General features: G+C 38.2%; 3 protein-coding genes and 1 long non-coding RNA gene across 8 annotated transcripts in view; 2 read left to right on the forward strand and 2 right to left on the reverse strand.

Annotated features, from left to right (window-relative positions):
• Positions 1 to 12,216: 12,216 nt before the first annotated feature.
• On the forward strand, positions 12,217 to 20,036 carry LOC150078948 (uncharacterized). The gene is made up of 2 exons (XM_090383468.1): positions 12,217 to 12,362; positions 18,674 to 20,036. Exon 2 carries the CDS (start codon positions 18,768 to 18,770, stop codon positions 19,935 to 19,937), a length of 1,170 nt encoding a protein of 389 aa, XP_090239594.1. The 5' UTR covers positions 12,217 to 12,362; positions 18,674 to 18,767; the 3' UTR covers positions 19,938 to 20,036.
• A 2,353-nt stretch (positions 20,037 to 22,389) lies between these two features.
• LOC150078949 (uncharacterized) lies at positions 22,390 to 30,986 on the forward strand. Its single transcript, XR_016547559.1, has 4 exons — positions 22,390 to 22,506; positions 25,125 to 25,234; positions 30,554 to 30,657; positions 30,867 to 30,986. It is a non-coding gene; the product is annotated as an uncharacterized LOC150078949 (long non-coding RNA).
• Positions 30,987 to 31,803: 817 nt separating this feature from the next.
• Positions 31,804 to 48,938, reverse strand: LOC150078950 (uncharacterized). Of its 4 annotated transcripts, none has more exons than XM_090383470.1 (3): positions 48,552 to 48,617; positions 42,171 to 42,314; positions 31,804 to 34,598 (listed from the first exon to the last, which is right to left on the reverse strand). In XM_090383470.1, the coding sequence occupies exons 2-3, from the start codon at positions 42,202 to 42,204 to the stop codon at positions 33,547 to 33,549; spliced, it is 1,086 nt and encodes a 361-aa protein (XP_090239596.1). In that variant the 5' UTR covers positions 42,205 to 42,314; positions 48,552 to 48,617; the 3' UTR covers positions 31,804 to 33,546. The 4 variants fall into 4 exon arrangements, with proteins under 4 accessions (XP_090239596.1, XP_090239595.1, XP_090239597.1 ...); XM_090383469.1 differs by lacking the exon at positions 48,552 to 48,617 and adding an exon at positions 45,134 to 45,255; XM_090383471.1 differs by lacking the exons at positions 42,171 to 42,314; positions 48,552 to 48,617 and adding an exon at positions 48,872 to 48,938.
• Positions 48,939 to 61,090: 12,152 nt separating this feature from the next.
• The window catches only part of LOC150078951 (uncharacterized), a 19,163-nt gene continuing 8,164 nt past the window's right edge, over positions 61,091 to 72,089 (reverse strand). Inside the window, exons 1-3 of one of the 2 annotated variants that reach the window (XM_090383475.1) lie at positions 66,894 to 66,990; positions 66,142 to 66,178; positions 61,091 to 62,317 (exon numbers count right to left, since the gene is read on the reverse strand). In XM_090383475.1, the coding sequence (XP_090239601.1) occupies positions 61,211 to 62,239 (1,029 nt within the window). In that variant the 5' untranslated portion in view covers positions 62,240 to 62,317; positions 66,142 to 66,178; positions 66,894 to 66,990 and the 3' untranslated portion in view covers positions 61,091 to 61,210. Of the gene's footprint in view, positions 62,318 to 66,141; positions 66,179 to 66,893; positions 66,991 to 72,089 lie in introns of those variants that run through there. The other variant, XM_090383474.1, reaches the window with a different exon arrangement.

The raw sequence follows: 72,089 nt of genomic DNA on the forward strand, positions 1-72,089 counted from the left end.
GGGACTTGTGTTTGATAAAAAGTTGACCTTTCTCGAACATGTTCGTCAACTTCGTACAAAATCACGAGGGGACTCAATATTCTCCGCTCTCTCTCCTCAACGCGTTGGGGAACAGATCGATGCACCCTGCTACGGCTTTACCGTGCACTTGTACGACCCAAATTAGACTACCGGTCCCAGGTATACTCCTCAGCTTGAGAAAGTGTCCTCCGATGGCTCGACCCTCTCCACCATCAGGCTATCCGTATCGCTACTGGAGCTTTTCGAACATCTCCTGTCCAGAGCATATACGTCGAAGCAAACGAACCATCGTTATCCCTTGGACGTAAGCAGTTGTCTTTAAACTATGCTTTAAAGTTGAAATCCCTGCCAGACCATCCTACGTGGGCATCCGTTTTTGAGCCACGTTGGGAAAACTTGTACAATACCCGTCAGACTGCCAACCGACCTTTTGGTATTCGTGTCCAAGAGCTAATCAGAGAGTTTAACATCATGGCAGACAAGGTGGCACAAACACCAAAAGAAACTCTTCCACCCTGGCATGCTCATCCCCCACCGTGCGACTTTTCCCTTAAGAATTGGGTAAAGTCTGAGACCTCATCATCTGTCTACCAGCAGCTCTACTCTGCACACCAAGCTGAGCACTCAGACTTCCTGCCCGTTTACACAGACGGCTCGAAGTCTGAATCGTGCGTAGGATCTGCTGCTGTCTTTCCGGACACTATAATATCTCAGCAGATTCCTCCCGAATCCAGCATATACACTGCAGAGCTGTATGCTATAGAGCTAGCCTTGGATCACATTCGAACTTGTCAATTACAAAGGTCAATAATACATTCCGATTCTTTGAGTGTATTACAGGCTTTGTTATCTACGAGACATAATTCTCATCCAGTTCTTTGTCGGGTTCAGCAGAAGAGACATTCTCTTCATGAATGCAAGTTTGATATCCGCTTCTGCTGGATTCCTAGCCACATTGGGATGAAGGGAAATGATTTGGCTGACGCTCCAGCCAAATCAGCAACACCCACTCATAATCGTTGCCTGTCAGTCCCCTATACAGACTACAGGCAAATAATATGCAACAAGATATATTCCCAATGGCAAGAACTATGGCACAGACAGAGGACAAATAAATTATATCAAATAAAGCCTGTAATAGAAACATGGCAGTCTAGTCTGCGCAGGAATCGGAGCGAGGAAGTTGTTCTTGCCCGACTCCGCATAGGACACAGTCATTTGACACATTCTTTTCTGCTGAGGGCGGATGACCCTCCTATGTGCCAGTCTTGTGACACCGTTTTATCAATAAAGCATATTTTAATAGATTGCGTTAATTTTACCCATGTTCGCAATATATATTTTACCGCTTTTACTCATCCGACTGAGCCTTATACACTCAGTCAGATTTTATCAGACAACGACCACGTGTCAGCAGTTTATAAGTTTTTACAAGCTATTAATATATACACGCATATATAAATTGGATCATTTATTTTTAAACTTATACTGCTTTATATATATATATATATATATATATATATATATATATATATATATATATATATATATATAACAATTTGACGAGGTAACCTTTTTAAAGGTTACCAGAATTTATATTTATTGTTATTTTAATCATTTCCTGGCGCAGTATAGCCTTAGTTGTTTTTGCGCCAATAAACCCAAAATCAAATCAAGCGTTCCACTCCCGAGCGCATTTATTGCATGCCGGTTAGTGGGCGTCCCTTTGGGCTTCGTGGTGGATGGGGAGCCCGGGCACTGAACAATTTAAAAAACTCCATGAATCCTGATAAACCTTCTTCTTCAGGGGCCCCAACCCGGTCCCTATCTGAAACTATAGAAAACGATACTGATAGCATTTTGCTACAAAGAGGCAGCGAACAGAAATATCATCAGCGCCTGTTCCTAAATTTTTAATTATTCATTCCACCACTGAAAAATCGATTGGCAAAATGTCGCCCTTCTTCATACAGAAAGGGTTAGATGGGTGAGCAGGGTCACCCAAATCAGTTAAGAAGCTCCGTTCTGGAGACCTCTTAATTGAAACCAAAACTGACAGGTACTCTGAGCAGCTACTCAGTGTAACATCAGTCGGAGGAGTACCCATAACAGTGACACTACATAGAACACTCAATTCATCGAGAGGTGTCATTTCGTAATGGGACCTTCTCGACGTAACCGAGGAGGAAATCTGCGAGTTCTTCACGGCAATAACTCCCTGTGGTTTCAATAGAATTGAAACCACAGGGAGTTATTGCCGTGAAGAGAATTAGTGCGCGTAGGGATAGGAAACTTGTTAAAACCAGAAGCATTATCTGACTTTCAATTGAAACAGGACCCAAAATTATGGCACTCATGCACTCAACCAGTTCGGCGAGAAGAAGTGGTACTCGCACGGATAAGAATAGGGCATACCCATCTGACTCACCGGCAATGATCCTCCTCAGTGTTCACACTGCTCTGAACATCTAACAGTCAAACATATTTTGATTGACTGTACACACTCTCAACCTCATCGTACTTCAACACTTCAAAATCTGGCTAATCTTCAAGAACCATTGACACTACATATCATAGGAGAGGAGGCAAATATTAAGGAACTTTTTTGCTTTCTGAAACAAATTAGAGTGTATAATCTTTTATGAATAGCTTTCAGAACTGGAATGAATTTGAATTGCTACGTTCTTAATTATTTTCTGATATAACTACGAATAGGCGCACTATAGCCATAGCAGCTAATGCACCAATAAACAACCATACCACACACACACACACACACACACACACACACACACACACACACACACACACACACACACACACACACACACACACACACACACACACACACACACACACACACACACACACATTATCCTGACTTCTAACTCGCTCAAACCTCCTGATGAGATTAAAGCTGGCTACATCAACTGTCCAGTACCTCCATATGTTCCAAATCCTTTACGGTGTTTTAAATGCCAGAAATATGGACATTCTCAAATGGCCTGCCGTGGAGTCCTTGCATGCGCTCGATGTGGTGCAAAGGACCACGAAACAACAGCATGTTCAACCGCAAAACCCACCTGCATTAATTGTGAGGGAGTACATCCAGCCTACTCACGAGCATGCCAGATGTGGAAAGAAGAAAAAGAAATTCAACGGCTGAAGGCTGAGAGCTAAACATATCGTACCAGGAGGCAAGGAAAGCGGTTAAACCTCCAAACATCAACAAACCTACCTACGCCCAGAAGGTAGCAGGGAGATGTTCCATTGGAACTCAGACGGATATGTGCATCCCTCCAAAAGAATCATTTACTCCCATCGCACGTTATCTTTTAAGCTCCCAAAAACCTGCACAGAAAGACCAATCAGCTGCCACTCCTATATCGGTACCTCCTAATGCTCCACAAGTAACAAAAGCAATTGCAAAAGAAGAGAATAAGAAAGGTGAAGACCCCCCTAGTATCCAAGAAAACATGGATGTCGAGCAGAAGGAGGTACCCGAAGATTCAGTTTTGGAGCTCTTTGCTGAGGAGGAAATGGATACTGGTCAGCGTCCATACTTCCCCAGGAAGGATAAAGCCAAGACTGAAAAAGGTAAGCCCTCAGCACCTTGGAAGCCGCCTGATGGACCCACCAAGCCAAAATAATGGCTAAATTCCTACAGTGGAGCTGTCGTGGATTCCGGCGAAACAATGATGACATCAAGGCCCTTCTGCAAAAGCATGAGCCAGTGTGCTTTTGCTTACAAGAGACATACCTGAAGGCAAATGAAAACCCTTCGTTTCGTAACACCACTATCATTCGAAAGGACAGAACTGGGGATGGACCTGCTCATGGGGGTGTTGCTCTAATTCTGGGCAACCATACCCCATATCAAACTATTGCGCTCACCACCAACATCGAAGCGGTAGCGGTTCTCCTTACGGTAGGTTTTTTAATAACAGTCTGCTCAGTTTATTTACCACCTGGGGCTGATATCTCCCAGACAGACCTTGATGATCTCATTGTGCAGCTGTCTATTCCTGTCTTATTCCTGGGCGATTTTAATGGACATAACACCCTGTGGGGTAGTGCAAATGTTAATGGAAAGGGACGTGTCATAGAGCATACGCTCAATGACAATGACCTATCCCTCCTAAATGTGGGAACTAACACCTTTTTCCACATGCCTACCCGTACGTTCTCTGCTATCGACCTCTCTATATGCTCCCCCTCTCTCCTTTCTTCAATCAACTGGGAGGTAGAGGTGAATCTTTATGGAAGTGATCACTTCCCCGTGATAACCAGCCTACTTAAAGTGACGCCATGTTCACCTTTTAGGTTACCACGATGGAAGATTGATCAGGCTGACTGGAACACCTTTCAACACCTGGTAGACTTTAACATCAGTACAGTCAGTCGGGAGCCTATCAATGACGCAGTGGCGTACATCACAGAAAGCATTGTCCATGCAGCTGCAGCTACAATTCCGAAAACATCTACCCGGTTTCCGCCATTTCCAAAACCTTGGTGGAATACTGAATGCACAGCAGCAAAAAAGGCACAAAATAAAGCTTGGGGGATATTCCGACGATATCCTACCACAGCCAATCTCTTAGCCTTCAAACGTGCATGCGCGAAAGCGCGATATATTCGTCGTCAGAGCAAAAAGGAATCGTGGGTCCGCTTTACCCAGTCAACCATTACTTCACCATTACCCAGTCAACCAGCAGTAAAGCTATCTGGGACAAAATCCGGAAAATGAAGGGTAAATATACATCACACCCTTCATCGGTCCTGGAGTATAATGGATACGTTATTTCAGACCCAACTGCAATACGTTATTTCAGACCCAAGCCAATGTACTTGGGAAGACCTTCTCTGCCATCTCGTCAACATCTGCTTACTCCCCAGAATTTCTGGTCAGGAAAGATAAATGTGAAAAGCAGACAATTAACTTTAAATCAAAAAAAGTCTTATCCCTATAACGGGCTCTTTACCACGGAAGAGTTAGAAACAGCTCTAACTCTTACCAAGGCAAGTGGTGCCGGACCAGATCTTATCCATTATGATATGGTCAAACATCTGTCTGAAAAATCCAAGGACCAACTGCTTTTTCTATATAACAGAATATTTCAAGAAGAGCAGTTTTCGGATTCCTGGCATAAGGCAATCGTGCTTTCCTTTCCTAAGCCAGGAAAAGATCCTAAAATCCCAAAGAACTACCGTCCTATTGCTCTGACTAGCTGTCTGTGCAAAATTCTGCAGAGAATGGTTAATGCCCGCCTTATCTGGTATTTGGAGGGTAATGGGTTCCTCTCCAGGTTTCAGTGCGGCTTCCGTAGGAATATGTCAACTTTGGACCATTTAATCAGGCTCGAAACTTCCATTCGAGATGCCTTCTTAAAACGAGAACACCTGGTGTCAGTGTTCTTCGATATGGAAAAAGCATATGACACAACTTGGAGATTTGGAATTTTAAAAACCTCTACAGCATCGGCCTTAGAGGTAATCTCCCCAATTTTATTAAAAACTTTTTATGTCACCGTTCTTTCCAAGTCCGTGTAGGATCTACTCTCTCTCGCTCTTTTAGCCAAGAGGAGGGAGTACCTCAAGGATCCGTTTTAAGTGTTACGCTTTTTGCCATTAAAGTGAATTCCATCACAGAACAACTTCCTCCAACTGTAAACTGTGCCCTCTATGTTGACGATTTTAGCATATTTTGTCATTCCTGCAACATGAGGGTAATTGAGAGGCAACTGCAACGTGCCATTGACCATTTCTCATCATGGGCAACGAACAACGGGTTCAGGTTCTCTCCGCAAAAGACTGTTTGCATGCATTTTTGCAGACAGCGCAATCTTCACCCTGAACCTGAACTAAGGCTTGGACAAAATGTCCTACGTGCAATCTCCGCACATTCTTGGGGCGCTGACCGATGTACCCTCATGCGCCTCTATCGTGCACTCCTACGATCTAAGATAGATTACGGGTGCCAGGTATACGCATCCTCTAGACTCAGCCTATTCCGATGGCTGGATCCCATCCACCATTAGGCGATCCGTATTGTCACAGGAGCATTTCGAACTTCTCCTGTCCATAGCCTCTATGTCGAAGCGAATGAGCCCTCGTTATCGCTTCGCAGGAAACAGTTGTCTCTACAGTATGCTTTGAAACTGAAATCCCTGCCAGACCATCAGACGTGGACACCCGTTTTTCAGCCACGTTGGGAAAATCTGTACAACATTCGCCAGACTGCCAATCAACCATTCGGTATTCGTATCCAAAGGCTACTCAATGATTTGAACATCACATTAGACAATGCTGCCCCATCACCAGTGCAACCTTTTCCACCCTGGCATGCTCGTGTCCCAAACTGCAACTTCTCCCTTAACAATTGGAGAAAGGACAATACTTCATCCACCGTCTCTACCTGCAGCTCTTTTTAGCTGAGCGCTCGGAACATGCTGACTTCTTGCCCATCTACACCGATGGCTCGAGGTCAGAAATGTCTGTGGGATCTGCAGCTGTTTTCCCAGACACCACGGTATCTGAGCAGATCTCCAACGAATGCAGTGTGTTCACTGCAGAGCTGCATGCGGTTGAGCTAGCCTTAGATCGTATACAAACCACCCACCACAAAAAATATACTATATATACCGATTCTCTGAGTTCATTGCAGGCTTTATCATCGATGAGGTTCAACCCTCATCCTGTCCTGACCCGGATACAGCAGAAGCTGCACTTCCTTGCAGAATTCAAATTTGATGTTCGTTTCTGCTGGATCCCAGGCCACATTGGGATCTCAGGAAATGATTTGGCAGACACTGCAGCCAAATCAGCGAATCTATTTAACTCTTGCCTGTTAGTCCCTTATACAGACTACAGGCCAGTAATTCGAAAGAAACTGGTAACCCAGTGGCAACATTCATGGCATGGACAGACTACAAACAAGTTATATGAAATTAAGCCTGTAATTGAACATTGGCAGTCTAGTCTGCGCAGGAACCGAAAAGAGGAAGTTGTTCTATCTCGACTCCGCATAGGACATTGTCACCGGACACATTGCTATCTGCTGAGGGCATGTGTGTGTGTATACTGTGTCGGGGTGGTTCCCAGGCATATGCCCATCTCCACCTAAATCATTTAAAAATACAGAAAACTGTAAAGTGGGCCTGAAATATAGCTAAGAAATTGAATATTCAAAACAAGAAAATTTGGTAGATAAAGTACACTAATTATAGTAAAAATAGACAATTTTGTATAGGAAAGATTAAAATTGTATTAAAGAAATGTTTATGAGCTTAGTGTGTTGTTTATGTCAGGTCTCTCTGCCATCAGGGAGCAGCTGACAACTTCAGCTGCTGGCTGATGCCCGTCCCCGGCACGTGGAGCCTGACCTGTCTCTACTATTTTATACTGAAGTGCAAAGCACAAACCTACACCCAACAGAGGAAGTGCAATACTGTTGGGTGCCAACATCCCTGGTCTCAGGCCGCCCAAGCTCGAGAACCAAGGAGAAAAAAAAAAAAAAAAAAACCACCGTAGTGGTACATGTTCAGGAGCTACAGACTGGACAAGAGCTTCCCAGACTGAAGTTCCGGAACCCAGATGCAATCATGCATGATTTATAAAAGCTGCCAACTCCACATCTGAAAAGTTCCTTATGATTGTCCTTCTGGAAAATACAGCAGCAGCAAACCTTTGCAGAGCCCGGAAGCTAGATGCATCTATTAAGAGAATATCCACATTGACCTCAGTAAAAGGAGAAACCTCGTCAAAAAGTCTACAACGCTCTGATCCGTAAAAAGGACAATCAAACAACACATGCATCCAAGTTTCTGCCTCCCCACACGAACACCATGGGTCAGGCTCTAATCCTCTTGAATACAGTTTATCACGAAAAGATCCATGTCCAGTCAATATATAACTTGTAAACATCGAAGGACAGAACCAAGAAGACACTGTCTTTGACGTAGCAAAATCCGCCAATGGAATGAATTTTCTTGTAATCTCACCAAATGCAGAAGAACTCCATCGAATCCTCCAAAAAAGCAATGAGGGAATTCCAAATTCTAACTTTTTCGTCTTTAATATTAGCAGTCAGGTCAATAGAGATGTCCAGGCACTGAGCAGAAATTCCGTTTCTCAGTGCATACAACATACCACGGTATAATATATATAAATCGACAGGAAGAGTCCCTGCAATCACCTGCAGTGCAACCGTCGAAACAGTCCTAGGAGCATGCAACAATGTTAGCAACATAGACCTCTGCAGTGACATAAGTTGATTTCTAATTCTGACCTTAATCACAGCCTTCATCCAAACACCCGCTGCATATGCAACAATCGGCAAGAAAATGGTCTTGTAGTATAATAGCATAGTACGTTTATTAAGACCCCACTCTTTCCTAGAAATACGCATCACAAAAGAAGTAAATTTCTTCAGTTTATCCCTCAAATGTGACACATGCAGATGGAAACCCAACCGGTCGTCCAAAATCAAACCTAAATGCTTTATACTGGACACCAAAGGAACCTGACTTCCGTTCAACAATACTCTGGGCGGGCGATGGTAATCAAAGTGCTTTTTAAATACCATCATTTTGGTTTTCTTAGATGAGATCTTTAATTTGTTTAACACAGCCCACTCTGAGAGATTGTTCAAAATTTCCTGAATTTTCAACTCCAATACGGCTCTAGAGCCACCAGCAACTCCCAAGACCAGATCGTCCGCATAAGCCACCTGCAAACACTGAGGAACCTGCAATCTGTTTAGCCATTGATCAAGAACCGAGTTGCAAAATATCGGCCCAAGGACAGAACCCTGTGGACATCCCCTATTAACATACTTACAATACGTAAACGATCGTCCTATGTGTAGAAATTGTGACACCATTTTAACAGTCCGTCATATTTTAATTGAATGTCCGTCCTTTTATAATGACCGCCGTTTATGTTTTAGCCATCTGTCTGAACCTTATACACTCAGACAGATTTTATCGGACAATGACAACGTGTCAGCTATTTCTAAGTTTTTACAACTTATTAATCTAAATAATTCTATCTAGAATATTTTTATAGTTTTATGCTATATGAACGTTTTATATCGTATATATTTTTTACAATAATATACAAATAATTTTATATTCTACATCTTTTGACTTGGCGCATTATAGCCTTAGATGCTAATGCGCCATAAAACTCTAAAACAAACATCTTCAGGAAACTTACCTAACCTCGCAAATTTTTCCTTCAATAAAAAACTATTGCCTTTATTGAAGAGATCGTAATACAGCAAATGCTGCCCATGGTGGTGTAACAATCTTGATAAATTCAGAGATCCCAACTAAACATATTCCACTTCAAACTGAAATAGAAGCTCTTTCTGTTCAAAAAACTCTCCATATTTCAATAACAGTTGTCTCAATTTAACTACCACCAACCTATACTTACTGTTTAAAAGATCTTGAAGATCTCTTCATTCAGATACCTGCACCTATCTGTATATTAGAGGATTTTAACGGGCACCACCCCTTATGGGGCGATCCTAAACTAGACACACGTGGTCGACTCGTTGAAAGCTTTATAGAGTCACAAAACCTCACCTTACTCAATACTGGTGCGCACACTCACGTACAACTCCCAACTGGACATACCTCAGCAATAGATCTCTCAATTTGTTCTCCAATACTCTTTCCAACCATAGAGTGGTACGTTTTAAATCATCCTATGGGCAGTGACCACCTTCCAATCATATGCAATTTTTTAATATCACAGACTCCTTCAAACAAACTCCGCAGAAAATGGAAATTTATGCTTTGGTGGAAAATATTGCTTCTTGCCTCTGCGTATGTCACTTTGTTCTCGACTTTATATTTTTGAATTTGTTTTCCTTGCTTCCATAATTCACATGTTGTTGAGAAAGCTGGGTGGTTACCCTTACAATTTGGGCAATGCGGAGTGGTAGTGGCACAATCAGATTGGTTATGGTCTTTTGACCCGCAGTTGGAACATATTGGTAAGTTAGGAGTTAGATGTTGGTAAGTTAGGAGTGCCAAAGGTGAGAATTATGCTTCTTGTTGGAACGAGTGTACCGACTTTTCGGGTCATGATTCTCCTTGCTTGGATGACTTTTTGATCGTGTAATTCTTGGACAATTTCCTCCTCTGGTACAAGTAATAAGTCCCATTCTGCTATTACTTCCTTTGAGGAGTTTAAGGTGGCATGGGGAGTAACTTTTATTTGATGTCCGCCAAAAGTTGTGAGCTCTAATAGCTTTACAGAATGTTGAGGTTGAGTTGTTTCTATTAGAAGATCACCTGATTGAAGTCGCCTTACTGATTTAGGTGAACCAGCAGCAGACTCAATGCATTTCTGCACTAGAAAAGGTGATAATTTGCTCAGAGGCTGATCTAATAGAGAGTGCAAAATGAGGAAGGCTAGTATCTCCTCTTTAGGTGTTGTTTTTAACCTCTTTGGTTGAGAATAGTCATTTTCATTGTCATTTTTATTTGCTAGTCTTGAGCTCGATGGAAATGAACTGTTTTCCATCTTTGCTCCTTTCAGCCCTGGGAGAGTGAATTCTTCTCCCAGGTTATCGGCCCCGCCACAGGGAGGCAGGAGCAGTACCGCTAGAGTGACCAAGCGGTGTAAGGATTAATACGTTAGTTTAAAGAGAAAAAAGAAAGGTGGATTTCCTTTCTTAAAACTTGCTTACAATTTGTAAGACTAAGTTATTAATTAAAGAGAATGTAAAAAAACTTTTTAAAATAAATAAGAACTTTGGCTCTGAGTAAACGCTCTTTGAAATTCGCTTGATCACTATAACGCTTGGCACCCGGGGCGAAGAGACAATAAATATTTCCCTCCCTCCTCCACCACTGGCATGGTGGCAGCTTAGCTGCATTCAAAGTGTTGGTTGGAGAGTGTCCGTTTAAATCAATTTCCTTGTCTTATTGTGGTAAGAAGAAGAAGACTTCAGTCTTGGCATCAACCAGTAAAGTAGGTTTCACAATGTGTCCAGCCCAGGATGTCAATTGACGAGGTGGCAGCATAGCTGCAGTCTGATTGGACAGTCCGTTTCGGTAACTGCTTCCATAGTGAACAGACGACACTGCGTGACATTTCAAACTAACGTGCCACTTTCGTCTGCCCAGCTTCAAATCGTCCAACGTCCCGCTATCTCAAATAATCATCTAAACGGCGATGACTGGCTATCCCACTGAGCAAGCCAAAAAAAAACAGGAATGAAATGATGCGGTCGCAACCCGTGTTTTTATAGGCGTGAATAATTTGAATAATGTGCTTCTCTGTAAGGTGGTAGATCGATTTCTATTGGATACTCGGAATTTGGATACCGGCATGCGTATTATATCAAATAATCGTCTTCGGCGACGCTGTTCACAATAAAATATTCATGAAAAACATTTTGTTCTGTTAGTCGTTTTGTCGAGTAGTGACATTCAGTGTACTCTTCTATTTGGCACCCGAAGATATCACCTTCCTTTATTACCTTGAATGACAATACCACAATGTTGTCTTGTGGTAGAACCAAAGTTTCACAAAAAAGGGCAAGGATATGAGCAGCTCAGCTTGCTCACGAATGCAAAAGTACTAAGTACGAATGCTTAAGTATTCCCATGGGATAACAGTATAGGTAGTTCTTGGACGAACTTTAAAAGACCAAAGATCGGCATGTGTCCTACAGGCATGAAATAATTTATAAAAAAATCGTAAAGTTTTAAATATTTTCATTGACTCGAAGACTGAATATAAAAATGACGTTTTGTGGTGGCATAATATCCGCTACCCAATCTTGAATGAAATTGTGGCTGCTATAGATCATAGTCGGTCTTTAGGGAAGTTTCGAAGTACAATACCAGAATCCATGAAATCTCTAACAAGTCCTGCTGATTGGAACAATTCGCTAATCATTTCATAAACTGCAACATAACGAGTACAAAAGTTATTTTTATTAACTTATTTTATTTATTTAAAAATACCTCAACTTGCAAAACCGACATCTATTTTTTTTTTTTTTTTTTTTGGTTGAATTACTTCAAATATTTCTCTTCTTCGCCTCTCTTCGTAATACAACTCAATGCGCATGCCTCAATACTAAAACTAGCATCGGCCAATGGCTGACAGCTGAATTTTACTTCTAGAATGAGCAACTTTCAATTACCAATCATTTCTCACTCATATGGAAATGATTGGAGACTGAAAAATTACAATAAGTACGGCGAATACTTCGACAACTGAATGCACGCCCATCGTGACCTTAAGCGAAGGAAGCATTGCAATTTCCACCAGAACGTGAAAAGGAATGCGAACTCCATCCGTGGTAAACATTGGAGGTACGTATACGAAGACAGTTGATGGCCGTTCTTACATCTAAAAGTTAATTCACGAAATATTTTTATAATTATTTTATCTTAATTGTAACGTAATTATTTTAGCTTCATTTAGCGAATGTCTTTCTATACAGCGTACAAAAGACTTTGGTTCGTGTATAGGCTTATTTTAAAGTCTGGCCTAGTTAACCGGTTTCGGGAATGATTTAAGGTGAAATTTTAAATTTAAATTTAAAATCTATCTCTAAGGTAGATTTAAAATTTAAAATTTCTAATTTAAAGATTATTAATTTTTCGATGGAAATATAAATGAAAGAAAACATCTAGGGTGCAATAATAATAATAAATGTTAACAATATATTAAAGCTCTTCACATCCTGTGATTGTAATTAGTCTGTGACAATTCTAAGTGTCAAGTTTCAAAACTTTTCGTAGTGCACAGTACTAACAGGAGTTCTGAAGTGAATGAACTGTTTTCACTCTCAGCAATTTTGCATTGATTTAATTAGAACATTTGCGAAATTTTATTCCTGCTTGTTTTGCAGGAATAAAAAGCAGAGTTTTTCAGAGAATATACTTCTCAACCACAATCGTCAATAGGACTCGAAATCAGGATTTTTCCATTTGGAGTGAGAAAGAGCAGAATTTACATTTACTGCGCTCCGTGGTGCGTTAGTCTTCTCAACAGCTAATTCAGTTAGTGTTGGTATTGTGAATCTCTTTTTACCATTTCCTTCCGGGTTCGGTCTTATCACACACTGTCACATTGCCCACTTTTTATGGAGAGAGACAACTGCATTGATAAGTAGCGAGTGCATGAGGAAGAAAGATAAGGTCAAGGACATAAGTCAGAAGACGTTTGAGTAATCCTTCTGTCTGTTTACGAACGAGCAGGCGAAGTTCTGGATTGTAAAAATTTCGGCTCACTGACGCAGTAAATTAAGTACACACCCTTTTTGGGTCTTCCCTGGCGTCACTATTAACAAATTTTAGCACCAGCTATAGTAGATGGGAAATTAAATTATTTTGCTGATTACACGATATATAGATCTTCGAATCACCATGATCCTCACACCGGGTGGAAAAGATCGGATTTCGAGTCTCTTCGACGATGTAAAGAATTTTTATCGGCCTTTATTCGCAAATCAGCTGAGTTAGTTGGTCTCAGGAGAGGGTGAAGTGTTTTTTTCTCCAGTAAACTTGGATATTTCGTCCAGCAAACAGAAAATCGACAGAACACACGCAATTTGCAAATAGTATACATGGATCAATATGGACTTAGTTACTCCCTTAAAAAAAAAAAACACAGGATATATAACGAATTTTCAAGAATGATATGGTTTATCTGCAGATCCTGAATTTTCGTTGTGAATTTGAGTATGCTGATCTGCCATTTGAGCTTGTTTTTTTGCATTGCATCAATGCTTTGTCCAGAAATGAAAGGAAAGTAAACATGCAATTTTAATACGAGTTATTATATTTCTACTCATATATCGAATTTATTAACAATGTGTAACTTCTGTACAGAACAGTTTTTGCAAACAAGTTGTTGGCGTTGTAGAAGGCGTTAGGAGCATTGGAGACTAGAGCCACATTGCTCCCTGTATATTGTCTGTAAAAATTCCGTATGTTCCGAGGTCGGTTTTGCCTTGAAAAAAAAACTATGCTTCCCTCGACTGAACAACTAATGACCCTTTGAACGGAAAAACCGACCTCGGAAGACCTTCCCGAACATGCTGATCTTCGAGCACAAAATGCTAATTACCATTCTCAGTCCTTAGCTGACAGCTTCGAAGTATCAAGCCAAATCTTGAGCAATGGCCTTCAAGCCTCAGTGCAATTCGACAACAGGAGGTAATACTAGCTAGTCTGCGAGTACGTTACACTAATATTACTCATGGTTATCTTTTAAGAGGGGATATTCACCCCCAGTGTGATCACTGTAAAACAGTGCTTTCAGTGAAACATATCCTTGTGGAATGCACAAAATTTGCAATAGAACGTCAGAATCTCTTCACTCCAGCCACAACTTAAGACCCACTAACACTTATTTCACTTTTGGGCAATAAAACAAATGTCTCAAAGATTTTTACCTTTCTCAAAGCGATCAATGTATACCACCTCCTTTAGCTAGTCAAAAATAAGTTTCCTGACTCTCGATCCCTAAAGAAATAGCATAAATACTAACCTATGATGGCGCACTATGGCCATAGACGCCCATGCGCTAAAAAAATCCCCAAACAAACAATCCTTAGTTGATCCCTTTACCATGCAGGAGCTGGATGCAATACTGAAAAAAAATCAAACCCAGGAAATGTCCGTGCATGGACCTTATTGAATATATCTTCATCCTCAAGTCCTACAAATTAAGACCATCACACCTTTTGCTTCTGTTTAACAAGTGTCTACGAGACAGCCAGTTCCCTAAGTGTTGGAAGGAGGCATTTCTCCGACTCATTAAAAAACCAAATAAGCCTTCAACTGAACCACGGTCCTTCAGGCCTATTGCACTACTGGCTAACCTTGGAAAAATATTAGAGACAAACAATTCTACAGCCTAGATTTCACACATGTGAAGGGGAAGGCTAAATTCAATTTTTTTTCTATATATATTTTTTATTGTTTATTTTATTTATTTTTATTTTAATTTTTATTATTATTATATATCATTATAATTTTAGTTCGATTTTTTTTTCTTTTTGCGAAATTTTCCATACTATCAATTTTTATTTTATTTTATTTTATTTATTTTTATTTTTTCAAATATAAATATATTAGTTTATAATATATTACAATGTATTACCTTAATTTATTATATATTGCCTGCATGCACCACTAGCTTTTTTAATTATTTTTTTATTCTGTTTTTATTTCTTTATTTCTTTATTATTTATTTTATTAATTTTTTTATTTTATTGTTATTGTTTTTTTTTAATTTTAATTAAATTTATTATTATTATTTTATTTTATTTTAATTTTTTATTATTATGATTTTCTTAAATTTTTTATTTTATAACCTGCACCACGGGTAGTTTTTTTACCCTCTCTTCCCTCTGGAATGCCCCCAAGAAGTTCCTGGCCCACCTGTTGACAACACCAGGTGGGCCAGAGTCTCTCGAGACGGTACCTGTTTACTGGGACTGGCCCACCTTCACGTGGTGCGGACCAGTATCCAGAATCATCTGTCCAGGTGACTGATGCTTCTGAGTAGCCAAGCGGCCAGACACAACAAGAGAACACACACACACAAACCTACGTCACACACAACTGGCCCATTTGTAGTGATACTGTTCTTCACAGAGATACGAGGCGGAATTGAACAAACGTTCTAGGTGCCACCCTTACATATACACATGTCCACATATCCATACCCTCGACTGAGACCAATTAACTCAGCCACGTTGTGAAAAAGTCCCATAAAAATTCCTCACCTCATCCACGGGCCTCGAACTGAAGTCTTTTCCACCGGGTGTGAGGAGGACGGCTATCCTACCAATTGTGCTACCCACGAGGGTTGCTACAAATAAACAAGCTAAAATCCTACTTCTGAAATTACAACCAATCTAAAGAATATCCATTAAGCGCAATCTTCTGCCCTGCAACCATCCTACCATCTATCTTAGTGCCTTTCCAGCAATCTGAACATGTTCCACCATATAGAGTAACTTCTCATGAGGGACTGAGTCAAAGACCTTGCTAAAATCTGAATAAAATATTACAAAATTTTTCCCTACAACCAGAGTCCCTCATTTTGAGGGACGCATTATGAATGTGTCCCTCAAAATGATATTTCTATCTGAATGTCCCTAGATTGCGCTCTAAATTATTGCCTCTAAGATTTTCCCTACCACTGAGTTACGCTAACCGATCTGTAGTTAAGGACTTCTGTCTCAGAACCACTTTTGTGTATTGGCAGTACGATAAGACTTCTCCCATCCAAAGGAATCTAGTCTAAGTCCAGTGATACCTTCATAATTAATATCAATGATTCAACACTCTCTCTGGCTGCAGCTCTCAAAATTGCACGGGTATATACAGTATATATACGCCCATTCCTGGATATGATGGTGTTTAATATAACACCATCATATCTAGGAACTTTACTTGCATTTCGGCTAGAACATTTTTTAATAAATCATCTGTAATTACGAAATCGATAACATCACAAGGCTCAGCCTCACTCGCACAGCTTGTTCTCAGCATCAAGGATTGGCCCCGAGTGCCAAGCAAGTCTAAAAGCGAATCTCAAAGCGCCTTCTCTAGAATTAGCTGTTTTCAGAGAATTTTCAAGTTTTTGTTTAGTAAGTTATTTCTTTTCTGCTCTTCTCAATAAAGAAGTAAGCTTTTCAAAAGAAAGGAACGGTGCCTTTCTTCTTCCTGTATATAGAATTAACCTACATAACATACTAACCACTAATCTCTTCTCGCTTGGTCACTGGTGGCACCGCTCCGGCCTCCACGTAGCGGGGCCGGTAACCTGGGGGAAACGTTATTCTCCGGGGCTAAAAGGAGCAACCCTGGATTGCGACAACTACCCAGCACTTGTTCCCAGACGCTCATGACATGACATTAATGAAACCGAACGTGACGCATCCTAATCTAAGAGACTACGCAAAAATGAGAATGAACAGGAATATCCAACATTCCTCATATTGCATTCTCTTTCATCCAAACCTATGAGTGCCCTTTCACCATTTCTAATTCAGAAATGTTTAGAAAGTGTGGCTGGTTCACCGAAAATGGTGAAAAGGTTACGTTCTGGTGATCTACTAGTTGAAACAACTAAACATCACACTCCCAGACTCTACTGAAATTATCAACTTTTGGCTGAATACCTGTACAGGTCACCCGTCATGCCACATTAAATAGCTCCAAAGGAGTAATAGCAGAGTGGGATCTGATGAATGTCGCTGAAGACTCCGGAGCTTTTAAGACATCCCCAGTACAAAGTTGTATATAGATGCCAATGAGCCTCCACCATCTTTTTCCACAGATCCTCAATCCAATTTTGGTGTTGCAGCACCACTACAGTCGAATCTATCGATTTTTCAAGAGAAAGAAGTGGCTTTTGTATAGGTACTGGAATAATAAACCCAATTTCTTCAACTCTCGGCATTCGGTTGGAAATAGGTCTCTTTTTGCTTATATAATGAACATTTTGGTAATTTACTACACCGATGATCTTCTTTTCTGACGCACAAGTCGCTTTCTATTCCTGCGGTCTCGATCTTAGAGTACCGACTTTCAGCGGCATTTCCTTCTTTTAATGCTGTATTCTTCTTTCATCTTCCATTCATTTTTTTTGCTTTTGAGATAGCTGCTTTCGACTTACCAGTAATATCCATTGTTTGCTCCCAAAATAGGAAAGATCTCCTGTTTTCCCCGTGACCGGATCGACTAGAAGCTCCTGGAAAGCGTGCAATATTTATCCGATACCAAGGATCCGTTGACGTCAAATGTAAAAGGATTTCAATTTTTTGGCCAATACGTGAATAAGGCAGTGAATACACGATATATTCAGTACTGTATGCAGGTCTGGAATCCTCATTTGAGGAAGGAATCGATCTGTTTGTACGGGTGCAGAGAAAAGCAATGAGATTCGTGAGGAGAACAAAAGGGTGCTTTACCGAACAAACACTTCACTTCAGCAAATTATCGCCTGGACACTGAGCACTTAAGATAAGATATGATTGAAATGTTTAAGCCTTTAAATGGATTAAGGCGCTCAATGCTTATGAAATGTCTCCTCTTGTTCCGACTACATTCATGAAGGATTAAACAAATTAAAGATGGTTGCAAGATAGATGTCCTGAAATTGGCTTTATGCTAGGGACAATTTGATTGTCAGAACAAAGTTCCATTGATGATGTAGAAGTATGTAGTCAGAATAAATTGAATGAAGAACAAGAAAAATGTTTAAGAGGAGATGGACAAATGATTTTGGGATTTTTTTTTTTTTCGCGTCATTTACCACTACTAATAATAATGCTGATACTAATACTCACCTTCAATTAAACGCCCATTTATTCGCTTTTGATAAAGTATTGCAGGATATCTCGGTGAATATTTCGATCTAAAATGGACTGGACTGTTTTAACATGAAATGCTATAATCAAAATATCTTGGTGTGAATTGTTGGTTTAAGATGCCATGAGAAATCAGTATATTCTCTTCGTTTTATGCTATCTCTCAATACATATTCAGTTTAATATAGACGTATTCAAATTATATATAAGTCGCTATAAATATTTATTACAATATTTTAATTTTAGTTATCTGTTTATAATGAAAAGTTTTTTTTTTTTTCTTTTCAGTTTAAAATCCATCTGCATTTCCAGAAAGTTGAATGTATTATTGAATTCCATACTCCAAGATTGAATTGGAAGGCATTAAGACAGTATTTCCGTCATGATAAACCTGAATTTACTACTAAGTTTTCTACTTTGCTATATTTATATTGCATCTGCGAACTTCAGAAGCTACTGTGGCAACAGTTGTCAATCGAATGAGACCGGTTTAGAAACTATTGAAAGAATATGTTGGTGTGATCAGAAATGTTCAATGTACAATGATTGCTGTGTGGATTCCCCATATCATTCGCTTCCCGAGACAAAAGCGTTGTCGAAATGTGTGCCATTCATTGGAATTCGTTATGAAGGCGTTCAGCTAATTCACCGATGTTCCAGCAGCTGGATAGGATCTGAAGAAATTCATCATAATTGCACGATGGAAACAGACAGCATAGAAAATCCGTTCCTTCATCTGCCAGCGACGAATCCATTCAGTGGAGAAACTTATAAAAACTATTACTGCGCCGTCTGTAATAAAGATAGTTCAGATTCAGTAATGTGGAAGATGCGTTTTAAGTGTCAGCTTGATTCTGAATACCATTCTGTTTACGAAGCCAGTAACTTAATTTACGATGCAAATCTGAACCGCTGGGCGGTACTCATCTCAGATAGTTTGGGTGTCGTGGTTAAACGGTGGTGCGACATCCATTTCAATTATCCAGCATCTGTGCAGCGTGCTATTCGCCCATGTGTCCCCAGCTTGATATCCACTTGCAACTCAAAATGGAAAAGAAGAAAAACCATTAGAAAATGCCAAACGATTTTGGATCCAGTTTCTGTAATGTCCAAAAAATACCGCAACGTATTTTGCGCTATATGTAATAATATTTCAGTTGTTCAATCACCTTCATGCTTGACGGTATTTCTTGCTGGGGACCATTCTCCAGATGGAAATTCATCTCTTTTGCGACGTTCTGTTCCAAATTTTATCAATTTCAGAAACAATTATGGAGTGATTGATGCCAAAAGGAAAAGTCGTCAATTATGTAGTGAAGGAGAGGCTTATGACCATTTTTCAAAGAAATGTCGAAATGTGGTTTGCGGACTCCCGGGTTTCTCTTTTGAAAATGGAAAATGCCGTAGAAATGAGGAGACGTTTAACATACAACAAAGTCTTCAAAGGTGTAGCGAAGGCAAAGCTTATGATCATATTAGTAAGAAATGTAGAAATGTGGTCTGCGGACTCCCTGGTTTCGTCATGATAAACGGAAAATGTCACAGATTTTAGTCGATAAAATCAATAAAGGTGTCAAAAAAATAGAAGAAAAATACGATTCTTAAATTAATTGTAATAAAATTAAAATAAATAAATTGCTTTGTCATTGTATTTATGTCTTTTCATTATTTTATGAAATATTCAGATATGTCTGCTCTACAAACAGTGGATGTTCAGTTCAAACTGTATGCTACTTTAATAGCGTCCTCATACATTTCAGACAGACACAATTTGGCCTCAGTAGCCCTTGTTTCATTAAGCCCAATACCAATTACAACAACATCATCCATTTCAGAGAATAGTACGTAACAGCTTAGATATTGCGAAGTTTCAAATAAAGGTGGTTGGATTTTCGGATACCAAAACAGGTGTTTTCAAAGATTTTTTCCCCTCATTATCTTTATATTTTGTATCTCGCAGATATCGTAAATATAAATAAACTATTTTAACAGGTCCACTCCAGTTATTGTAGTATATGGGATAAAAAACAAAGAAACTGTAGTTATTGGAAGACCTCTCACCAGGAATGGGGTTTGAGGAAGGAAGACGTAGACTTCGGGGCACTGAGACCAACCGCTCAATAGATTGGGTCCATTGATTTTCTCATTGCGCAGAACTCTTACAGCCTTGTCGTTTATTAACTTTTGGACAATTCTGCGTACTATAAATGGGATAATTGTATGAAAGTAGATCCTTTTATATAACCATAATAGGATTCCCAGACTGAGCTTGTAAGTTTCTTGTTCGGCTGACACATGTTTCGCATCTGAGACCATCGATAAAATTGAAACATCACTCCTCGGTTAGAATTCCATGAAGAAGGCCAGAAACTTTCTTGGGCTTTTTTCACATTTTGGTCGATTTAGTCTTGGGTAAGGGCAGAATGCTCTTTTATTTCCAGTATCCTGGGTTTTTCAACTGTCAAACAGACCAATTCACCAAAGGACACACCCAATTCGTACCTCCAGAATAATATACTCAGGGTGTATGAACTCCGATATACTGAGGATGTACGAGCTTCCAAACTGAACGTCTTTCTTTTTTCATATTAATGTGAAGAGTGAGGGACAACAGTTGAAATGCGGCGAGAATTTATTCAAAGGAATGGAAACTAGAGTGGATGTTTTGCACTTGTCTCCCAAAGTATTATGGATTTCACAAAAAGTTCTGCTTTTATTTTAAGTTAATAGATGGCAGCACTTCTTAATATACAAAAGGATGCTGACTTCAGTGAATCAAGCTACCATAAACAAAACCAAAGGAAACAAAAACAAAAACAATGCTACTTTGTCATTAACTGTATAAAGGCAGTTTAAATCGTTACTTAACTCCTTTATATTCAGACTGTCGTTTCATTAAATATTGCACTAATTCATTAAAATATACAATAATCCTAACTATAATCACATCATTTGCGATTTTAGGATTGAAATTATACAAACATTTTCATCTATCGAGTGGTAACTTTATTAGGTACACCTTCAGTAATAAGGTGTGAAGCGCACACCTTCAGTAATAACATCACGTGCTTGCACTGTGCTATATAAAACAGGTGAGCAAATGCATAGGAATGCCATATGTTTGCAATGCAGTTCGAGTATGGGCAAAAATTTAAGTGACTTTGAACGTAGGGTGGTAGTCAGTGCCAGACGATCCGGTTTCAATATCTTGGAAAATGCAACATTTCACGCACGAGTGTATTTCGGGTGTGTTGAGATTGGTCCAACAATGAAATAATATCAATTTGGGATGGAAAAAGCTCATTGATGCCAGAGGCCAACGGAGACTGACAACAATATGGCTTCTGCAGGGTACAGAAATATTACACTCAGTTGAACAACAAGGGTAACTAAAGTGGTACATTAGAAGGTGCAAGTCATCGTACCTTGTCAGGGATGGGGTATTGCAGCTGGCGATCTAATCGAGTTCCACTACGATCAGCAGAAAATGAGGAGGCACGGCTTTGGGCACAGTAATAAACCAATCCTCCACCGACCAATGTCGGTGGAGGATTGAAAAACCGTTGCATTGTCTGATGAGTCCCGATTCCTGTTGTTTCATGCTGATGAGAGGACTAGCATGTGGCGAAAGGCGTCTATGGAATCATCTATCAATTACCAAAAACGCAGGGCAGCGGTGAGGGTGTTTGTTTTCATAGAATTAATTTTCATATAATTTGTTTGGCGTTCGTAGGATATTCGGCCCCTGTGTATTATTTATTTCTTCTCACATTGCTAATGCACCTTTTTCCAGCAACGCACCTACCTCAAAATAAACAAATTACGTGTTATTTTATTGTTAACCTGTAATGCAAACTATTTCCCACCCCCGCATCTTCACAATAATCATTCCCAGTGCGCATGCCCAATTGCCAAAACCTGTATTCAACCAATGGCTGACTAATTCAATTTTTCTCTGGAATTGTGCACAAGGTTCTGCCTAAACGAAGGAAGTATTTAGTGACCCCAATTGATTGCGTTTGTGTATGTACCTCGCTGACCTCAGTTCTTAAGGAGAAAGTCTTAAGTTGCTACTCGTGCGTGAAAAGAAATGTGAGTTCCATCAGAATAAACACGCTAAGGTAAGTACATCAATGTAATTAATAATGACTATTTATATCATGAAATATTAGAGAATTATTTTATTATTATTATCAAAAACAACCTACTGTTTTCATAATATTATTGGCTTCTCATTAAATTTATTTTTGTTTACATTAGCCAAGTGTTATGTTTAGCAATTTGTTCTATGCCATCTGGATATTGATCCAAAAGTCCGGACCAATATCAAAAGAAATGAATAATTTCAAAGCTTTAAAAAAGAACCAGATGCTTCTATATTTAGTTGTTCTTAGAGGGTAAAACGTAGCTCAGGGCTAACTCGCAGAGCAGACAGAGGAACCTGTCATTGAAGGAACATCACATCCAAGGATTCGTCGTCTAGTCGTACTGGAAAATCTCAGCACGAACACCACAGCTTTCACATATATTAGTCTAAATTTCCTAATAAGAATTTTCTAGACTGAACAGTTGATGAAGTTTATCATTGAGTCTTCTTAGTAACGAGGACCAAAGTCGAAGAACTGTCTGTGCATTGGAGGAATCTGCAGAAAACCAGGTAGTCGATCCATACATCGTTCATAGGCATACTTCAATATAATTTTTTGTTGACTCCCAATTCAAAGTTCCAATATACTTTTAAAGTTAAATAGTGGCAATAGGCAGTAGAAGCAGGTCTGGCCACTTCATTTCTCATAACACAACTATTGTTTTTGTTGTTGTTTTGATAGAGTTTGTATTTAAGAAAAAAATTTGATTCTTTTCCTGGCGAGGGAAATTGGGGAACAAGGATCGTAGCCAGTTTGCTAGCAGTGAAGGTTGCCTATAGCAGGCAGCAGAAATTTAAATAGTGTTAGTACTGTTAGTGTTAGTTCTCTTTTTTCCCCCCTCTTCTTTCTGGGTTTGGTCTTATCTCCCTCCTGCACGTTGGCTATTTCGTTTCTGTGTCACATATCCGCATTGTTCAGATGGGTGTCCAAGCGGAAGGAAAGATGCCCTCAAGGCCAAAGTGCGGACGAAACTGGTTGCTAAATCCTTGTGTACAATGACAAGGGAGTAGCCCAAGGTTTGAACTGTTTTAGCGTTTCAGCAGAATGAAACTGTAAATTAAAAACGAACTGTAATTCTTCCCCATAGACGGAATGCGCAGCCATATTTTGTACTTCAATGAAATTGAAAGTTGGCAGTACTGCTATCAGTATTACCAACTTTCAAATGCACCTCGAAGTGTATCAAATTAATACGTTTTGGTTATTTTGTTAAACAGCACTGCTTTCGTTGATATTTTAGGACATGCTATTTCATTTTGTTTTGCAATAATAAAATTCTTAGGGAGTAAGACACAGTTTTGATGTTATTACTATAGCCTTTCAGTTCATCCAAGCAGTTTTGAAATAACAAATTAAATTCCATACCCTCCCACTTTTCTGGTCTATTGACTTTGTTCTATTACTATGCAGAGATTATATTCATATGTTAGTTACGCATTGTATCCTATCTACAATAAACTATGGTTCAAAAGTGATATTGATCGATTGAATCCTTGTCTAACTTCAAAGGCAATACATTACCGGAGTAGCGAGATTAACAGTATTGTTCTTCAGAGAACGTTCTCTAGTATTGATGTATTCATGTTCAGCGCAGAACTCAAGGACCATCAACTTGACAATCACTGAGCTCCAACGTATCGGGTCCATATAGGGAAGAATGTCTAGGGACCATTTAGGTAAGCCACCATTGAGCTGGCTCCACTAACGAAAGTGTCCATCGCCATTTTGTTATCGCCCTGTTTTTATCAATCGATTTTTATATAAATTTCAGTACTCTAGCAAGCAGAGGTTTGCTTATACTCTCATTCCTGAACAAAAGACGAAAAAAAGCCAATCGAATTATTCATTACTGAGTATTTTTATACAATTACTTTCATGATGTTATGCTACCTGAGGTCATATTTTAGGAAGTTGGTTTTATTTACTTTTTGTTTTAGTGAAACATTAAACATTAAACATTTGATTAATTAATCAGGTGATTCATGTTTAAGAACTTATAGTTTCTTAGTTGTTATTTTTATTTTTTTATAATTTATAAAAGACAAAAGTACTATATTTATTACACTGTGAGACCAGAGGTTCCTAAACTTTTGTACCTTGTGTAAACTATTTCATAAATTTCATGTCCAGTTCCAGAAGAAGCCTGGAAATAATACGAGATTTGCAAATAAACATATTTCACATAAAATTTAACTATACGTACTTTTAAAAATTAATGCATACTTCCCTATACTTGATCTTAATGATTGGAATAAAACAGGCTTCATGCATGGATTGGTGGGATGGTTGCGGCTACCATTTGAAACACAACTTAAAAACACCGAGTTTAAAGATTTGAAATGGAGACTCTAAAGTCGAGGCTCTTCGAGCTTGAATTCGACGAAACTGTTTGGAAACTAAACTACTCGTATGTCAGCCAAGCAAAGGATTTAAAAAAATGTTTTTTCATGTTTTGTTAAAAATGTTCCCTTGTACAAACAACACGCGCTCCCATTAAACCATGTGCCCACACATTTGGAAACCTCTGTGTCTGACACTATAGATTTTGTGAAAAAAAAAGAAGAAATTATATAATTTAGAACTCTTTTTAGCATTTCCATGGCAATCAGAAGTTGGATAGTCATTGTATTGGCGATTATAGTCGCTCTTCTCATAGTTAGTCCAGCAGAGGGAAGTTTGTTTAAACAAGCAATCAAGAGAGGTAAGTAACCAAATATTTTATGTTAATGAAATATATAGGATGGTATATGACATTGATCATCAATAAAATTCCGAAATTTTTTCTGCTTTCCTAAACGCAGTGAGACTTTTACTGCAGTAGTTTCTGAAGTCATTTTCTTAAGGTTTTCGCACAGATATTGGGTGCGAGAACCAGTCAGGTGCTTCGTCACCGTTTATGCAGCTATTTGGATTTTGCAAGATGCCGGACAAGCTCCGACGCTGCGAACCAAACGGTTTAAAGTTTCAGGTTACTTGTTTTTCCTCCCAAATAGGTCAATAAACATCTATCGTCTTACTGTAGTTGATTTTGAAAGATTTATCAGCGTTTTCACAGCATAAAGACGATAACAAGAAACGTATTCTCTCAAAATGGACGCTGATATGCATAAAGCATACATAGTTTCAAATTTTGCGCGCTGGGAATGCGCTGTGAGTATTTTAATATGCTTATAGAGAAAGAAGGTCCTAATCCCACTGTATAAGGCAACTGTGAGGCTGCAATTGGATTGATATACCTGAATGGAAACCATACCTAAAAAAAAGATTTCAATTAGCTTCTAAAAAGGTCTAAAAATGTCAACGAGCTTTTGCAATCGGCCATAAGGAATGTGTATAAAGAACGACTTCGAATATGTGGGTTACAGATCTTGGTAACTAAATAATTTAGAGGAGATTAAGGTCTATAAGGCTTAGAGAGAATAGGAAAATGAATGAAGATGAAATTTTCACAGTTATATTCAGTTCCAGAACTTAGTCAAAATTCAAATTATGGAGAAAGTGATATAAACTGGCCAATGTGAAGTTTTATTTTGACCAGTGAGTTGTAAATTACTAGAATAAGTTACCTACATGTGTAGTTGAGAATGATAGCTTGGGAAAATTCAAAGGTTAGCCGTATCGGAACCTACGTGAATAAACTGGAGGAAGCATTCCCTGGCAAATATCAATATACAACAACTCCATACTGCTCACACAGAGAATTATCCTCTTTTTTTTTACAAAAATATATACCGATGGATCAAAGTTTGATAGTGGAGTAGGTGCTGCAGCAGTTTTCCCTTTTAACACCATCTCTGTATCACTTCCCACCGAATGCAGCAGTTATACAGCTGAGTTATTCGCCATCAAGCTTGCCCTACAAAATATTCTCCATCTGTCCATCAGAAAGAGTATAATATATACAGACTCGCAGAGTGCACTTATAGCCCTACAAAACACCTCCTCACCAAAGAATAATTTAATAAAAGCTATAAGACGTATTTAGATACATACTCAGGAACGCCAGCTAGTAGTTATCTTTTTCTGGATCCCAGGCCACACTGGGATATCTGGAAGTGAATGTGCACACTATGCTGCCAAACATCCTTCTAATTCAGATTCATCACGTGCTCTCGTTCCATATGCTGACTACAAATCTAATATACAAAGAATATGTAAGGAACAATGGACACTTATATGGCAAAATAAAACAGATAATAAGCTCTTTCAAATAAAACCACATCCACAGCTATGGGCCTCTATCTTCCGGGAAAACAGAAAGGAAGAAGTAATCCTATCCAGAGCAAGAATTGGTCACAGTCACATTATCCACCTATTTCTCCTCACAGGCAATGATCCTCCTCAGTGTACACATTGCAATTCTCAACTCACAATGAAGCACATTCTTGTTGAATGCACCTTATACTCGCATGCCCGGCAACTCTCATTCAGTTTCCTTCCTAATCTCAAAGAATCTTTGAAGCTCTGTCATATCATAGGTAACGATGCCAACACCACAGAATTTTTCTCATTTATCAAGCGGATAAACTTAAATGATCATTTCTGACTGTTTGCAAAACAGTCATCATGAGTATCGTCCACATCGCGGATAGGCGCAATATGGCCTGAGCAGCCCTTGCGCCAAAAATAACAACAACAACAACCTACGTGAAGAGTAAAACACAACAGTAGTTATGAATCTAGGTTTGTTACCCTCTGAGTACAAGCAGCTAAGAAAAGAACAAGTATAGACTCATAACTGCTTATAAATGAATTATTTTCTTATTTTTTGGTTTTGTTTTTGCACCAAATCCACTAAGGCTATGAGGCATCAGTATTTGTGTCTGCAATATGCACATTTTATGATGGGTTTGCCTATTTCTGGATGAAACCTGACATTCGTTGGAGAATAAACCTGCGAAGCCGACTAATAGAGCCAGCCAAAAACTGTTGTCTTCCTAAATAATCACTTAATTCTTCATAATGGTTTCAATGTAAGCCATCAAGGCACTTCTATCGTCCCAGAAACTTATTTCTATTAACAATCTTTATTCGTGAAAGAAAATATCTTTGGTTCTGCTTATGCCAGATGAAAATTACAAAAACTAATAAATTAATACTCTTGTTTACGACACCAGTTCAATTCTCCCATATTACCGTACCATTAATATTTTACTCTATGGAGGAAGTAAGAATGACTTGAGGCTTGCAACTGAATATGGGCACACGCACACACTGGAGACAAACATTTAAAAATTCTCAGTTGCTTGAACTAGTCACAAACTGTCGCTGATAAACATTCGACTAGGAGACTGGTCTTAGTAATAATAGTTGATGGAGCTCAACGTGCTGATGACCTTATCCGAATAAAATGGATGATATTAGCGGAAAATTTGATGTTTCCCCGTTCCTGAAAAGAAACAGTTAAATGCTGTTGTGATGGAGTAAAATTAGTTTTGTATGGGCCAGACAATGGGGACATAATGTAAATTATTATTAATATCAATTTATTTCCGAAGAAATGTCCCTTTACAGCTATGCAGCTAGAGGACAGCAGTTACATACACAAATTAAATAAATGATGACAGACAAATGCGTTGTGTACAGAGCTCAGATACAATATACGGCCTTAAACAGCCTCTGTTTAAAATACATAAACATAAAAATACAACATATAAAAGTACATACAGATACAACAGAGTGTGGCATCTCAGAGAGTTCACTCTAGAGCATGACGAGGGCATACATGTCTGCAAGAATGGAAAATCTGTAGGGTTCTGTCGTTTCACAGCTTCTCAATGTCTATGGATAACCTATTCAATATTTGGAAGGAGTTATGTGGAAACATTGTCCAGAGAGAACATGCTACGCAGCTTCGATCTGTATGGAGATGTGTTGATCTGGCATCTTTTCCTGTCTGACTGTCTGGTGATGATATCCCAGATATCAGGTGAGCTCAGTTTTCCTTTCTCCAAGGAAGCATATTAAGATTGGTGACCAGAACAGATTTTGAGATTGCAGGTCCCGGCAACCCTATTTAGCCATTTCAAAATCCAGTATTCCAGGGAAAGGAACCTGGCTTGGTATGATGAGGGTGCTGAGGACCATATAGTCGAGGCGTATAAAGAAATTGAGATCATACATAGAAGAATGTATTTGATGATAAAGTGCGGGTTATGGAAGTTGGAGATCTCCTGTTTTACTGCCCATAAAGCCAAATATGTTTTCATTCGAGAGGCATTAAAGTGAGGCAAGAAGGTGAGGTCTTTGTCCCAGGTGACACCCAAATCTTTATGTTGGGTGACTTTTTTAACTGAGGAGTTCGCTATAATGATGTTCACATCGTTGGTATTTTTCTTCTTGGTGATAGAGAGTTGTGAAGTTTTCTCTTTGTTAATAGAGAGCCCAATCGCATGAAGGTAATTTTCTAGTTCATTTAGCTGTCGGTTGGAGCTCACAGTAATAGACTGGAGAGACTCTGGGCATTTTGTGATGATGAAGAACTTAATAGCATCTGGGTAAGTGGTAAAATTAGCATGATTTGCTAGGAATTGATTTGAAGAGTTTCGAGGGCGCTTTCGTTTTCTTTAGCCACCCTGTTGGGATTCTTATCGTGTATCATTCCGTTTATGGTAGGCTGTTGGCCAAACTCCAGGGGTGTTGTTTGAGTGGCTGCATCTCGTTTTGTGACTACGCTGCGGTCATTGGTGGAGCGGCACCGTTCAGTACTTACTTCTTGTAGGGTGCAAGCGATTGTCCCGAGGGCTTCGCACAATTTTGTAGTTGCTCGCTCGATTGATATTGTTTTCCTTTTCCGATCAGCCTCTTGCACCTTCAAAATCTGTTCCGCGAATTCTTTTTCTTTTTTTACTACATGAGTTTTCAACAGTGTTAGTTCAATCCGTATCATCATTAAGCTGGGTAGTTTGGGTGTAGCTGACGTTCTGCTGTTCGCTGTCGGTGCTGCTTTAATATTTTTGGTTTGGCTACTACAATTGAAGTTATTTTCTTTTAGGAGTTGGGGGTTATTGCAATCTTGCTTTTAATTTGGTTTCGCTGCGTACAGATTTGAGTTTGCGACCCATTCCTGCCCATTTCATGCGATTCGTGGTGCATTCCGAGACTTCGCTCTTGTAAGGAGATGCCTTTCAAATATCGTGGCTATCGGAAGATTTGTTCTCTTGGGCGGCGCTACCCTTACTTCCGGGTATGTCGGGGTGGTTGAAATGAGGGATCACTGCAGTGTTTATGCCCGATAGGCGCTTCGGTATTTTTTTCATATTGCCGAATAGGGCTGTTAGTGAGTGATTGGTTGAAAATTCTAGGAAGGAATTAACTCTGCTAGGTCGTGACTGCCAAGAACAAATGTAGAGGGTTCTTTCAGCTTCAGAACAATCGGCCCACTCAGTGAGGTGAAGTTCGTAAGGACAACCTTGAGAGAAGATAATGATTAAGGGATGGGACACAAAAGGCACGTTGAGTGTTGTTGGCTTTATGGCTTAAAATTAAAATCATAAATATCTTTTACCTTGTGTCTTCTTTCCGGAATCACTAAAAGATCTGGGTTGGTGACTTAAATTTGCATCGGAAAGTATCAAACTTAAACAATGGGATCACTGTGGCACTGAAATATTACAGACATTGGAGGAGCACGTTGGCGGACGTCTGCACTGCAGGTGTGTTCTATGGTCGATTTGCTGTTTGTGGAAGAAAAACCCGAGTTTCAAGGAGAACAGACCATGCTATCCTCACCTGAGACAGACTAATTCAGCCACGTTGTGAAGAAAAAAAAAAGGGCCATAAAAATTCTTGTCATCATTGACTGCGGTATTTGGGTCGGGGGCGAACAATAGTTAGTCTAAGGATGCATCTGCCTGAAAATAACTTGTAATTTAATGACAAGCTTTTGGAGAAAAAAGATGGAAATTAAAACTACTATTAATATAGTTCGGATAGTGAAACAATTTAAATACATTCTGTCTCATATTGTATTTATTGAAAACAATTGAAAACATTTAATCCGCATTCTCTTTTGTTACAGTTGAAAGAAGTAACAACCCCATTGCCATCTGTAACGATATGTATCGAGATCTTAAGGAAACTTGCTCCGAATGGATTGATCTGGAACCTGCTACCTACAAGGAGGTAATACACATTAATCAGTTGATTGTTCCTCGAAAAATTTATTTTCCGTGGCAAGTTCTGCTTTAAATTAATTTCTCATATATATACATGTACCTATAAGTGTTCTACCAGAATAAAGTGATGAAAACATGTTTATTTGACTCTGAGCTGTATGGACTTCAATATTAGAAGGTGAATTTTAACTCACAAATTATAATTTTGATTTTTAGGTTAACGAAAGGGAAATTGCAGAACCTGAAGAATGAGAGAAGTGAGAACAATTGTTGCTTGTTCCAGACTTCCCTACAACTTCCAGTTATGTATTCTGTATAATAAATATTATTAAAGAAGTCTTTGTATTCATTTATTTTCTTGATTTGGAAGTGCCGTAAACAACCTTATCACTGAACTTGAGAAACAGTTACAGCAGTTTGGTGCATGACAGTTCGCTGCGACAATTTGGTGACAATAATTTCTGTGGGACTATGTAAAGTTCATGGATTTGGGAAGTTCAATATGGCCTAAGTTGTCCTTGCACCAGAAAACACCACAACAACATTCTGTGGGACAAGGATCTCTGCTGCAGAGAATGTCACTGTATTTCCTGATGCTGGCCCATGGGTTCAAACGGTGTGGTGGGCGGGCTGTTGTTTAGGGGTTCCTTTCTTTTAATCCTTCTTGGGTATGAACCCTATTCTTCAAGCCATCATATAATCTCATCAAAACGACAAATTTGCGCTTAATCTCCTCATGCTCTTTGCAATGAACACACAGTGAGTATCCCTATGGTTGTGTCCTGATAAAGGCTGCTTCGCAAGGAGGGCACAAGTAACACACCTGATTACATTGATACAAAACTACTTAAAATACCATCACGTAGCGCCTATGTCCATACTATACCAATGATATTAGAATTCGAACCACAATGGCTGCAGAAGTAGACTAGTTTTGTCTTAATTCAAACACAGTTCAACTACACCGCAATTTGGAAGGACCAAACTTAGTGGGATCAGAGGTAAAAATAAATAAATTTGTGTCAGAAAGAAGTGAGATCGAGACATGCTATGGCAATAACAACAAGTTTAATAAAACTTTATCGTGAGAATTAATTAAGGTGACAATATATACAAAAAATACTATTTACAGTATTGAATGTACATGAAGTCATACACAGATAAAGAGTTCGCGTATTACAGTTAAGATATACAATGAATCATTAAAATAAAAATAATTCTGTGTCCATTATAATAATCTCTCTATATGTCACTCTCATATATGAGCATCTCACAGGATTTCGTTAAACGTACAGCGTCTCATGAAGTGATGTTTCCAAGTCCAGTTTTAAATTACAAACTTCTAGGTGTGTATATATATTTCTATTCAATTCATATCGTTTCGATTATTTTAATTATCAATTATTACTTTAATTATAAACTGGAGTGTCCATTAAATGTAATGGAAAATTTCGCATTCTCTACTTGTTCCCCTATAGTTGCTGTTCATTAGGGGAAGTTGTTGGGTACCTTGTACCTTCATGCATTTCAAATATTTTTCAAAACTATATCAACAGAGTTTATTTCAATAGCAAGCTTATGGCACTTTTATATGAAACTCAAATCCAGAATATTCTGAATTTCTTTCCAAACTGAATGGAAAACAAATAGCTATTGTAATAACTGTATATTAATGTATAGTAAGTTGGCGATACATTATCTTCTGACATGTATTTAGACACAAAGAAAGATTATTTTTAAGAAAAGAAAAATTTAATGTTTGGTGGGACGTGAATACCACCGGATTTAATGAGAGTGGCAATATTATGAGTTTCTCAACAAGATTTCTGTATATGGACATACATAAGCATTTTGTGTGACTCATATGACCGTGGCTAGTTCTTTAGAAAGAGAATCTCAAGTACTGTGTGATTATTATGTGCATACTCGATATAGCTGGTATTTGCTGCACCCAGATATCACAGAACAGCTTAGTTTAATTAAAGTCTGGCATATGGCTAGTCGAAGCAATATTATTCTCATACTACTACTACTACATAACTGATAAGAATTGGTATGCTAATACAGTTAGAAAACATTCTCCACAGAATTCCGGAATTCAAGTAGGGCACAATTATCCAAGATGGGACTGCAGAAATGAGCATTTACGGATCTATATAAAACATTCACTGGATTCAGTCCAAACTTATCATTACCAGATTTCACAGTGCAGTGAATTCTCCACGATTTTGTTTCTTAGGCACATGACAAACTTAGATACATTGATTTTATGGACTCTGAAGCATAATTCGTCGTCCCACAATGCCTTCTGTCACTGCTGCTCAAAATAGTTTTTGTGAAGAGTTGCATAACTGCAGTAACCTTTCTTGATGGCAGCTAATCCAAGAACGGTCCTTCTCTTTGGTGAATCTCTTTTGAATTCAATAGTAGTTGGTTTCTAATTCTTCCTTGCGGTACACAAATATTGCGAACAGACGATGGGGACAATTAATTGTTATATTTTTTTGGAGTGGCGAATGACAACATTGCGAGCGATCAACTTGTTCTGCTATCTGACAACTGAATATTCCTTCATTGTTATAGGGACAGTCTCCTCCTCGAAATGAATCTTGTCGTTGTTATGTTTAGTATATTTACTTCTGATCTAGTCTTCTGTTTATATCCTTCATAAAACTGTAACACCATCTACCCGGTTTGTGACCTCTGGAAGATGATCATTATCTACTGAAATTTGTGCTTTAAGACATGCTGGAGGATAGTAGACAGCAATGATCTAAAGGATCTTCGAGGTTGAAAGAATTCAAATATATTCTGCCGTATATCAAATTATATCGCTTTTTCATAAATTCATAAAAAATAGCTTTTACTCTTTAGAACACGGTATCAGTTATTTTTCTTATCTATTACTTCTATCTTTGACGCATTTTTTATTCACTATTTTATATCCGGCAACGCCACAAGTCAGAGATATACATCTTCTGGAATACGGATTGAACACCTGCTTGTCGGGGCAATTCTTTTTGTTTCCTTTCTTTTTGAAGTTAAACAATGTGACCATATTAAGACTATCTCCCCTGTCGCTTATTTCAGGTTTTAAGGGACATTTTAATCCTGATGGATCTTTTGAGTTACAAATGGCACAATACGGATTTCTGTACATTCCCGTGGAATGGTTCGTAACTGCTTGAAAAGATTGACATTTGACACGTACTGCATCGTCTCTCCATTTGGAGTTGCAAGAGGAGATCAGCTTATAGCAGTATCTAACTTTGTCCTTCATAGCAGAAGGTATAACTGGCAGCATAGTACAGTCATGAAATGTTGAGTTATCTCCACTGGGTAACCACACGCCCCATTCTTTTGTGAGTTCGTCAAATACCAAATTGTCCAACAAAAACTTTTCACTGATGTCAACAGTACCCCTGTAACTACGCAGTGACTCGGATAAAACCGCCATTGACCATAGCTCAGTGTTAAAATCTCCATTACATGCTGCACAATACAAATTCTTGTAGGTTATTTCTGATTGGGTGTTGGTGACTGGTAAATATCTAATAGGATTAGTGTCATTGTTCGGAGACTCACAATTCTGCATAATTTCTGGATCAGTTTCAGGAGCACATTTTGTGACCATGAAAACGTTGTTATTTCCTGCTGTAGTACACTCCAGAGATGGCCCCTGAGTTACTTGTTGCTTTCCTCTGTGAGGAGAATCCACACAACAGTCTTGGAAAACGGGACATTTCTCATCACACTCACAGTTTCTGTCACCATTTCTTTCCGACTTAGTAGGATTTCGGCAATTATCCCAAGGACTGCATGAAGAACCCAGTCTTTCTAAGTCCTGGTAACTAATCTCAGCAGAAAGCACAAATCCAGGAATGATGAAACTGCATATGGCAAATAGACGCAGCACCATTGTGGTGTCTATTTTAACACAGCTCAGACCTAGCGGGGAATAAGTAAAAAGTAAAGTTAATACAATTAAATAAAATTCCTCTAGATATTTTAAACTTTGTTTTGTTCTGTAAAAACTGCTTAATTTGATAAAAAATATATATATATATATATATATATATTTGTGACAAAAGATGAAGTAAAAAACTCATTAGTGCTCACAGTTAAGCAACAATATGAAAGATTTAAATTTCAATTTTTATTAGTTTATGACAAAATATTGGCAGGACTTCATTTTCCTGAGAAATAATAATGCATAAAGGCCGAACAAACTCCGATCTACAAATACAGAACTATATGGATGAATTTACAAGCGGCCAAAATGGTGCAGCCATAAACCATTCAACTACACTGAGTGGACTGAAATCATGGGATACCTACCTAGTAACGGGTAGACCCACCTTTCGCTTTCATAAGGGCAGTCACACGACGAGGCATTGGGTCCACTAGTTCACGAAAGCGTTCCATAGGTATTCCCCATCCATGGTTGTTGCACCGTTGTCCATAATTCCGTTGCATCCCTGGGTGGATGATCCAAAGATCGAACAGACCTTTACACAGCATCCCAAAGATGCTCCACAGGGTTCATATCGGATGAACGGGGAGGCCATTCCATAATGGTAAAATCTACGGAATGCTCTTCGAACCATGTTCTAGTCACTACGGCTCTGTGTCACTTCGTGTCCTGCTGGAAAAGTCCATTGTCCTATGAGTGCACGATGACCATGAAAGGATGCAGATAGTTTGCAAGGATGGACACGTAACCTGGACAGTTCAGAGATGCGTATAGACGTACCAGAGGTCCAAACGTGTGTCAGTTGAATACGCCCCAGACCATTACCGACCGTCCACCTGCCTGAACAGTTTCTTGTTGACATCACCGGTGCATAGCTTCATGCGGTTTCCGTCAGATATGCACCCTCCTGTCCGCTCGAAATAACTGGAAACGAGATTCATCGGACCAAGAGACCCGTGTCCAATCATCCAAGTTCCAGTGCCGATGTTCTTTAGCCCAGTTGAGGCGTAGAGTTCTGTGTCGTGGTGTTAGCAATGGGACTGTAGTGGGCTGGCGGCTTTTACAACCTATTGCGGCTAATGATTGCCTTATGGTCTTGGTGGAGACATTTTTGGCACCTCCCTCGTTGAAGTCGGCGGTGATTTGTGCCACTGTCACTCTCCTGTTGGCTGAAACAATGCGAGACAGACGTCGACGGTCAAGTTCATCCACCACCTTTCTCCGCTCACAGCGCTGTCCACGATGAAATGTTGCAATGAATCAATGTACCTATATACATGCCAAGCGGTGGGTTCCTCCAAAAATGAGACCGCGTCGCGTCCTTTCAGTGCATGACGTAAGGCGGGAAATTACTGTAAGTAGCAATACAGCACATACTATGAAATTATCGTCTCCAACGAATCTCTTTCCTCAATAGCAGTGGGAGAATTTGTTTCTTCGTCCTCTTCAGATGAAAGTGCGTTTGGATTACGATTGATAAAGTATATCCACTTAACAATGAGCCAATGCTCCTGTATCCAATCGACATGCTGTATATGTCGATTGGGCACAAGGAAACACAAAGAGCTGATAGTCATACATCAAGATCCTTTTCATGAAGTTTTTGATAGAACATATCTCTCTTTACTTTTATATCATGTAAATTTGCATAGTTTTTTCCCTTCCCACGTGTTTTACCCTCATGCAGGCGTTAGTTTAATAAAGGCGCCATACAGATGCCAAAAGCAGCTGAGAGTCTGAGTATTTTTTGATTTATGATTCTATTTTTAGCGCTTTGACCAGTCAATTTTAAATATTTTAATATATATTTAATTGATGTTATTTAGATTTTTATTTTTGTACATTTTTATAATAAATATACAGGGTGTCTCAACCTGGAACGAATTTCTCATAGGGGACAATAAAAATATTTTTTTTTTATCAACATTGTTCCAGAAATGATTGGTTCCCGAGTTATTAACCGGAATATCTTATCGGCCCCGGGTGCCAAGCGTATTTCTAGGCCAAGCGATATTTGTGAGATTTAAGGAGTGCTCTTTAAAGGCGATTAAAGTTATTTTTAACTTTGTACATTTCTCTAAAGCCTTATTTTCTTAAAACCGTTCTACACTTGAAAAGCTACAAGTTAGAACACAGAAAGAAAAGCCACCTTTCTTTTTTATCCATATTTCTAGGTCGCTAACCAACTAATATTTTAACCGCTTGGCCACCTAGCGGCACTGCTCCTGCCTCCCCGTGGCGGGGCGGGAAATCTTGGCAGGTAAGTCCACTTGCCAAGGGCTAAAAGGAGCAAACTTGGCAAACACATACCAGAATATTGAGAACGATAATCCAAAGAGACAAAAGACTGATCGGATGGAGCAACCTTGCCCATCGTTCTTAATCATCCACTCTCTTACTAGTCAGCCCATTAATAAATTGCCTCCGTTTCTTATACAAAAACATCTGGAGGGTATTGTAGGATCTCCCAAGACGGTGACGAGACTGCAATCAGGAGACTTACTAGTAGAAACCACCAACCACAGACATTCCGAGAAGCTGTTACAACTTACAACCTCTGCTGGCATTCCAGTTAAAATATCTCCACACACAACCCTAAATTCATCACAGGGTGTGTTATCCGGTTGGGATTTATTGAACGTCACCGAGGAAGAAATAACCCAAGAGCTGCAGGGACAACAAGTAATTGAAGCAAGAAGAATAATGGTTAAAAAAGAAAATCAACTTACACCTACAAGAAATATTATTCTCACCTTCAATACACCCAACTTACCCTCCTCTGTAAAAGGAGGTTATTTACTTTGCCGTATCCGACCTTACATTCCAAACCCTTTAAGGTGTTACAAATGCCAAAAGTATGGCCACTCACAAACTGTATGCAGAGGAGTTCCTCTCTGCCCTAATTGTGGATCCTCAGATCACATACAAAGTAACTGTACAGCTACAAAAATGACATGCCCAAATTGCAAAAGTGATAATCCTGCCTATTCTAGGACATGTGAAAAGTAGAAAACCGAGAAAAAAATAGTAAAATACAAGGTTGAGAACAAAGTAAGTTACCCAGAAGCGAGAAAATTAGTTGCTCCTACTATAACCAAAAATATGACCTATGCCAATGCTGTAAAGAATATCAGACAGTCTCCACTCAAACTGATGTAACAGTTCCCACTAACAAATCAATTTCTTATTGGGCTAGAAATGTTCTTTCTAAGCAACAATCCAAGTTCTCTGACCAGGCAAATAATACTCCTCTGACAATACCAGCGGCATCTCCTACTCCAGTCATAGATACCATATCTCATAGTTCAAACGCAAATGTAGTGAAAAATTTTCAAGATACAACCATGGACACAGATGGCACATCCATACAGGAAGATCCCCTTCTAGAAATCCATGCAGAAGAAGAAATGGACACAGGTCGGCCAGTTTCCTCCAAAAAAGATAAATTTAAATTAGAACGTCATAAGCCAGTAACCTTCAAAAAACAGTCAGATACATCTCCATCAATTAAACACAAATAATGCCTTGTGTTTTACAATGGAATTGCAGGGGCGTTCGTTCCAACAAAGATGATATCCGTGATCTAATTAACCGATATTCTCCAGTTGCCCTTTGTCTTCAGGAAACTTACCTAACCTCGCAAATTTCTCCTTCAATAAAGAACTATTGAATAAATCGAAGAGATCGTAGTACAGCAAATGCTGCCCATGGTGTTGTAGCAATCCTGATAAATTCAAAGATCCCAACTAAACATATTCCACTTCAAACTAAAATAAAAGCTGTTGCTGTTCATATAACTCTCCATATTTCAATAACACTTGTCCCAATATACCTACCACCAAACGATACTTACTGTTTAAAAGATCTTGAGGATCTCTTCTTAGAGATACCTACCTCCAGCTCTCTGTATATCAGGGGATTTTAACGGGCACCTCCCCTTATGGGGCGATCCTAAACTAGAAACACGTGGTCGACTCGTTTAAAGCTTTCTAGAGTCACAAAACCTCACCTTACTCAATACTGGTACGCACACTGACATACAACTCCCAACTGGCCACACCTCAGCAATAGATCTCTCAATTTGTGCTCCAATACTCTTTTCAACCATAGAGTGCTACGTTTTAAATGATCCTATGGGCAGTGACCACCTTCCAATCATATGCAATTTTTTAATATCACAGACTCCTTCAAACAAACTCCGCAGGAAGTGGAAATTTGTTCGTGCAAACTGGGAAAAATTTCGATCATCAATCTCTCTTGACGGGGAAAAAATCCAGCTCCGGAATATTGATAATGTAACAGATTACATCACGTCACATCTCCTAAAAGTTGCCAAGGACACAATACCCTTATCAAATTCCCCTGGTCGCAAGCATTATAATTACTGGTGGAATGAGGAATGCACAAAAGCAAAGAAAGCAAAAATTAAAGAATTAAAGCTTGGAATTTCTTTCGGCGATGTCCAACCAAAACCAATCTCATTAATTATAAGAAGCTAAGAGCAAAAGCACGATTTGTACAAAGGCTTTTAAAAATTTGTAAAAAAAGTTTACAAAATTACAAATTTTTCTTGTACAAATTTGTACAAGAAAGAATCCTGGACCCGTTTTGCATCGGCCTTTAACAGAAACACTGATCCGAAAACTATATGGAAAAAAATTAGACAGTTATCTGTAAGCTTCCTACTATACTTTCTCCAGTCCTCTCCTGGAAAGGGCAAGATCTATCCACTTCCTTAGATATTGCTAATGCTTTGGGCAATACGTTTGCTGAAATCTCAGCAGCATCAGCCTATTCTACATCTTTCAAACTAATTGAAAACACCAAAGAAAAGCATGCTATTAACTTTCAAACTGTCTGCCTTCTTTCATATAACAAACCTCTGCAATACTCTGAAATTTTGCATGCTATTAGAACAGCCCACAATGGTGCTGCAGGGCCAGATGGGATTTATTATGTGATGCTACAACATCTTGATCACAAAGCTTTGCGCTTGCTGCTGGTTTTTTACAATCGTATTTTTTCAGAAAATGTTTCTCCAGCTTCCTGGCATCACTCTACTGTTTTGGCATTTCTAAAGTCTGGGAAAGATCTAACCAACCCCCATAGCTATACACCGATATCTCTCTCAAGCTGCCTTAGCAAAATCCTAGAAAAGATTGTCCACAGAAGACTCGTCTGGATCATTGAGTCAGAACATCTAATGAGCCATAGTCAATATGCCTTTCGTAAAAATAGGTCGTGCTTAGACCTTATGGTCAAGGTTGAATTCGCCATTCGAAATGCCTTTGTTAAACGTGAACATCTTGTAATGATTTCAATGGACATAGAGAAGACTTTTGACACCATCTGACGGCATGGCATACTAAGTGATCTTTACTGCCTTGGATTGCGAGGCAACCTTCCTGGCCCCAAGTGCCAAGCGATAGGGACCAAGCGATTTTTCTTAAGCGAATTCTAAAGTGATCCTTCCAAGTGATTTTGTTCCGTTTCATTTCTAGCCGCTCACTTATTCTCAGTTCATTGTAAGTGGTTCTTCACTTAGCAGATTTTAAGTAGAACCCAGGAAGGAAAATCACCTTTCTTTTTTAGGATATTTATCCATTTTCTTACTAACAAACTAATCCGTCAGCCGCTTGGTCACTAGGTGGCACTGCTCCTGCCTCCCCGTGGTGGGGCCGGAAACCTGAAAGGAAAAATCATTCTTTCAGGGCTAAAAGGAGCAACAATGGACTTGACAAACCAGACTTCTCCTGGAATTATGGATCAAACTGATCATAATCGGCAGCAAGATGATCCTAATCTATCTACTGCCAAAAGACAAAAGAAAGATGTGACCCAAACCATCTCGCCACTCTTTCTAATTATTCATTCCCTATCAGACCAACCAGTTAGTAAACTTTCTCCCTTTGTTATACAAAGGTGTCTAGAACATATAGCTGGTCCACCGAAAATGGTTCGCCGCTTGAAATCAGGCGACCTTCTGATAGAATCGACAAATCATCGACATTCTGAGCTTCTTCTTGAAACCAAAACTTTTGGAGGGATTCCCATCAAAGTCACTCCACACGCCACTTTAAATTCATCTAAAGGGGTTATCGTGGAATGGGACCTCCTAAACAGCTCTGAAGAAGAAATCGTACAAGAGCTACAAAACCAGAATGTCATACATGCCAAAAGAATCCTTATTAAAAAGGATGGAAACCTCATTCCAACCCGCAACATCATACTTACTTTCAGTACTCCAACTCTACCATCATCAGTCAAAGCCGGATACCTGAATTGCCAGGTAAAACCATACATCCCCAATCCATTAAGATGCTTCAAATGTCAAAAATATGGCCATTCCCAAACAGTATGCAGCGGACAAGCTATTTGTGCCACTTGTGGCTCAAAAGAACATACCTGTAAAGAATGCAATACACAGTCTCCTCGCTGTCCAAACTGCAAAGGAGACCACCCTGCCTATTCCAGAGACTGTAATATATGGAAAAGAGAAAAGCAAGTTCAAAAATATAAAACTGAACATAAGATAACATATCAAGAAGCCAAAAAGCAGATACCACTACTTCCAGCAGTGAGATCATATGCAGCAGCAGCAGCAGCAACAGCAGCAACACCAGCAACTACAGTGCAGAAAACAAAGGTAATTGCAATACAGACTGACATCACAGTCCCACCTAACATCTCAATAGCAGATTGGGCACGAAATCTTCTTCTACAAACAAAACAAAAAATTGACCAGGCAATTAATACACCCATTGTAATCCCACCAGATGCTGAAGATCCAACACCAACAAGCAGTACAAATTCCACCAAATCTGTAGAAAAAAACACAAAAAAATACTGACACTATGGATATTGATGAAAAGGAGAAAGAAGATGAACCAGTTCTGGAACTTGACGCAAATGATGACATGGACATTGGTGGCCGACCAAGCTTCCCCAGAAAAGAAAAAATCAAAACAGATCGATTAAAACAAGCAGCTCATCGTAAGTCATCTGAATCAAGTACTAAACCCAAATAATTCGTACACTTCTACAATGGAATTGTCGTGGCTTTCGAAGTAATCTAAGCGATATCAAAGATCTAATTTCCGTATATGCTCCTGCAAGTATCTGTTTGCAAGAAACAAACCTAACTCCGCACATAAGTATTTCAATCAAGAACTACAATCTATATAGGCGAAACCGAAAAACCAATACAGGTCATGGAGGAGTCGCCATTCTTGTTGACTCTAATGTTCCATCCAAGCATATTCAGCTACAAACACCCCTTGAAGCAGTCGCAGTATGCATCGTGACTGGAATTACCTTGACTATGATTTCTCTCTACCTTCCACCTAATCATGCGTATACACTGCAAGAATTTGAGGATTTAATTGAACAATTACCATCTCCTTTTTGTTTGATGGGGGACCTTAACGGGCATCATATCATCTGGGGATCACTTCGTACAGACAAAAGAGGACAGATGATTGAAAAACTTATAAATAATAGGAACCTAACACTCTTAAACACAGGTACCCACACCCATGTCCACTTACCAACAGGGACTACCTCTGCAATTGATCTCACCATCTGTTCCCCAGCTCTCTTTCCTCTCCTTGACTGGTCTGTTTCCGATGATCCTTATAGCAGTGATCATTACCCAGTTGTTTGTCACCTACTAGCAAATGATGTACAGCAACCTATAAGAGGTATAAAATGGAAATTTTGCAAAGCAAACTGGGAAAAATACCAATATGCTGCTTCTTTAGATGAGAAAATTATAAGACATACTGATATCAATAATGCTGTTACTCATAACACAAATCAAATAATTTCTGCAGCAAACATTGCAATACCAAAGGCAGCTCACCAGTCTCATAAACATTACAAGCAGTGGTGGAATGAAGAATGCTTGGAAGCAAAGAAAGAAAAAAATAAGGCTTGGAATCAATTCAGAAAGTATCCCACCACCACTAATCTCATAAAATATAAGAAAGCCAGAGCAAAAGCACGCTATATACGCCGGAAATCTCAGAAAGAATCCTGGATATCTTTTGCAAGCAAAATTAATAGAAATATGGACAGCAGAATAATATGGAACAAAATTCGACAAATTTCAGGCAAATATACAACCGTCCCTAAACCGATCATAAGCTGGAAAGGTCATGACATAACTGATCCAGAAAAAATTGCAAATCTACTAGGAGAAACATTTGAGGAATTGTCAGCAACAACGTCATACAGACCAATCTTTCAAACATATAAAGCTCAAATGGAAAAATACAAAATTAATTTCCATGCAGCTCATGAGATTTCATACAATCAATCCTTCACTATAAATGAATTGCATAAAGCCCTAGCTAAATCTAAAGAAAGTGCAGCAGGTCCGGATGGAATCCACTATCAAATGATCAAACACCTCCATAAAAATTCTTTATACATACTGTTACTGCTATATAATAGGATATACCTTGAGGATACATATCCAGACTCTTGGCGACATTCGTTTGTACTGGCCTTTCCAAAACCTGGGAAGGACCATTCAAATCCATATAATTATCGTCCCATCGCGCTCACTAGCTGTCTAGGTAAAATTTTAGAAAAAATGGTGAACGCTCGATTAACATGGTTTCTTGACTTCCATAACCTCCTTAGTCCTAGTCAATATGGTTTTCGGAAAAATAGATCCACAATAGACATAATGACAAAAGCTGAATCAAATATTCGCAATGCTTTTCTCCGAAACGAACACCTTGTAATGATATGCCTTGATATTGAAAAGGCGTTCGATATCACGTGGAGATATGGTATCCTTCATGAATTGCACAAATTAGGTCTTCGAGGTCATCTACCGAAGTTCCTTCAGAATTTCATGACTAAAAGAACTTTTCAAGTCCGCTACCATCATATCCTGTCTCTAATATACAATCAAGAACAGGGGGTCCCCCAAGGCTCAGTCCTCAGTGCAACCCTTTTCGCTATCAAAATAAACCCAGTAACAGAAGTTATTCCAGCAACAATTGAAACCTACCTATATGCTGACGACCTCACCATATCATGTCACTCACAGAATATGCGGACAATCGAGAGGCAGCTCCAATGTGCTATTAACAAAATAGAATCCTGGTCCATCTATAATGGATATCGAATTTCAGTACAAAAGACAGCGGCAATACACTTCTGCAGAAAACGAAAGATGCATCCTGATACAGAACTAAGGATAAGCAATCAACAAATTCCACTGAAACAGAGTATCCGGCTACTAGGACTAATCATGGATCAAAAATTAAATTTCCTAGAACACATAAAATATCTGCGTACAATGTGCTTAAAGAAATTAAACATTCTACGAGCTGTATCAGCCATGACATGGGGAGCAGATCGATATTCACGTTTGCATGTTTATCGTGCAATGATAAGATCTAAATTAGATTATGGTTCTCCCATTTACTCCTCAGCTAGGAAAAGTGTGTTAAACTGGTTAGATCCAATTCATCACAATGCATTACGTGTTATTTCAGGAGCCTTCCGTACCTCACCTGTGTATAGCCTATATACAGAGATCCATGAACTCCCACTCAGTCTTCGTAGACAAGTTCTTCTTATGAACTATGCTGCGAAAGTTCAAAGCCTTCCTGGACATCCAACATGGCAATATCTGTATAAACCGAAATGGGAAAATTTATATACGAACAAACCTAATATCTGCAAACCTGCAGGCATCCGACTAAAAGAAATACTCTCACAATTGAACTTAAGTATGGATAAAATCTACCAAGATACCCCCACAGCCCTTCCACCATGGAAAATCAGTTCAGTAGACTGTGACATGTTCCTCTTAAAATGGAAACAGAGCAATATCCCAAGCCAACATATAAAACAGCTCCATTCCTCTTATGTAACGCAATTCTCTGACTATTCTCATCTGTATACTGATGGATCCAAGACGGCCACACACGTTGGTGCTGCTGTTGTATTGCCAAACAACATAATCTCGCAGTCTCTTCCAATAGAGTGCAGTATCTTTAGTGCTGAATTGTTTGCAATAAGTCTCGCCCTAGATCACATTGCCAAAACTTCCCTCGTAAAAAGTATTATTTTCACAGACTCATTAAGTGCAATATATGCTTTACAGACAGAAGATCATCCATCTCATCCGTATGTAAGAAAAATTCTTTTCTCCTTATCACACCTTCGGGAAAACAAACAAAGAGTCAGATTCACTTGGATTCCTGGACATTCTGGAATACTCGGCAATGAACTTGCGGATGATGCTGCAAAACATCCATCTAACAAAAATTCTCACTTGCATAAAATACCACTCAATGACTTTAAAAACATCAATCGAAAAGCCTCTGAAAATATATGGACGCAGACCTGGAAATCTCAAACAAACAATAAATTATACCAAATCAAACAACAGCAGAAATCCTGGAAATCAAGTTTTCGGTCAAACAGACATGAAGAGGTTATCCTCGCCCGGCTTCGCATCGGACACACATATTTAACACACTCTTACCTCCTAATGAAAGACGATCCTCCACAATGCCCTCAGTGTCTGACCACACTAACAGTGAAGCACATCATCATAGAATGTCCACGATACCAAATTGCCCGCCAATCAGCTTTCAAATCGCATTCAAATGAGCCATTAAGCCTTGAACTCATTATGGGAGAAAAGTCAAACATCAGTGAACTCTTATCATACCTCAGCTTAATAAACTTAACTAATAATATCTAATATGTTAAATCAGTAACAATATAACAGGAAATAACAAAACTTGAACAGGCGCAATATAGCCGAAGTTGCTTTTGCGCCATTAAACCCCAAAAAAAACAACAACAACAACAGCAACCTTCCTATATTTATTCAAAACTTCCTACATACTAGATCGTTTCAAAGTTCAGTACCAACATGCCCTTTCTGCAACGTTCATGCAGGGAGAAGGTGTTCCACAAGATTCCGTACTGAGTGTCACTCTGTTTGCTCTTAGAATAGATTCTATTACAAAACAGCTTCCAAATACAGTCGAGACTTATCTTTATGCAGATGACGTTTCCATCTCCTGCCATTCCCAAAATATGAGGTCTATTGAAAGGCAGCTTCAGATATCACTTAATAAAATACAACAGTGGACTAGCCTCAATGGCTATCAGCTCTCGCAGTAGAAAACAGTTGCTATCCATTTTTGTAGGCAGCGCAAACTTCATCCGGATCCCGAACTTCAAATTTCTAATGTCTCCATCCCGATCACTAATAACATCAGATTTTTAGGTTTAATCCTTGAAAACAAGTTAAATTTTATAGACCATATTAAAAATGTACGTACTTCCTCTCTAAAAAAAGTTAAATATACTCAAAACTTTATCCGCCCAAACATGGGGTGCAGATCGTACTTCTCTGCTTCGGCTATACAGGTCATTAATCAGATCCCGCCTTGATTATGGAGCTCCCATCTATGATTCTGCCAGAATGAGCGCATTACGCTGGCTTGATCCCATTCAACACAGTGCTTTGAGGATTGCACTTGGTGCTTTTAGAACGTCGCCCATACATAGTCTCTATATTGATGCTCACGAGCCCCCACTATCGTTACGTAGAAAAACACTGTTACTAAAGTATGCCGTTAAGATACGAATTTTTGCCTCGCATCCCATTCAGTCATACTAGTTTAATCCAACATTAGAAAACCTCTTCAGAAATAAACCTAGCATAGTAAAGCCAGCTGGTCTTCGCCTCCTTGAACTGATGGAAGTTTGGACTCTTTCCGTTCATTCCGTACAACAGGTAGCAACCTGCTGTCAACCACCATGGGCTTCTCTTCCTTTGGTGACTTGTGACACTTATCTCTGCCAATGGGGAAAGGGCGTTTTACAAGCATCTAATATCATACAACTTCATGCAGTTCACACTCAAAGATATAGTGATTTTACCCCAATTTATACAGATGGCTCTAAATCTAATTCAAACGTTGGAGCAGCTGCAGTGTTTCCGAATACCGTTATTTTAGTATCCCTTCCATCTGAATTCAGTATCTTTTCAGCTGAAATACATGCAATTAAACTGGCCTTACAAAATCTCTGTGCTGATCGATCTTTAAAATCAGTTATTTACACCGATTCGCTTAGTTCACTCATGGCTTTATGTAATTTCTCAGTTAAAGTTCACCCTGTTATAGAAGAAATACGAAACATATTACTAAAAATTGAAGAACGCTGTCAACAGGTCATCTTCTGTTGGATTCCAGCACATTCTTATATTTTGGGCAATGAACTGGCTGATAAAGCCGCAAAAAATCCAAATGGCTTAGACTTAACTAATATCCCTGTTCCGCCATCAGACTTTGCAGTAGCTATTCAAGCTGCATGCTTGTCAGAATGGACAACAATCTGGCACTCTCAAACAAATAATAAATTCTTTCAATTTAAACACGATCCAAAAAATTGGTGCTCCAGTATCCGTACATCAAGACGAGAAGAAGTAGTCCTATCAAGGGCAAGAATAGGTCATACCCATCTAACCCATCTTTATTTACTTAGAGGAGATGATCCACCACAGTGTCCACATTGTTCTATAAATCTGACTGTTAAACACATACTCATTGACTGCCCCTACTATAGACAAGACATAACATCAACCCTGCTATCACTGGTAAATCTTAATAAACCAATAACTTTAGAGAATCTCATTGGTGACAAGGCAAATATTTTTGAATTTTTCAACTTTCTGAAGCAGATTGGACTTTTTAATCTTTTCTGATTTTATGAAAATTTTTCATTTTTCTATATAAAAAATTAATAGGCGAATTATAGCCATAGTAGCTTTTGCGCCTTTAAACTCCCATAACAACAACAAGAATGTCTTATCTCCCGCAGGAGGTTTCCTTCATCACAAGGTACTGACACAGTCTGGTGGTTTTCCATTCCGACCATGTACTCAAATCAGGAGCAAGCGGATATGCACTTTATGTGCGGGAAGTAGCATTTGGATGTTTCTTAAAACATTATAACTGGTTAAGAGAGGCCGCCGTAGCCTAGTGGTCAGGCGCGCGGGTGCGTAAGCACACGTGCCTTGAGTGACCGGGGTTCAAGCTCGTGACTGTTGAATACGGTGCTGTTTCTTGTATTCTGGCTATCTCGTGAACTCCTCTAACCGTTTGGTCGTCCCAGAGTATAAACAGAAAATGTATTTATTATATTGACTATGTTAGAACCATACCCAATGTCTCTCTCTTTATATATATATATATATATATATCTTGTTTCCTATTTGTTAAAAAGACAATAAAATTATTGCATTTCGATTTTCCATCATGAAGCTCACAGCGACTTTCTACAATGGCAGACAGATAGCGATAAAAGTTTTAATTTGTCTTGCAAAGAGTATCATTTACTTTTATAAAAAGGTTGAAAATAATCTTGATCAGCACTCCCAAACTGAGAATAACAAACAGCGTGATGAATTTGTAAATGTCATGTAATGTGAAATTTCATAAAATGAGTGAGACCTTCAGTTTATAACTGCCTGAATATTTCATTCCCATCATCAATAATTAATGAAATTGCTTTGCACTGCTAAATAAGATGAATTGGGGGGACTTATATAATAACCGTTAGGACAAGGTACCAAGAGCTTACAGTAGGAGATATAAAGATGTTTTAAACATAATATAAATACACACAGAAAATCTAATATTTTTCAGAATCAATAAAAGAAACTAAACTACCTAAGAATGTCGAATTAATTCGGGATATGTACACAAGAAGGGTAGCCGCGTACAAGTTAACGAATTTCTGATTAAGGAATAAATCATCTTTGCTGCATTTCAGTTATTTACCCTGTCTGTAACCATACACGATCAAACATTTGCAATTCATGTTTGGGAGTGAGAAGGACGAACGAACTGACGGATTTTAGAATTATATTAATAATTTACCCTTTCCGTAATATTCTTCTGAATAATTCGAACTCTTCTTTCTTCTTTATTTTGCCAACGAGTTTATCGATTGTGAAATCCTTCAGTGTACCTGCTGACTCTAAATGCTTTGAGAAATGGTTTCATTCCAGGAAATCGCCAAAGGAAATGTGCCCATGAACTGCTGTAAACTGAGATAAATGGAATGTGACTTTTATATACTGTGGCACCTTATCGCATTTAAATATTAAGGATTAATGAATAAATCGATTAACAATTAATGAAGAAAAATATTAAGACTAAATAAAGAAATAAGATGGAGCTGAAATAATTGGGCTTACCTGAGAAAATCCCCAATGTTTAGCTAAATACGATGGCATTCAGAGAGCATCTGCAAGGTACTGAAACAGTCGCTTGAATATGAGTGTGTTTCATCATCACTGACCCGACAACTTTTCCACCACATTATCTCTTGTTGCTGTCCACTTAGTAAAACTATCCCCAAGCGTTTTCTGACGTATGTCCTTCGTTTACCTGTTTCGTATGGGAAGCATGTACCTTTGTCTGCACCGCAGTCTGAATAAACAGCTTCTTGGGGTGGGGGGGGTTCGAATAATGAGAAGTTTAATTTATACTGATGACGTCAGGGTCATATAAGCTGCCTATTAAAAGTCAAAGACCTGAATTTCAAAACATCTGGAACAGCTGACTTCTACTGCTTCCTAAAAACACAGATATTTTTAAAATATTTTCAGTGCAGACTCACTACGGTGAGAGGATGTCTCAGGCAAACAAATTTAGAATGACAAGAAACCGTTCGAGATTCATAGGAACTTGTACGGTTGCTTTGAGATATATGGCGACTCCAAGGGTGTCCAATGATTGAGTTCAGAGGTCGGGGGGGGGGGATGATTACAGTGTAGTCGATAGTTAAGAAGGAAGAAGAATTGAATGGAGTTCATCTTTTTCCTTCCTTCTCGTTAAGTTGCCATCTTGTACGAGGGAATGCATGGTTTTTTTCTCCCACAGACTCTGGGGCTCTTGCGGATAGAGAGACTGCATAGAGGGCATTAAACAGTACTTGACTCTCTCTCAAGGCATGTAGAAATGGTCTGAATTTTTAATTGCTATCTTTGGCTGAAGTTTGGGAATACTTCCACAAATGACTTTTCTTTTTAATACAGGACGTGTTAATTGATTTGGAGGAAGGTTATAAAATTTTCCTTAAGGAAACTGGGGTACCCTTGTTCTCAAAACTCTGAAACCAACCATAAGGTATACGGACTGACCATGCCTGTGATACGCAAAGCGTTCTACGATTTTATTGTTGGTGTTACTGGAAAAGTAACACCAACAATAAACTTTACCAGATAAAGCAGTAACCAAAGCTGTGGCTCTCTGGCTTCCGACGAATCAGACGAGAGGAAGTGGTATTGGTAAGACTCAGAATACTCATCATAATCATCTCTTCCTATTATTAGGAGAAAATCCACCGCAGTGCTCATACTGTCAAAGACAATTTACGGTGCGTCATTTTCTAGTTGATTGTCCCTTACATTCAACCATCCGATCAGCCAACTTTCAATCACTTTCCACGTTAAATATCTCACATGATCTATCTCATTTTATAGGAAATGAAGCAAATATAGACGAACTTTCGACATATTTAAAATATATTTGCCTGTACAGGAGGATATAATTTAACATCTGTAACAATATGTTGACTCTACATGAACTATGAACAGACACAATATGGCCACAGCAGCCCTTGTATCGCTAAACCAAATAAAAACAACATAAGGTATATGGAATTTACAGATATCTATCTATCTGTAAATTATCTGCTAACTTTAATTGCTTCGGCATAAATACTAAAACATAATAAACCCTGCCCAATCCGTGATTCTAGTATGGTTATCTCCAGCTGCGATAGATTTCCATTTGTAAAGTATGAGACTTTAAAATACGAAGGAATCAGATCCGTTTTTTGTACATAGCATGGCAGAACAACAATGGCAGGTGCGGTATTTGTCTCAAGGTCTTGTTGAAGATCTTATGAAAAACGTGAGAATCTAGATATGCTGATGCTGTTATGATGGAATGTCCGCTGCTACTTTGTTTCGGTCATTGATAAAAAAAAAAAAAACTGGTAAACTGCAGCCATTATCCATCCACTGCAGGATGGAAGCCCTCCTCAACGATTCATGTTGAGGGAATTTGGACCGTAATCTGTCACCCTGGTCCAGTGCGGGTTGGCAGATCGACCGTATTTAGCAGTCAGAGGGTTGAACCCCGGTCTACTCAAAGAGTGTGTGCTACTGCATTCCCGCTCCTGACCACACGGCTACGGGTCATTGGTATCATGTACGGGTCATATGTTGAAAGAAAGAGAAATTAACATTTCCCTTTCTTTCAACAGTCACCTCTTTTGAATGAATCGTTCAAAATAACCTGTTTAAGGTACCAACGATCAAATGTCTTCGTTAAAAATGTGTTTTTAATGATATTTCCAAACATTTTTGAAAATGTCACTGAACTTAGTGTATTTTAAGGAGCTATAAGGTTTCTGAACTCTTTAAACTAAAGCTTCGATGTTAACTTCTGTATCAAGGATTCGGGTTTGACATAATGTTTCGTTATTGAGCAGTACCTTCCCTGGAAATAAAAGCACCAGAATTATAGCTCATTAAGTTCTAATTATAAAATATTTGGAAGACATTTATTCCCTTAAAAATCACTTATCCGAATGGTATTTTAAGGGTTTATTTATTTGGGTTATAATTCTCAAATAAATTAGACTACAAAAGCCTTTTTCCTAAAATGAGCATAACATTTGATTACCAACAGATGGCGCCACTACACACGGACTTAGAGAGTTGTTAGAGTTTTTATTGTACGCTAAGTAAATAATAACTAACATTTATTTTTAATTATGCCTGGACAAAATTCCCTTTACAGTGCATACCGGAAGTTTATCAATAAGACTGAAGAGACTTAACATGAAAATTGAGTAGATCCAAATGGAAGATAAGTGAAGTTTAAGTTAAGCTAAGCTATATTTACGATTTAGTTAAATTGGGTAAAATTATTTTAATATCAAGATAGTAAAATAAAGTAAAAACGGACTTAAGCGCATTCAATAACCAATCAAGTTATATCAATATATTTTCGTTCAACATATCATTTGAACTGTCTGTTTTAGTTCATTTTTAAAGTTCGCTTATTTCTGCATCAAGTTAGCTAAACATTAGCTAAACATTCTGTCTTAGTGCATCAACCTCAAAGCACATCAAAACATGGAAACTGAAAAAAAGACACAAGGCCTTTGCCTCCAGACTCGGATAATTGTCGAGGCGAAGGCTATTTTCTTAACTGTCGAAAGAAAAGTTAATCTAGGGACCACTCCCTGGAGACTTCTCATTACCACAAGAAACGTACTCATTCTAGCTCGGCTTATCACAGGCCCAATAGATGCTCCATTTGTATCAACGTTAATCTCTGGCACAAAGAAGACAAGAGGTGAACGCCGCGACTCCTGTCACCCTCTCCGGTTTACACTTACAAACATTGGTTCCCCCTTAGGGGTCATGTTTCCGGCCAACTGCCTCCAAATCTATAATAAACTAGGCGTCAACCCTAATAAGTTCTGTGAGGACAAGCTCTACAGAAAGGAATGCCTCAAGAACTGTTACCAACTATTGAACCTGTGACGACCGCCTACACCTGGACTCTTTGCCTGCTGCATTTTTATTTATATATTTTTTTTTTAAATTCAGATGTTTATTGCTATAAACTTTGTTTTATTTGAAGCGTATGCAAGTTCAATTATGTAGATATCTCGTGTCGAGCAGGCATGTACTCTTGTACACTGTACATGTGGTTCCTCGCACCTCAGTCTGTAAATCTCTCACCCTCCTGGCACAATCCCGGGGTGACCCACAGTTCTGTGTGGTTAATAAACGGATAATAATAATAATATTTAGCCTCCATGATAAGTTTACATTCCGTTCTTGTGGTAAACTTAACTTGGGCACCTAGCCTTTGTGGGATCACACAGAGGAGTGTTTGCAGGAATGTGCGTTTATATCCTCGGCGAAAATCATAATCAAACGCGTTAATGAACGGAAGCATCTATTTCAGGAAGAAACTGACCGATGCTACCAGGCCCGGTTGGAGAATTAATTCTCCATGAAGAGAGGAACCAAATGTTTTAATTCTGAGTTCATACCAAAGAGCACCTTACAGCAGGCACCAAAGCGTATCTATCACCAAAGGTGCAGTCCAGGAAAGAGCTTCCGCCATATCAACTGACAATGACGTTGGTAATTAGGAACCTCAGCGAAGGAAAGGACAAATTTTAACATGGGATTAAAGGTAATTCATATTTCAAATGAGTTCGCAAACTAGAATCATATGAAAATATTTTCAGTCCCTCGTAATGTATCATTGAAAAATTAAAAAAAACTTTTCTCTCATAATTCAGGTACAATATTGTGACAGAAACACAGAGACCCTAACACATCAGTTGGGCTGTTAACTGTTGTTTAAAGATCATAAATATTCTTGAGATAATCTGAAATTTTTAAAAAGTGCAGGAACACTATGAGGAAGTTCTAGGTAGACCCGATTATTAGCGAAGATTATTTTAATGTATTGAAAAACGGAAGACTTGAAATCAAAATATCTCCATCAGGGAATAATTTTATTTTTAACTCGGGTACTTTGCAATAATTCAGAGACATCAGAATAATTAAAATATTTATACACTTGAGTTTTAATAATTGGCAATGAATGTGATTTCACAACTTTCTTTCAGAATTAGAAAATAAATAGAACACAATACCTTGATTGTACTGCCGTGTTGGGCACCAGTAACGAAATCACATTCAAATAAATCTCAAACTACTCCTACTCATAGTTAAATATCGTTGGATAACTTCCAGGATTGTCTCCTTCTGAGAATTTTATCAAACTTCACAGTTGTACATTACGGTTTTAGGCAGAGTGAGTGAGCACCTAATGGGCATAGAGGAGATTCATAGAACAGCTTTTCTTGTAATATTTCAGTTTAAAATATGGTTGCTTTTACTGACTCATTTGTTGCCAGGTCAAGGGCAGCCAGGCATCGCTGCATGCAGTCGCCGCTAAGAAGCAAAATTGTATTTATTAATTCTTCTCATGTCCATTTAAGTATGTTTCAGAAACAAACATCGAACATAACCTTTACCTCCTGCTTGAGTAGCAAATCTCTCCAAGACCATTAACAAGTCTATAGCAGGAAAACTTGGAATGGGATGTAGAATGCAAATTAGAGATGGTGACAGTTCCCTAAATGAATACGCATATTATACGGTGTCAACATCACAGAACAGCAATAATATGGGCTTAGCATACAGATGTTTACAAAATATACTGTGATAGGTATGATTTTTGTTGCATTGGTAAGATGGCATTGTTCTCTTCAAAAGAGTCGGAACTGCTATTATTTTTTGCGGTAATGTTGCTTTTTTTCTCTTGAGTCCGATACTATTATAGATTTCAGTAGTGAAGGAACTAGTGGGAGATATCGAATATGAATCGAAGGACTAAAAGAGAACATTCTGAAATATGTTTCAGAATGTTCAAACTACAATTCCAAACTCAACGAACTAACTTTTTCCTTTTCATCTGTTTCACTTTTCATTTCTCTTCTCGGAATAAACTTTCCATTTATGTAAATTTGGAAAATTATAATACAGAAATCTAAGTCAGACGTGAACAAATATTGGTACTTGTCTAGTACCCAACTGTAATTTTGTTTCCTACAGAACTTGCGATAGGATTGAATATCGAATATTGGAAACTATACAGCAATTATTGTAATTTATGCTTACATTCACGCGAAACTCTCAGATTATTGTAGCCTGAGACCGAATAATTCAGCGACGTGCAGAAAAAAAAGTCCATAAAAGTTCCTGGAGTCATTGATGGGATTTAAACTCTAGGCGTTTCCACCTGGTTTGGAGAGAACACTGATTATATCAACTGTGCTACCTATGAAGACACCTCGAGTGACTGCGATTAATTTGCACGTACGAAAGGCCTGAGTTTTATTAAGTTTTAATTGGAGAAACCTTTATGGACTTTTTTACACACACTGGCTGAGTTAGTCGGTTTCGTAAAGCTTTCGGGTTTTAATGCGGAAAAACTCCCCCTCCCTCTCGATAGCACACAATTATAATCACTATACCTTCATAATGCGCAAATATTATTATAGGAATAGATTTAACTGGAAAATGGCGATGGGCACATCGATTCAGTGTTGCCAAATTAGGCTGGGGATTTGCATATTTTGCCACAGATGACAGCCAGCGCTGCTGAACCAACTCACTGGACCACAAGCGACTTTTCAAGGTCGATTCACAGCCCAAGAGCGATGAAAAAGCCTATTTTGCGTTCCAACACCTAACCACTTTACTCAAAAGAAAGAACTTAAGATGACTTTCTTGCCCTTCTATGCTCATTCCTGAATACGCCTTATCATAAAATGCTTGACGGGTCCAAAAATTCAAGTATTGGTCAGATTTGCTGGCATACTTCTTCTATGCGTTGGTTCCATGTCTTCCTCCATGCATTTCAACGTTGTTAATGAATATCGCATAAATAATGGATTTCAGATTATTCCGTAGGTTGTTGTTGTTGGGTTTTAGTGGCATCAGTAACTTAGTCCATAGCGCGCTGTATGCACTATGTTGTTGTTGTACGGTTTTAGATGCATCGGCAACATAGGACATATTGTACTGTAAATAACATGTCTATAAATGTCATGTGTTCTGTGCTCAATTTGCTTTTTTCTGGCCGAAAAACACAAGTTTCCCAAAAAAAAAAAAAACTGCGCTATTCTCGTTTGAGACCAACTAACTCAGACCAATAAGAATTCCTCGCCTCATTGAGGACTCAAACTCGAGTCTTTTCCAACCGGTGTGGGAGGACGATGATTATATCAACTTTGCTCCTGACGAGGATGCATATAAATTGTCTGTGAATTGTGCGTATTCAGTGGTAATTTTCTTTTTTCTTGACGAAAAACTTGAATCTTCGGGAGGGAAAAAACTGTACAATCCTCGCTTGTGACCGACTAACAGCCCATGAAAATTACTTTCATTGAAAGGATTCGAACGTAGGTCCTTTCTATTTAGTATGGGAAGAATGGTGATAATATCAACTGTGCTACCACGATGGCGAATTCGAAGGTAAAAATGAATTTTATACTTACCTACCTGCATTATTTCATGGTATCGTGTCGATGGATATCTTGAATGATCTCAGCATGGATCCGTTAAGGGAAGTTCATGGCTGATCCGTTCCTGGTAAATTACCAAAAACGGTAAATTGCTGTGATGCATATCATCATTCGTAACAAGTTTGAAATTAAATATCTAGACTTTAGTAGGGCTTTTGATGTGGTCACTCTTTGAAGGCTGTTATATAAACTGGAAGAAGTTGGAGTTACTATTAAGATCCTTGAGAGGATCGCGAGCCAGCTAAAAGACAGTAGGTATACAGAGAGTTGTCATAATGGTCAGTCTTTGGAGGGGATATTGTAAAAAGTGGGGATCTCAGGGCTTTGTGGTCAGTCTCTTTTCCTATTTTCATAAATATCATTAGAAAACTGGCCTTGAGCATCGCGCTGCATAGCATTATAATTTATAGTTACAATATATATATATATTAAAGGGTCATTTAATCTAAAAAAATGTATCCTTCGTAATTAATGAAATTTAATCGGTTATTAATTGGGTTTATTGATTAATATGTTAAAAGCATTATCAAAGTTTCTTTAAATTGAATTGTGAAAATAAAATATAATGATTTTTATATATATTTAAAAGTTTAGCTTGTTTTTTTTATAAAAATAAGATCAGTAGTGAGCCGAATTTTATATTTTCATTTGTCTTTTACACAAATATACAAAATAAAACATTGGTTATTCATAAGATCGAACTAATGGTTGTTTTTATTTCTTGCTTATCTGACAATGATACCTGTAAGAGTTTCAGAGGTCTTCTGAAACTGAAGTATTTTGGCCAAATCACTTAACTAGAAAACTTGAAGCAAACAAAGCAATTTTAGTTTAGTTTGGAGGTCACTTAAACATTCGTCTTCATTTTATCATATTTTTTACGGATATGTTTTTCCCTCAGCACTTCTGTATTTAATTCGGTGTTCATTTGGTGAACTAGTTATAATGAAGGACACGATATCTATTAACAATAGTTCGTCTAATAAGAAACGACAAAAATGCGAGAATATATCGATTGCAGATAGGAAATATATTTTTAAAAATGGAAGTGTTTTTGTACTTGATCATACAAGGATGTATGATCCAGGGAACTATTACATCAAGCGTAAGAACATGAAAATAGAAGAGTTATTGGACACCTTTTCTGAGGTCCATGGCTATATTACATTTATTGAATTAATAATTTCTATATTGTCTCTGACTTTATATCTGATAATATTTTCGATTGTTCGCGAAATCTACCTGGATATTGCCTGATGTTCCTCAGTTTTACCTTGCTGCTAGAATACATAGCATACCTCATTAGTCTTAAAGTAGAGAACACTTATGGATGTGCATGTTTGGGATATTTTTTTACTGTACTTTTTCTTGAGTTCTTTTTTCTAGATGAACATTATGGTCTATGATGTGATGAGATCTTTAATGTTAGCTACTATAGGATTAAAAATTCCACAAAATGGATTACCGAAGAAGAGATTGCGTATTGTGCCTATGCCTTTGGAACTCCACTGGTGTTTATATTCGGTGCTTTAACAATAAATTCTATTGAAGGTATATCATAAACATATTGACCATCATTTGGAGAACAGTGCTTGTTTAAATACAGGGATTCCAGACGTGTGTTTTTTCTTGGTGCAGTTATTGAAGAAGCAGGGAGGATGATGTTCTTACATCATCCTCACTGCTTCTATGATAACAATCCGAGACAAGACAATGGTGCTGAAGATTCGATTTTGTATGTGCGCGAAGCTAGCTTACATTATGGGATTAACGTGGTTGTTTGCTAAATTGAAGAATAGTAAAAGTATCCCAGCTTTGTTTTTTTAATTTCTTTGGTGTTAAATTGTTTACAGGGACTGTTTATTTTAATACGCTTTTCATGCAAAACCAAAGTTCGATCTAGTTTTCTGACTTCCATCAAAAAAGCACTCAGTCGAGCAAAGCACAGATTTTTATATAATTGCTAATGATTTGGCTGAATTTGAAATACCTGTATTTGCTAATTCTTAATGAATGTTTGAATCCGGAAATGAAAAATATGAAAGGGTAATTGAAAATTGCAGTTTAAAAGAAGAGCATTTTCAAAACTTCAATCTTAGCACCAGTAATTAAGACTTCGACCTTATCTAGCTCTGATAGTAAAATAAGAGTGAAAATCCTTCTGTACTGCATCTTTAATAAACCTCTAATTAAAAGAACTGGCGGAGAACTGTTTGATTATCCAATTGTGCATGAAGACTATTTTTCTGATTATTGATCATACAACTTCGTTTTCTTGGCACTGATTACAGTAGCGTGTTTAACTTCAAAGAATTAAGCAAGTAGCGCTTGATAAATATGCATAGATTTTAAGTTATTCTCTTTGCCTTCTAGCAAAGAAAATGCAATCATATGATATATCGTTTATCAATATTATATTATTTCACATAGCATACGTTGAGATATTTTCAAATAACTGTGATTATTGAATATTTTTAACATATTCTTTTATAACACTTTTCATTAACAAAATTTACTCATTTCATTGGTTAGAAGGCATGTGTTGGTTATGGAATCTAATATTTTTTTCTCCTACTGATTCTGAGCAATTAGGGTGACCTACGAAGAACACGAAAATAAAAAATATAAAATAAACGTTGCATTTTGAACAGGCCGGTAGACCTTTGAAAATTGAAAAACAAGCATGAACTTTTAAGACAGAACCATGAATAGGATTCGTTTTGTGGATCCGCAGCTTTTCTAGTTGCAGTTTGCCCCACAAAAAGTCCATCCTTTTCGAAATGATGTTCGAAGCTGTTAGAATTACTTTAAGGCAGTAGTTCCCGAACTGTGCTCCGCGGATCCCAAAGGATTCGCGAACAGTTCGGGATCCCAGGAGATCCGTGGATAATTCTTGTAATGAATACTTTGAATTTTACTTATTTTTTTTAAACAAAATTTAAATATCGTTACAGACTGGGTGTCGCACCCGATATGAGAATTCAGTTGACCACAATCACTCTCAACTTTAAAGGACTTTGTGAAACGAAAAAACATCACTTTCTACACATTAGCCTATGAGGTACGATTTATTGTATACTCTAACAGTGACAGTTTATTATTCAATTATTTTTTGTGTCAGTGTGGAAACGGTAGAGTGTAATACATCACACATAATAAACCATTTTCTGAGATATCAATTTTTAATTTTGGATACCTGTCGTCCGGACACCCCATATTTAAATGAGCTAGGATGTGAGGATCCATGGGTATTTGTCGAAGCCAAAAGGGGGCCACGAGTAAAAAAGTTTGGAAAACCCTGCATTAAGGCATTTCAGCAACGTCATTCGCAATATTAAAATGTCAATCTGTCTATCTGATGCTGAAATTGTAGGTGAAGCAGCAACCTGGAATTTAAACAAGCTACATTGCATCACGTGATTTTTTGGCGATTTTAATCACCCTACTAACCTAAGCTTTCTGAAACAATCATTAATAGTCTAGCCACTGTTGGGATTATCTTAGACAGTAACATATCTAGTAGGGGACCAACACAGTGTATACCATGCATTTTTCTCAGCACTATCACAGAACATCCACCAGAAAACGAGTATTCCTTAGTAGAAACCATACGATATCCGTCCCAAATGTTATTTTTCCTTAAAAATTAACCTTAGATATTCATTCAGTGCTTCAGATATCTTCATCGCTCTTGCTCAAACACATTAATTTACGATTGGCATTTGATTCAAAATTAAGATTTCATTACCATCTCCAAACATTGCAAATCTAATCAAAATCTGTAAGTTAAGATAGATGAAGAAGCAGAAACTGATCTATGTTAATAGAATATGCATTGTAGAATATAGCGCGACAACCTTACAATGTAGAGAGGGAAAAATTAGGCACCTAGCAACCATTACAGTTTGCATCCAGGCATATCAGGATCCTATTCATAGGCCATGATTAGTATTACTATACAACAGTACATCAAATTATTAGTGCACCCTTTTTACTCCCAATCGGTACGCATAACTTCCGAAATTGCCATAAAAGTTGTCTTGAGTTTCTCTCTAAGATAATTTGCATATTATATAAAAAGGAATCTGCTATATGTTAAAATACCTAAATATTTTAAGTTGATTACTTCTTTTATTGTTCTTCCACCACCTCTGAGAGAGGACTGTAAGCAGTGAAAGGAATTTTTTGTCATCATGAATTTGGTCTTGGACAGTCAATTTCTGCAAATAAACTCTGTCTTTGATTTGTCTCCAAGATCTCACTTCTGTGAAAACCGCCACGACATGGGCCAAACATTGCAACAATTAAGTTTCTGCTCAGAAAATCATTTGTACGCAGTTCCAAAGAATTTTTCATTGTGCTGACCCTTGTGGACAACTCTTCGATACTTCCCAGTGCATTTCATTTTACTCTAATCTTACCGCCACAAAACTGTCGTACCCGAGAACATCCACATCCACCCACATGTAATATGTCCTTAAATATCTATTTTTCTATTTTTTATATTTTATATTTTTCGTGTATATTTATTTATTTGTTTATTTGCATTTATTTTTGCCTTGCTGGTCTTTTAAGTTGCCTTAATATGACACATTCAGTTATTATATTAATGCTGAAAATCTTAATTCTTCAAGGGAGAGCAGTTAAGAACAATTTCCTCTCACCCTCTACCTGCGTTCGAAGTTAAAACGTTTGACACATGCGGTTGCAAAAAATTCCTTGTATTTGATATAATATGAATTTGAGTTTACATTACATCTCGGACAGAGAATCCAACAGGTAATCAATAACATGTGAAGAAGTGTATTGCTGATTACATTGAATACTACGTCTGTTCAGTATAAAGTAATTGAAGAATTTCGAAGACATTGGCCGATTGAATTTGTTATTTAGAATTCATCAACTGAGTCGTTTAATGGGCTACTGCCTTAGAATAATTAATGCTGATGAAAGCTGAGGTGGCCAGCGAATGATATTAGAGGAATTTAAATCAGCTGAAGAATGTCCACCGTTTGATCGTTTGCCACCATTACACTAAAATCTGTCTTAAAATGATTGTGTGATGCATTCAATGGTCTTCTTTGGACAGTATCTATCGTTATGCGCTCATTGAATACTGGCTTCTGTAAATAATGAATGGCTCTTATAGATACTAGAGCATGTGAAATTATTTTATTGAGTAAAGTAATAAGAAATTCCAATGAAAAATAAAACTACTTATTCATTTTTATTACAAAAATTGCAAAGTCTGATACACAAAAAGAAAAAATAATAGAATATGTAGTTATAATCATGCGGTATATGAAGAAAGCACTTTTAAAGAAGAACACATTGTTTATGGACTTCAGTAATCACAATAATAGAGTCCATGGATATGGATATCATTGCACAAGTGCTTTTAAGTAAGGGGAACACATTTCCCATCTGTTTCTTTGTAATCATCTACACCACAAGGAAGATCAAAACAACTTTTATCAAATGGATCATACTTTTGACTTTCTGCACAAACAGTTTTTCCATTCGGATCTTGGCTACTTTCATTTGGGTCTAAATACATAACAAAACTTGGCTGGCGGACTCCAGTACCTTTTGCAAACTGTGCAGCACAAGAATATCCGGTCAAATTAGCGTTGTTACAGATAGCACAATGCACATTCCTGTAGACCTCGCTGTTAAAATCACGTTCGATGACTCCTTGATACTGATGACATTTCTCCCGGATACTCTCCTCTGACCAGGATGATAAACATGTCGATATTACATCTGGATTACAGTATCTCACATTTCTACTTATTGATTTGTGTGGTAAGTAGAAAGTTATACAGGAATAAAATTCCGATTCACTCTTTTCATTTTCAAGCATTATTCCCCACTCATTGTGGGTTTGGTCTTCATAAAATATATTTTCCAACAGGTAATCTTCCATTTGCTTTCTAGTACGGTCGCCGATACCAGCAGTAGGTGTGATACAATCCAACTTTATTCTCCAGAAAACTGTGTCAAGATCGTTGTTGCAGATGGCACAGTAAAGATTTCTGTAAGTCACCTTTCTTTCTTTGCTGGTTACGGGAGTTGATGATTTCAAAGGATTCTTATTATTCTTTTCGCAGAGGTCTCGAATCTCAGTTCCACTCCATTCTGGTGAACATGAAGTTACAACAAAGGCGGTGCTTCCACTGATTTTTTGACAGCTTACTTCAGCTTTAGGTTTATTTCTGTCTTCAGGTAAAGGTGAATCCACACAGCAGTCGTCAAACAAATTACAGTCCTGATCACAGTTGCAGTTGATAGGATTTGTAGATTGGCAACTGTCGTGTGGCTCGCACGAAACACCAAGATCCTTTATTTCCTGGTAGCTAATATTCACAGAAGTAGAGGATTGCAATATTGCGAAGGCAATACAAAATGCAATTGGCAGAAATTTCATGGTGGCGAGTATTGTCGTAGTTTGATGTAGACCAAAATAGTTTCTTCTCTGCGGTCACTGCTTCTTCTTTCCTATTACCTGTGAATAAAGAGAATTAAAATTTCTACAGCGATAAAATGGAGAATTTCTTGTTTAACTACAATGATTTTCAAACTTGAACAACACACCTACTATAACAAATTAGCGAAATTTGTTCATTTGTACATATAAAAATTAGAACTGCAACGTAAATATACAATGGATGGAGTACTTCTTACCCAAAGGATATTGCTTATGTCACATATCTCCTAAAAATTCACGCCATCTAATTCCATAGTGCTGAACAGGCTATGGTGACATAGCTCGTTCAGCATGCTTATTTTAAAATGGAACTAGCAGGAAATCGAGCTGATTTTCTTTAGGTGATCCACTTACGCCACTTAGGATTATTGTCAATTTAAAAATATCTGAAATGATTCATTGGACTGAATGATTAAGCTGAGGAGACAGTGAAGGCTATAAGATAGTTTCTCTCAAGTAAATGTGACCAGATGGTCCACTGTTTTTGTTCGGTTTTCTACTGGTTTGACAGAATGTTCCTTTGGTCAGGACTTGGTACTATGGAGAAGGCAGACGTAAGGCCAAAAGTTTCGGTTGATAAGGAATACCGTCGACTGTGGCACAAAGAAACAGGTTGACAGCCCCACTTCAACTGCATCTGTTTCTCATGGCGGACAAAGGAACTTTTGCGACAACCGCTATCATATACCAATAAGACTGGACGAAGGATACTGTTAGTCTAATTTCTTTCGGGAGGTGATTCGAGATACACACAGCTATACCCTGATCACATTATGGATGCTTGGTGAGGCATCTCTTTGGACAGAATTACCAAGCTCCATGTGCGAGTGTTCGAAAAGTCTTAGTTAGAGATTTTTAGCAGTGTATAAAGTCCAATTTAGCTTGGAGGGCAATAATGCATAACCATATCATTATAGACTGGTTAACCACTATTTGAAGATGAGACCATTAACCGTATGGAGAAGCTACTTAATGACCTTTATGAGATTGTGGAGGATGTTGCATAGTAGAAGTGTCTCCCTAAGGAATACCAAGTTGGAGCTTTGAGCGTACTGTCGTGCATCAGGGCAATTTCTTTCCACTCGTTCACATGAATGCTTCTCATGAATGCTGTACCTCATGAACAAAGACATTTCATGAACAGCGTACAACATTCCTGTACTGCAGTAAGCAGACGATCATAACCAATTTGATTAGCAATTGGCATTCCAATCATTATTTTATTCTTCGCCAGTGCGTTGTTCTCCATGATTTGTTGAAGTGCATTCATTCTCATTTTTCCATTAATTATCGCGTGATCTTTGCACCTGAAGGATTCATTACAGGTTAATTAACTGCAAATATTTCAATTTCTTCCGGAGATATTCTCCACTTTCTTACTATTTCTTAAGTTTTGATAATTGTAGTGTAATTATAAGAAATTATAAAAAAGGAAACCATGAATAATTTCACAGTAGGAACTCAGCCAATTTAGTAAGCATTATTGTAAATTTCTGACGAATTTTCTCTCCTAAGATCAACTCATTCCAGAGTTCTTATTTGTACTTAATGATAATTTAAAATAGGAGAATGAATAGCAAGTTTAATACGATTAGAGTATTCTGAGAGTGAATGGTCACCGCTAAAACTTTAGTGGTAATCTTCTTGTCCCTGATAAAACCGACGAACGATCACAATATTGTTTTTTTTCTGGATGCTATGAAATCTTTTTCCTTTCATCTTCATTTTAAGGCCCCGGGTGCCATGCGTTCCGTGGCCAAGCGATTATAGTGCGTTCATTAAAGCGATCTTTTCAAAAAGCTTTTGATATATAGAGATTCCTTTTTGTTCTGATTACCGTTTTCCTAATTTTTCTAGAGTAGCTCTTTGGCATTACAGGAAGTAGGCAAAAGCCCAGAAAGAAAAGACACCTTTCTGTTTCTTTTTCATAGCTCTCACTAAAACAACAACCAGCCGCTTGGTCACCTCGTGGCACTGCTCCTGCCTCCCCGTGGCGCGGCCGGAAACCTGGAAGAAAAAATTATCCTTCCAGGGCTAAAAGGAGCAATCATGGAAAATGAAAATTTCCCGCCTCTCAAGACTGCAAATCCTATGGATTTACAACAATGCAATTGTGACAATCAAAACCGCAAAAGGATGAAAACAGATATACCTCAAATGGAATACCCATCTTTCCTTATACTGCATTAGCTAACGAATCAGTCATTAGGTACACTATCTCCTTTTTATATAAAAAATGTTTAGAAAGTGTAGCTGGATCACCAAAAATGGTACGCAGACTGAAATCTGGCGATCTATTAGTTGAAACCACCAACCGCAAACATTCTGAGTCTCTCCTCAAACTAACATCATTTGGTGGAGTCTCCAATAAGGTATCTCTCCAAACTAACCTTAATGCCTCTAAAGGAGTCATATCCGAATGGCACCTATTGAACGTCAAGGAGGAATAGATTGTTCAAGAATTCCAGGACCAGAAAGTTACTCAAGCAAGACTAATAATGTTAAAGAAGGATGGAGAATTTGTACCTACTCGCAGCATTATTCTTACTTTTTCTACACCGAACCTACCTTCATCAGTAAAAGCAGGACACCTAAACTGCCGCATCCGTCTTTACATCCCCAATCCTATTCGATGCTACAAGTGTCAGACGTTTGGGCATTCCCAAACTGTCTGCCGAGGAAATTCAGTGTGTTCAAACTGCAGATCAAAGGAACATATCATATTCATACTGATTGCAATGCCGAATCGTCACGATGTCCAAAATGCAAAGGCAACCATCCAGCCTTTTCTAAATCCTGTGAGCAATGGAAGCTGGAGAAAAAAATCCCGAAAGTCACATACATACCCCGAAGCTAGAAAACATCTACAAAACATACCTAAACGCACATATGCTGAAACATCCAAGCGATACCAAACAATTTCAACTAAGACGGATACAACAGTTCCGCCAAAAGTGTCAATTTCTGACTGGGCTCGATCACTCTTATCATCTGCACCATAATCCACAAAATAAACTGTCGATAGGACTAACAATACACCATTCTCAATACCACCTACTACTCAAGCTCCAGTTATTTCAGGTGAAATGGAAAACTCAGATTATGCTAGGAAGAAATAATCTGATACTACAAATATGGATATTGCAGAGAATAATACTTATGATGAACGCATTCTAAACCTTTATGCTGAAGACGACGTGGACACACTTCCATTCTTCCCAAAAATGGAAAAAAAATAAAAAAAAATTGACCTTCACAAACAGAGCACGTCTAAAAATCAGACAGATTCGACTTGTAACTCTAAACCTACACAATGAACAACATAGTCCAATGGAATTGTAAAGAGTTTCGTAGCAACATAGATGACATATACGAGTTAATCGATCGTTATCATCCTGTGGGTATCTGCCTACAAGAGAAAAAATTAACACCCCAAATATCTGTATCAATTAAATATTGTACTATTTTTCGTCAAGACAGGTCTCTTACAAAATGTGCTCATGGAGGAGTAGCCATACTCATAGGATCAACAGTTTTTTGTAAGCAAATTGCTCTCCAAACCTCCTTAGAAACCCTGCAGCTCTTATAGTGTTGGGCACTGCTTTAACGATCGATTAAATTTATCTTCCACCCAATAAACCATGTGGGAATTGTAAGAAATTCTACGACTTTTTACCAGTAACTCCAACTGACAATCTAATTGATATCGGTAAGCTTCTAATAAAATACTTTAGACTCAGAGTACTGAAGATTCTAACAGTATGGACCTTAAAAGAACGTACGTTAATAACTACTACTTCCTCTTTTGATATTAAAATAAGGAATGAGAAATGTATACTTACTAGCCAACTGCGGTGTGCTCTATCCACAGAGAGTTTCCTAAGGGGAAATAAATAGATTTTAATAATAATATAAAATAGAGAAATAAGTGTACGTCCAAAATGAGTTATAAATGTATAACTAAAAATTAGAGATACAAAATGCAATTTTAAATTATTTAAATTATTTCCTCTGAATAAATTCAGGATGCTTGGTTCCGGATGTCCAAAGAACCGGCCTGACTCGATAAATTATTTTATTACCGATTGATATTTCAGAGAAGCGATCAACACACATCAGTATCGAAATTAATACTCTTTTAGTTAGGATTTCATTCTGATTTATGATTAAATAAAAGAAAGCATGTAAAAATATATCGATTTCGAAATGGTTGGCTATATTTTTGCGGAGTTCATGTATGAGATTCTAGGATGGTATTTCGTGGTATTTAAATAACTGCTTTAGTTAAATATACGAAAGTGGGATGGCTGTAAATTCAGATAAAGTGTAGCAACTTAGTGAAATAAAATCAACGAAATAACATACGTTACTCTCTTTTCAAAACAAAAATCAAAAAGCAACGATTTCAATGAGTTAATTTAATAAGAAGGGTAAGAATGTCTATCTTTGGACAGCCTGCTATTCATTTAACATTCAATTAACAAATAGTCCTTTTTATTTCTTTTAAATGAACGATTTCATTCAACCTAGATACTTTTAAGAGATCATCTTTTTCCTATTCTCTAATACTAGCAATGAATGCACACAGTCTTACCATTATTGTATATTCTGCTGGTCCGGATGACACGTCTTGCTTGCAGGACTTCACTATTTGAAACTAGTTTTGACTATTTAAGCTTAGCAACACCTACCAAGTTTAAATTCTCTTTCTGAGGACTTCACCTTGACCTTTCATTTCCAGTTCTGCTGGACGGGTCTCTTGCTTAACCAATATCTCATTAGACAGGCTGTTTATGTGCGCCAGGCGTAAGGGAGGCAACAACATGGACACAAGCCTTTCATTTTTGAATACCTGGTTATTTCTTTTTTATTTATTTATTTATTTAGAATAATGGATATATTAGTGATTTAATATAACAAAACATACATAATAAAGTAAAAATTTCTGAACGAATTTTGGGGAACAAAAATATCAACCATGTGAAGGTTAATTAATTTCATAACACGAAATACTGGATCCATAGATGAATAATTAGTTCTATGAAGCGGCAAGAAGAAAGGTTAATGAAAACATGAATTTTCACGAGGAGATTACTATGAAATTATATTGTAGACTAAGAAGAATTAATCGAAACCTGTTGCACAGAGCTTTGAAATATCTGTGATGGAACTCAATGAGTTTCTTGGAACAAGGTAAGCGAATAAATTTGATTTGAATGCGTTCGAGGGCCCGAAAGATATTTCTGGGAAGGAGACCAAACAACAGCACAATAGTCAAGCACAGCTAAAGTAGTTGATAGTTAAAGCAATAGCAGTCTCACTGTTGAAAGCTGGAGTAGTGCGTTTAATAAGACTGAGAAGATGAAAGGTTTAGAGCACAATGTTGTTTAAATGATCCGATGGATGAAGAGGATGTTGCATGGGCACACCAAGATCTTTAAAGTAATCAACAACTCCGACTTCTTCCTGACATAATCATTTAAGAGCACTAAAGGTTTTAGCCAACGCCTGGAATAAAGCCGTCATAACTTGCAGTTACTTGTTTAAAGACATTATTTTCAGTGATCCAATATTCGTTGAATTCCATACAATTCCTTAATGTATGAGCATTGGATATTGAATGGATGACCTTGTAGATTTTAGGGTCATCAGGAAGCATTTTCCGTTTAATGTGGAAAGTTTGTAGTGAGAAGACACCTTGAGATGATGAAACAATGAAGGATGGAGTCCTCGAGAACAACGTTTGCAGACCTGCTGTTTTACAATTGGAGAACTTAATAAAAATTGGCATTAATGTATTCGAGAATTTTTAAGAAATATGACTGATATTCCATCATAAATTTCTAAGATATTACATTTGACCTTATCAATAACAACGAAAATATCGTCGAACTGAAGTACAAATTAACTCAGTTAATAACGAATGTCAATTATCGATTAAGAATAAAGATCAAGGGAGGGGGAAGGCAAACTGCAGCCATTATCAACCCACGCAGGATGGAAGCCTCCTGAACAGTTCATGTTGAAGGAAATAGACTATAATCTGCCACGATGGTCCAGTGCGGGTTGGCAGATTTACCATATTTAGCATTCAGGGACGTGAACCCCGGTCTACTCAAAGAGCGTGTACTACTGCACTCCCGCTCCTCCCCACTAGGCTACGGAAAGATCAGGAACAATGTCCCAGTTCAGGAAAGAAGTGGAAAAAAGTTGTTCGAAGATTTTCCTTTTCAGGAGGAGAAGAAAAGCGAGAGTGATGCTCACACAAGAAAGTAGGTATTCAAGCCGAGTAATGAACAACGTATTTAATTTTCATTGCTTAATTATTTGCAATAAAAAAGTTACTCCTTCACTGACTTGCAACTAATAAAATACACCCATTAGCTAAAACATTATGACAATCTACCTAATAATTGCATTCTGGGCCGTGATAGTTGCCTGCACCCGGCACGGCGTCGGCTTCACTAGACCATGAAAGTTGTCCTCAGGTATTCTGGACCAGCTGGACAGAGGAACATCTCAGGGTTCGGCGTCTAGCGAGGACTACAGAATGCTGCGTTCCACCGCAAGCATCCCACAAATGTTCGATAGGGTTGATGCCAGAGGAATTTTTCAGTCAGTGGAGCACATAAAATACTTGGATGTGATCCTCGAACCAATCCTACACAACGTTAGCCTACATGGTGATGATGTATCCAGATGGCACTGGGATCTTTCAACAGGAAAGAAAAACTTGGTCTAAAACAATGCTCAGATAGGATCTGAAACTATGATCCAGCAGACTAAACAACGCTGTTCCATTCGTCCACTGTCCAGGAACGGTGCCCCTGTGTCTAATGTAGCACAGGGGCACCGTTCACCTGCTCCGTACGACTATCCACGAGCCCATCTGCTAAATGATGCGCTCAGAAATGTATCTCTGTACACCCTCCTTGTAGTCTGATTGACTACAAGGAGGGTTTACAGTTAATTGAGGGAATGGCTGTTATCTTGAGCAGCACGTGATGACTACCGTTTACCTCGACTGTTAGCCAGTGGTCTCCTTTTCTGGCACATTGATATGTTGTGAATTCCTCTTTAGAACATTCTCGCCACACCCCTGTGGGCAGCACAGTTGGTAGGATCGCCGTCCTCCCCACACCCGGTGGAAAAGACCTGGGTTCGACGGGAGGAATTTTTATATGTCTTTTTCACAATGTGGCTGAGTTAGTCGGTCTCAGTAGAGGATATTGTGGTTTTTTCTCCCGGAAACTCGGATTTTTCGCCCAGAAAACAAACAGTCGACCTCAGAACACATGCAATTTACAGACAATATACACGGAGCAATGGGGCCTTAGTTGTTGATATTATCAAGCAAAAACCGTTAGATGCAGCAGTACAATATGTAACAAATAAACTAATCCAAGCTGCTGAGCAGTCTATCCCAAAAACATCGTCTCACTTTCCAACACATCCAAAATCATGGTGGAATGAAGAATGTTTACAAGCTAAAAAAGAGAGAAATAAAACATGGAATAATTTTCAAAGATGCCCCACTACAGATAACTTCATATTATTCAAAAAGGCACGAGCGAGAGCCAGATATGTTAGGAGAGCCCTTAGGAAAGCATCCTGCATGAAATTTGTATCAAATTAACAAGTTCCACGCAATCTAAAACTGTCTGAAATAAAATCTGCAAAACGAATGGAAGATACCAGATCAATCCATCTCCAATCCTAAACTGTAACAGACAAATCACTGTACAGCCTTCAGAAATCGCCAATGCACGGGGCAAAACCTTTTCCAAAATATCAGTAACCACATCATATACTCTCAGTTTTTAAATATACAAAATAAAACAGAACAGCACAAACTGAATTTTTCTACAAGAAATGATGAACAAAACAACCTTCCATTAACTTTCCATGAATTGAAACAGCTCTATCTCAGACAAAGCAAAGCGCTGTAGGTCCAGACTAAATTCACTGCATGATGTTAAAGGAACTTGACGACCAATCCCAAATGGCATTACTTGAATTGTACGACAAAATTATCCTAGAAAACCAGTTTCCAAATAGTTGGCATCATGCAATAATTCTAGCTTTCCCAAAACTGGGAAAGGATCTCTCTACCCCAGATACAAGAAACTACAGTCCAATTGCTTTAATAAGTTGCCTAGGAAAAGTTATGGAAAAATATATCAATGCTCGTTTAACATGGTTTTTAAACAGAAATAACCTTCTCGTTCCAGCGCAGCATGGTTTCGGTAAAAATCGCTCAACACTGGATTTACTTATAAAATTAGAAAACAGTATCCGGAATGCCTTCATCCGAAAGAAACATCATGTCATGATCTGTTTTGATATAGAAAAGCTTACAATACGGCATAGTGTTATGGGATTCTCCCAAACCTGTACCTCCTTGGATTACGTGGTCATCTTCCTAAATATATCCAGAATTTCTTACAAAACAGAACATTCCAAGTTAGGCTGCAGACAACCCTTTCAAAGATTTTTACCCATGAATAAGGCGTGCCTCGGGGGTCTGTGTTTGGCGCTACCCTTTTTTACTATTAAAATAAATACCATAATTGAGAACATTCCAAGAACCGTTGATGCAGCTTTATATGTTATCGATTTCAGTATTCCCTACCACTCTCAGAATATGCCAAGCATAGAAGGGCAGCTACAAGAAACAATAAACAAAATGACTTCCGGATTTCTACACAGAAAAGCAGCATGTATACTCTGTAGGAAACGAAATCTACACCTTGATCCTGAACTGAAACTTGACAGATATATGATCCCAGTAGTACCAAGTATAAGATTCTTAGGACTTCTCTTGGATAAGAAACTAACATTCATTGAGCACATTAAACACTCAGACTTTCGTGCTTAAAGAAACTAAACATTCTCAGAGTTCTTTCCGCAACAACTTGGGGAGCAGATAGATATACACTGCTCAAACTTTATCGACCTATAGTTCGTTCCAAACTAGATTATGGAGCAGCTGTTAACGACTCGGCGAAACCAAGTGCACTGAGATGGTTAGACCATATGCACCACAATGCGCTCCGTATAACACTTGGAGCTTTCCGCACTTCAACTGTACAAAGCCTTTATGCAGAAACCCCATGAACCTTCACTACAGCTGAGACGACAGAACTTGTTATTAAACTACGCCGTCAAGATAAAATCTGTCATTGATCATCCAAATAGAGAATTACTGTTTTCATCTAACTGGGAACGCATATACCAAGCCTACCCACGAATGAATCGACGTGCGAACATCCGTCTGAAAGATTTGTTGGTAAGCCGAGAGCTTAATTATGACACCATAGCTACTACGATTGCATAGACCATTCCACCATGGGGTTCAGTTCAACCTATATATGACATGTATTTTCAAATCTGGGGGAAAACAACTCCACCGAGAATAAACTACCAGCAACTACATGCAGCATACACAGAACAATATGAACATCACACTTTCATATATACAGATGGGTCAAAAAGAGAGATTTGTTTAGGAGCTGCGATTCACTTTGAAGATTGTACTCTCATCCAACAACTCCCCAAAGAATGTACTATTTTTACCGCCAAATTACAAGCCATTTTGATGGCCATAAACCAAATTAAATGTAAACAGATAGCAAACAGCATAATTTTCACAGATTCGCTTAGCTCTGTTATTGCCTTGCATAATGCCAATACTACAACACACTCATTGCTACAACAGGTATAATATTCAGTGTCGAAGCTGATACAAAGAAACAATATCAGGTTCTGCTGGATCCGAGGCCACGCAGGA

Source organism: Mastigoproctus giganteus, chromosome 10, assembly GCF_048544385.1.
Source record: "Mastigoproctus giganteus isolate SK-2022 chromosome 10, ASM4854438v1, whole genome shotgun sequence".
Taxonomy (NCBI): domain Eukaryota; kingdom Metazoa; phylum Arthropoda; class Arachnida; order Uropygi; family Thelyphonidae; genus Mastigoproctus; species Mastigoproctus giganteus.

Coding starts and splice junctions, on each gene's coding strand:
- LOC150078950 (XM_090383470.1), bottom strand. CDS start 42,204: ATGGTGAGATCAATTGCAGAGGTAGTCCCTGTTG. Junction 34,599..42,170: donor TGCAGAGGTAGTCCCTGTTG/GTAAGTGGACAT, acceptor ATTCCCCGCTAG/GTCTGAGCTGTGTTAAAATA.
- LOC150078948 (XM_090383468.1), top strand. CDS start 18,768: ATGATAAACCTGAATTTACTACTAAGTTTTCTACTTTGCTATATTTAT.